Consider the following 72089-nt stretch of genomic DNA (forward strand, 5'->3'; position numbering starts at 1 on the left):
TTAAGCAAAGTATGAGCTCTACCACGAACCTCATAATAAAACCCTTCATCCTATTCCATAGAATAGGAACCAGAGTCAAGAGAACCACTGCGGGCTGAGCTACTAAAATGACCATAAATCTGAGATTTGTTGCCATCCCGGTTAATCCAATATAGTAGCTAACACCCTCGGTTAGTATAGAAGTCTGAGTCGTAAGAGTCATGGACATTGACTACGACCATCCATTCACGCTTAATCCCACGAATTAAGCATCTCAGCAGATATCTTGGAAAACTTGGAAGCTGCGATAAGTAAAATGTTAAGAAGAGTGGATTAGGAAATTAGAAGTTTCGAGTGACGGAACCCTATACTTATAGCCTTAACCTAAAATCAAGAAAACTCAGAACCCCTGGAAGAGTATTTGCAGAAGATGCTTGCACTACTCAGGCACTTCGTCCACCTCGTTACTGATGAGTAGTGCCTAGGAAACTCTGCCTCCACACGTGGAAAAAGTCACCGTCACCCTATAGACGATAGACTGCATTCTCCGAAGTGAATACTAGAATGCCAAGAACCACAGGATAACCTCCGCATCCAAGAATACTTGAATAAAGTGCGAAAGTAGGTTGCGTTAAGCCTTATAACCCAGATCCCGAAGAGATTATAGACTTGACGCCAGTCTAGGTGTTAGTCGATGGGTTATACAAGAACAGGCGCTTTCCACAACTAAAATAAACCGACGCCTTAGAGATAAGAGCATGTCTTAGAGATTCATCGGACTACTAGGTGTTCAAAGAATACTATATCGTGCAAAGATAGATAGTAGAACCACCTCCCGAGGTAGTCCAACACTTCATAAAATTCTCTAAAGGACTGTGTTAGCCCTGAGCAGGGAGTGCTATTCATGAAACAGCAAAGCGAGTAAGTGCATGATTCTTTCCCATAAAGAATCATATTGTGAAAGCGTCAACTAGAAGATGATGAAAAGTTTAAAAACTTTCTAAACAATCGTCTGGTAAAACCCTATCTCACCGACCTACGAGAGTTTCGTTGGAAACATCTCAAGAATCAGAAGTGTAGGTTTATTTTGCACAGGATTGAGATAGTCACCCTGCAACAAACAGATACCCGTAGACATCCAATTCATCCGATGACCAAGAAAACCTCTAAAAGCCAATCGACAGGAAACACGAATCCAAGGACAACCCGAGCTTTCTAAGAACCAAACTGAAGGACTACACTCCCAATATGAGAGAACATTTGGAACTTCAGAATGGCGATCACGCCAGTAATGAACCCACCGTAGAAGTACAATATGTTCTGAGAATGGAAAAGCTCTACCTTTCCGAGAGCTTAGGACCACCCGAGATTCTTCACAAAAATTCGTCCAACCCTTGACAAACCACGACTACCTTCGGAAATTCCATCAGTTTCACCCCAAATCAAATCCACTTCTTAGACTTGAAAAGTGTTTGCCCGACATCACTCTTTGTATCCCACTCATCTTCATAGAAACCATTGGGAACCCTAACGTCGTAGACGCACCTGTAGGAATCGCTAACTGAACGAAACGGAATCCGCATCCCGTAAGTGAAGGTTTGATTGAATGCCAAGCAAAGGCTAGAGTTCACTTGGGAGTGCGAGGACCAACCGAGTAGGAAGTACCCTCATCTCTCTACCTGATTGTTCATGCCTACTTCTTTTTCTAAACCCTAATTTCAGGAAGAAATTCCCTCTAACGGGGGGATGATGTGACAACCCGAAATTTATTCCATCATTTTAACCTCTTTTCCGTTAATAAAACTCGCTTTATTAAATTGTCTGTTAACCTTTTTGACTAGGCTAATTAAATAGGAACTTTATTATGACTTCGTAAGGGTTGGAAAAAATTAGAAAAACCGTAAATATTCCCTTGAAAAATTATTAGTTACAACCAAGTCAAATTACGACCATTTAATTGGGTGCGACCAAAAGCCCCGTTTAACGCCAGTATCGGGTAGATTTTCTCCGAGCCACAAACTCAAACCCTAAATAAGGGTGAGTGGACTCCATTTGGATCTTTTCCACTCTCTCTCTCTCTCTAGAAGTTGCTTTCAATTCCAAAAACGCCCATTTCGAGCTCCAAAATCGTAGGTAATCTATCCTAACTTGTTGTGTAGCTTATTTAACATGCAAATTCGTGTTTAATACATCCAAAAGTGGCCAAATCATGTGTTTACGGCCCAAGAACACTCTTGGACCGTAAACACCCATATGTGGAGTTTTGATTCCCCAAAACCCTTCTAAATCACTCCTAGGGCTTAGATATGACTTCTGGGCTTACACATAAGAGCTTAGAACACCAAAACCTTGCATTTTGAGGAGTAAACATGAGTTGACAGCCCAAGTAGATTCTTGGACCGTAAACCCATCTTCATGGGCCGTGAACACCTTTTAAGGTGTTAGAATTGCCCTCAAACACCTCCTATGGCTTGAGTAAATGTCTAGAATCAACCAACAATGAAGTAGGGCCATTCAACATCAAGAAAACTATGGAATTAGGAGTTTACGGTCGTAAACCCCCCAAGAATTGATCCATGGGCCGTAAACTCCCTTAAAGAGGCCAAATGATGCCCTAACTTCCCTATATGGCCTGGAAAAATGCATAGAACTTTATACCCTTCCATTTAAGACCTAAATTCATGAAGAGAATGACCAAGTGAGAGTTTACGGCCGTAAAATCCATATTTACAGCCGTGAACTCCCATAAGTGGTTCATTTGGAGCCTTACACCCTTCATATACCCTAAATGTGAACCTAGCCAAACTCTACAAGTGATATAAGACCTTTTAGCATCAAAGAACACACCACCCATGAGTTTACGGCTGTAAACGCATGGGGATATGGTCTTAGGGCTGAAAACTCTACAAAGAGTTTACTCTTGAAGAGTAAACTCCCTAACTAGGCCATACACTCCCTTATTGCAACCCAATAGCCTCCTAGCACTTGACCAAAGTGTTTTTCGCACATTAGGATGCTTATACATGATTAATTAGTATTATAAACACTAATTATATGTAAACATATGCCTTCATATGTTACTAGGTCACTAAGTGTGTTCAAGTCTTCACTTGACACCGAGCACCCAACCGGAACCTCCATCCGATCCACTTACAACAGGTGAGTTCATACCCCTAAATGAACATTTTAATGATTTTAACTGCTTTTATAGGGGGGAATACAAATTGACCTATACAGTTATAATATAAATCACATGTGATTGATAACTGTATAGCAAAATGGATTTTTGCATGTTATATTGTTTTATCCAACTTAAGATTTTCCAGTCTCACTTTCAACTCTTGTTAAAGGTTTTTTCAAAGGTTTTTCTTCACTTAATCTGTTTTATACAAATCACTTTCAAAGTTGTTATGAGAGGTTTTTCAAAGGATTCCAAAGATTTTCAAACTTGTTTTACAAACTGACTTCAAGTCGTAAATTTCTTACGTGTAAAGGTTTTCCAAAGTTTTCATCAAAGTTTTCTTCTATGCTTTTACTTCGTTAAATGAATGCCTGTATTTGTATAGTTATATAAATAATGTTTAAAAGACTTAGGAAGTCTAGTTCGCCCTATTTCCTTTTCCTCGTTGGGATGTGGTCTGGTGGGTATCGGTTACCCGTCCGAAGGTCATTTAAACATTAGTTATATATCATGTATACATATATGGACATAAAAGCTCTCTCTCTCTCTCTCTCTCTCTCAGCCAGTGCATCGCCTTGGGTAGTAAAGGCCTCCTTCTATTATTCATGTTTCTGGAACCCTAGTAACTATTATAGGAATAGTTTGGAGACTCTATCTCTATCTCTATCTTTATCTCTATCTCTATCTCTATCTCTATTTCTATCTTTGTCTCTGTCTCTATCTCTATATCTACCTCTCTCTTTTACTTTAGAACGTGACACACTATTTCCCTCTACGACGCTTCATTGCGCCAACGTCGTGAACCAGAGTCTCCGGGAAGGAGAGCGAACATCATGTGTATAGATCTATACAGGACTGACACTCCCACACCCTGACTACTAGCTACAGTCCGTGCCGGTAAGGCAAATGGGTGACATAATGCCACTACCTCTACTGCCATTACCTCTACGCGTGACCTGGAGGGTCATCGGATACTCTATCGTCGATCAGCATGGTTACATACGAGTCCACATTCACCCTTTGTTTTAGACCTTGCTAGTTGTATCGTTCATTTGAAACTGTTTGGGGTCTGTGTTTCTTTGTTTTAGACCTTGCTAGCTGTATCGTTCATTTGATACTGTCTGGGGTCTGTGTTTCTTTGTTTTAGACCTTGCTAGCCGTATCGTTCATTTGATACCGTCTGGGATCTGTGTTTCCTTTGGTTAGACTGGACCAGGCGTATCATTCATCCGATACTCTCCTAGAGTCTATGATTTCTTTTGCCTTAGTCAGCAGTATAACTACTGAGGCATATGTTATTTTTCCCTTAGTATCTTCAGTTTTGATTTTCTCATTACTCTTTTAAAGTCAATTTTGTATTTGGTAATGATAGTAATTTTGGGAAAAACTACTCCTTAAAACATAAATCAGTCGGGTCTTGGTAGAAGACTGTTTTTATTTAGAAAATATAGGATTTTCTGGAAAGGACGCTAATACACCGTAGATTCTAAACTACTACTTTTCATAAAGTTATTTTGAATAAAAGTGCGTATTGATACAAATGACACTAAATAATTATGGACTCACCAGCTTTATAAAATGCTAATACTCGCTTTGAAAATAACTTGTATTCTCAGGTCAGCGATAGACAGGTACATCCCAGGAGCTTTTGTGAAGACAGCCTAGAACCGAGCTGCATCTATGTTATGTTCTGTAATTACTTTGATATTACTATAACATGTAACCGATGTAAAATTTTTACTATTAATACAATGGTTGTTGTACTTTGATTACTATGCTGCATATGTTGTGATACTTGACATGACGTCATCCACCCCAGAACGTTTCCGCCGTTCCGGTTTTGGGGTGTGACATTTTGGGTAAAGGATAATTTTCATATCTATGTGTTGAGTAGTTTCTTTCCGTAAACATCGCTATCTTTCAAGTTGCTAGAATTTTTCTCTTTATTATTATGACTTAGACCTATTTCTAGGTCAAGAGTCCCGAAAATTGTGTAACCTTAATTTCAGTTAGAATGGCAACAAGCACATATCAGTTAAAGATCATCATTGTCAAAAGTCTATCTTAGACCAATACCACACAAATTCAGCAACTTTATGAAAGTCCTATCACTGTTTTGTCTTCAAAACATGTATCCTAGGATGTACTTAGACCATCATCCCTGTTCCCCATCGATTTCATATCAGTCTCCATGAAAAGTTTCGATGTCAAAATCGGCATGAGATGGTTGAGCTCCAAATCGTGCTGATGTCCTTTGCACTCGAAAGGGTGACTCGTCTCAATCTTTCCCTCTGACGAAGTTCTCAATGGCTATAGTGATAAAATTTGTTCGAACCTTCATATCATTTCCTGCGCCAAAACCCAGAAGTATCTGCGAAAGTGATGTCGTGCATTCTTGGCTTATATGGTTGATGAGACGTAAAAATTTAAAGACCTCGAGAGCATCCCCGAAATCTGCAATTTTACTGATGTCTTCCCCAAAGACATTCCTGGGATTTCTTAGTGTCAAGTTAAATCCCGTATCGACTTGATCCCCGGAACTACCCTTATATCTAAATCTCCATAACACCTAGAGTCGACGACAGTGTGAAAGTTATCCAGCTAACACAATGAGCTGAACAACAAGGAGTTCCTATTGTATGTGAACTTTATTGTGAGCAAATCTTTTCTATTCCTGCTAGGACCACATCTTGGGGATGTGGGTCGAATCAATGAGAGTCAGATAGCAAAAAAGGAAGTCTTAATACATAGATAAACATTCAGGATACATCCAAAGGCAACCATCATTGCTCACAAGCTTCTTTTCGTGACATGTAGCAGACCATGGCTACGAATAAATGTAACCAACCCACCGGTAAGACGCCAATCCTCTAGATGGACTCAGCTACGTTCCAAGCTACTGTCACAGCAGCCGTTGCAGCCGCCCTAGCTGTTCTTAACGCTAACAACACAAATGTGGGTGGAAGTGTTAATGGCAATCAAAATCTTGGTGTTAACCAATCTCAACAACAAGTGCCTACTAGAAAGGACACACCTAACATCCTAAAATGAAAGTTCAAAGGAAGTTGTTCAACCCAAATACCTACTGAGAGGCAAGGAATTGGGACAGTCAGTACCCCAGTCAACCCCGTTATTCCAACTCCAACCATACCCTACTATGGAAATCTCTCGCACTGCAGCAAATGCAACTACCATCATCATGGAGTATGCCGAATGGTGCATTGCACTAGATGCAACAGGAAGGGCACACCTCCCGCGATTGTAGGACCCTAATCAAGTTCATCACTCCGACTACCAATGTTAGGACAAGTCCAACCTGTTACCTTTGCGAAAGTGTAGGACATTTCAAAAGAGACTGCTCAACAGAGAAGAACAATGAGGAAACAGGAGGACTCTGACCTTAGAGAAGGAGGAAGGATCGAAGGACCCCTGGCTTGTTTTGGTACGTTTTAAAAAACCCCAATGATTGTGATTACTTTCTCGTCCGGATTGAATCACGTAACCCTTACCTTTAAAGCCATAATAAGCAATTCATGATAGCATAAGTGAATACGCTAGCGTCAGTTGTAAATATACACTGCTTGTGTACACCAATTGATCATAGAGAGATCTATTAAGAACCGTTTCATTAAAGTTCATAGTTTCAAAACATCAGGACCCACGTGTTAGTAGTACTTATTAACTTCAAACACAGAAAATACTAGAGACATTCACCCCAGGGGCATCTATCTGCTAACGAAACGATCCTTCCAAACAAACTTGACGCGCGATTCTACGACGTCGTCCCACTTAGTCCGACTGAGTCTATGTATACAAAACCCTATTTTCTTAAATCGTTCGACCGCAAAACTCCCATCGCTCGTAACGACCATTAGATCCGAACATAAAAAATTCATCCCTCTTCGAAACCCGAAAGTATTCATGCAAAGAGTATCGCCCACAAATAAATGGACAAAGTAAGAGAATAATACGGACAATTGTAGATACGTCGTGGGACACTCATCTACCCTTAGTGGGACTTTATTGCAACAACGGTGACCTTTTCCAACATCAAGGTTGAGTCGTTCGAATCCCTCTTTGGCCGTAAGTATAAATCCCCTCTTTGCTAGGCCGAGGTGGGCGACACACAACTAGTCAAGAGTTAAGTCCACGACAGTACCCTCACAAGTCCTGAAATCATCCGAGGGGTGACTGAAAAGGAATCGTACGAAAGGGGCAACACCGATACGAGACAAATACCCTTGGAATTCCAATATTGGTGACCTTGTCCTTATACGCTTCGGAAAGCGTAGAATGATAAATAGAAGAATACGTTAGACCATCTGAGATCCTTGCTAGATCGGTACCTTAACATGGAAACCCCACTTACCTCGAGCACTTAGCATTGTACATCCCATCTTCCTCGTGTCGAACCAAAGAAGTGTTCATCCAATGAGACACTTGTGGTTCCCCTCGACGATATCGAACTAGACAAGAGTCTACGCTTCCTTTGGACACACGAATCGAGAAGTCAAGTGAACAAAATAACGTCACAATGCCAAGCGGGAACCTGAAGTTACTTGGGAGCTTGAGAATCCAAGGAAACAAAAGTACCCCCATCCTTTCCAAGTCCACGGGTTGCATCTTTATTCTTGAATATCGGGATGAAATTCCCTCTAACGGGGGGATGATGTGACAACGCGAAACTTCTACCTGGTACATCTAGTCAGTTAATCTAAGTTAAAATCATTTCTATTAACTTCTAGCACAGTTTAAGGGTACATTTAAGTATTCTAAGCTTGGTTACAGTCAAGTTTGAAGTGAGTAATGAGTCGACAAGTCATATAATGTCAAAACCGGACCATACACCCCTCTTGGAGGAGTGTGCGGCCGCACACATGGGTGTATGGCCGTACACACCCCTCATGGCCACACACCTATCCTATATAAAGGGTAGACCCCTCCCCTTCATTCCTTTCACTCCCTAGCAGCACACTACTCCTTTTCTCTCAAGAGTCTTAAACCGCAAACACTCCTAAGGCCTAAAAAATGTGAGTTTTTCATCACCTAGCTCATCATACATGAAGGACCTATTGATTTAAGCCTTGAATCATCATGTTCTTCATTCATTGAAGGAGTGTGGCCGCACACCTTCAAAAGGTGGGCTGCACACTCCTAAAAAACCCTCCAAAGTGAGAGTTGGACTTCCATAATCGAGTTAGACATGAAACTAGACTTGCTACACCCTAGATTTGGAATTTTGGAAATCTTTGTGTTGGGTGTACGACCGCACACACTTGTGTATGGCAGCACACTCCGAACACACACTCCGACCACACACTCTTTTGTGTGGCCTTACACTCCCTTCATACAATCATATGTGATTGTAACACTTGTCCCAAGTGTTTCCTAGTCCCGTAGGGTGTCGCTTATCATGATTAGTTGTATTATACACTAATTATGTCCATAAATCGTTATATATGTTAAATAGGGTCCGTTTGTGCTCAAGGTTCAACTTGACACTCAACTTCCCTAACGATCATACATTCGAATCACACGTCAAACGGTGAATTCATACCCCTACATTTTCCGTGTTTTTATGTTTTCAGGGGGGAACACAAGTCAAAGTCAACGTATTTTATTAAGTTTTAAACTTATTAATAAAGTCCAATGATTTCCATGTTTAATAACATATTCGGATATTTTATCCCTTTTTGTAATATGTTGAGCCTAAAGGAAACTTTTAATTTGGAAATCTAACTTCACAGCTTTCAGAAAGATTTTTTGTACAAAGCATTTTCTGTATCAACTCTAATAAACTATAATGGGTATAGTTTGGGATAACCCTCTAGGCAGTTTCTACCAAATCAGATTTCATGGATGAATATGTATAAACTATAGCAGATTTAGTTTAGGTTATATATTTTCTCAGGAGTATAAAGTGCATTTATTCAAGGATAAATATTGTTTTATATTGTGTCTAGCTTTTAAACTAGGTTATACAGAATTGTGAGGCTCTACTTCAATATTGTACCCTTAGGTGTACGAGGATAAATCCTTTAAGTATAACCAGAGTATCCTGGAGGGAGAGGGTGAGATTTGTGAATAGATCTATTCGGGAGTGACATTCCCACACCTGAACTGCTAGCTATAGTTAGGCAGGCATGCCTGTGGTGAACAAATGTCATTTAACTTAATGTTTGACGAACGTTATAAAGGTCTCTCGGTTATATCAAGTATGGTCATACGACTCACAAATAAGTATAAACTAACTTTGGTTTACGGACTCTACACTTCATTGTTTTATTTTGAGTAATAAAACTATTTTCATAAATACACTAATAGTAATCAGGGATTTCTAAGCTTGTATCTCTACCTCTAGGACGGACAACATGTTTTTACGGAAAATATAGTGTAACATCCCAAAATTCAAGGCTAAAAATTTCTTTTAATAAAACATTACTTTAAGCAAATTTATCATTTCAAAACATAAACAGAGTATTAATTTCCAAAATACATGTTCGTTATCAGAGTAAACATTCCCAGGCTGTCTAATCTATGTTGTGTGCCATGCGATCACCCCGAGCTCTTCCCTCCGCAACCGGAAGTACCTGAAACCAAAACTAAAAACCGTAAGCACGAAGCTTAGTGAGTTCCCCACCCTACCACATACCATGCATAACCACATACTGCACATACTGCACATACTGCACATAATGGGCCACGCCCGCTATCCTGGGCCTCGCCCGCTACAACGGCCCCGCCGCTCCAGGCCCCACCTAGCTACGAGCCCCGCTTGGTTACATATCTGTTTCACTTAGGCCTCGCCTGTCATAGGGCCTCGCCCACTAACATATAATAGCACATAAACATATCACATCACTGTTGGATAAGGTGTCTAAGTCCATAACTTATTTGGTATATACTTGACCCGACCGGCATGGTCCATTTGGGTTGCGTCTCATCCAAACTATTTATGGATAATTTTATGAGAGTTATACACATATGTTTATTAATATATTATAAGTTATAATATATTAATATGAAGTTATGTTATTTAATTAGTATTAGTCTTAAATTAATTATGAATTAATTTAGAGATTAAAAGAATGACTAATTAAATTGTGGGCTATTGGTTTTATATAGTGTGGGCTAACACTCATTTGTTAATGGGCTAGGCTTATATGGAAGTCCATGGATGATCCATGTAGCTTTTAACCCATGGATCCTTGGAAAGGAAAACACATGGGTTATTAGGGTTTCACCCTAACCATGCACACTACATAAGCATGCTTATGGAGCATGAAATGGCCCCTAAGGGAAACTAGTGAACTAGTGTGTGTGTGCTTATGTGTGGCTGAAAATACAAGTGTGTATACTCTCTCAAAGTTTTCCAAGAGTTTGTGGTGATTTGTAATTCCATTTGAGGCATTCACACTATTGGTGCTTGGCCCTCAAACTCCTTAGGCATTGAACTCATCATCAAAAGGTATGTAATCTCATCTAATTCTTTTATGTTTAAAAGTACCCCATGCCATGTTAGATAGGTTATGAACCTTGGAAAACTATCATTTTGCATGTATTTAGAAAAACATAAATCCAAGGTTTATTAGGGTTGCATGCACACTTAGGAAGTGTTAGATTGCTCAAAACCCAACAATCACATCACATGAGCTAAACACATACTAACGGATCTTGTGCTAAGGCCTCGCCTATCTCTGGGACCCGCCCTTGTCCTTCTACTAATTAGTCATGGAACCCCGTCCATACTCCTGCTGATGGTGAGGTACGGGCCCAGCCCACCCTCATTCCTTCCTTAACTTGGGCCTTGCCCCTTATCTGCTGCTACTGAGATGTGGAACACCATCCACACTCTGCTACTGAGGAGATACGGGACCTCGCCCACGCTCACCTTCCTACCAGGCACATACAGGTATCACACAGAACACAAGTATAAACTATCACATAAACCATTCCTTGGGCACCCGCCCTCCATCATTGGACCTCGTCCCGAATATCATACTAGCATACAATGCCTAGGGCTAACCCCCGGGTCTTCTTCTCATAACTACATGGGCCGGCATTGTGGCCATAGACGCATTCACACAAAGGGAAACTCACCTGCACTGGTTGAACTGGCTGATGAACCCACTAGCTGCTGCCTGGCAAATCTCTGAACTTCAGCTCGACTCGCTCCCCGAACTACCAATATCAATGCAACACTGAGTCTAACTGACCCCCGAAAGACTACCAAGTCAACTCTGGTTAAAGTCAAAGTCCTGGTCAAATTCAACCTTCCAGGTCAACCCTACTCGCCAAGTCACCCTAATGACTCGCCGAGTTCATATGTTCAGAGTCCTTCTCTTTGCGACTCGACTCGCCGAGTCAGTCCATGACTCGCCGAGTCTATCGATTTCCGAGTCCTGACCTGTCCAACTCACCGAGTCTCCACTCGACTCACTGATTCGAGTCTCAACTCGAAGGGTTTGGGGTTTCGCGCCCTGAATCGCCGAGTCCAAGAACAGACTCGCCGAGTCCAAGACATCCTTTAACAGACTCGCCGAGTTGTTCATCCAACTCGCCGAGTTCCTGCCCAACTTCATCTGACTCGACGAGCTGTTCATCCCACTCGTCGAGTTCCTCCTCATCTTCATGCTGCTCGCCGTGTCCACTCAAAGGACTCGCCAAGTCCATTAAGATCTCTATACATACAGAGGACTTTTGAGTCATGCGTGGACTCCAAACTGTAGATCTACCCTTCCCAAGCCTATTCCTCATGTAAAGTTGCAAACTTTACATGTAGAGAAGGAGATCTAGGCAAAATACACCATAAACTAGGGTTTAAGGCAAAGAGGCTCCATAACCAACTCAAGGGCTGAAACTTTATGCTTTCCAAAACCAAAATATACTTAGATCTGAAGTAGCAACTCCAGATCCGACTTCTAACTCAAATGGATCACTACTCATGGCTAAAAGCCCGAAAACTCACAACCAAAATAGATCTAAAGGAAGGGAAACGACTTAATACCTTCAGATGCTCAAAAATATCTTCCAACTCTTAGATCTATAGCCCCCTCCTTGCACCTTCAAGATCCTTCTTCCTTCTCCAAGCTTTAATGCACTCCTCAAGACAACAATTGCCTCAAACAATGGATATGGCGGCTAGGGTTTGGCATTCTGGGTTAAAGGGGCAGTAAAGGAACCCTAGGGAAGAGAATGAGGCGCTTAAATAGGCCCCAAGTCCCGAATTTAGGGTTTTCCTCGAACAGACCTGACTCGCCGAGTCTCCTTGGCCGACTCGCCGATTCGGTCACTTACTCCTCGACCCGGATCCCGCTTGACTCGCTGAGTTCCTCCTTGGACTCGCCGAGTCCCCCCCTTAAAGTTGGGGTTTTCTTTCCTTTTTTGGCCTTCAAAACTTTGGGTGTTACAAGTCTCCCCCACTTAAACTAAACTTCGTCCTCGAAGTTTGGTATGGCCCCCCGCCTACGATCTGCTTTCATAACCACCGAATCATCCCAACACTAGTTGCCTACCTTTGCTGGTCTTCCACCCGGTCATTCTGACTAACATAATCCTTGCGGATAATAACCTCAGGTCGAACCTGACCCTGAACATCCTGGAAACACAACTTACTCACCGACAATCCTTCTAGTACTCCCCGAGTACTGCACTGAACCTATAGGGGCTCACCCGTTCTTTCCTCATGCGATTATCTTGCCTTCCCAAGGCGATGCTCCTTAACCAACTATTTCCTCTGTCACTGCGAAGATCCTATCTTAACCAATCCATCATTCCCGCTACTTCCATTACGGGTCATCACTGCCAGTAACCACTGACACTTTTCTCTGTCAAAACTTGGTGTTGAGCACCTCTCGATTCAACTAACTGAATTTCACCATACACTGCTTACCCGCAGTACTACTGGCTGAAAATTCTGCTATTCCTTGTCTGCCTTCCAGATGAACCGAGACAACCCTGGTCCCTACCAACCTATCAATTTCTGGATTACCGGCTCCCACCGGTGCCTAGTCCCAACACCACCACTAGTCGCTCCCAGCGACTTCCGAAGAAACTTCGACCACCTATAACTGCTCAATCTATTCTGCCATTCAGGCACTACAAACCTGGGATCCCCGGTCCCCTAACTTGACACTAAGGTCCCTACCAGGTCCCACCTGTGCTGCTAAAACTTACGGGTCTCGCCCACGGGTCCCACCCGCCTCTATCCTTCTAGTCCCACTAGTCCCACTAGTCTAAACACTCTTGCTCGGGCCTCGCCCACGGGTCTCACCCAACCACCCTACTGAGCAACCCTACTCTCAGGTCTCATCTACACTGCTAATCTCATACAGGCCTCGCCCACGGGTCTCACCCAACTATATCTTGGAGCGGCCTCTCCCAAGGTCTCACCTCTCTAGGGCTATACATATAGACTCCCTATCGTCCTCATTCACTACCCATTCCTGATCCCTATCTGATCACTAGGAGATAAGGGCCTCGCCCCAACTTCGCTAACGAAGCTACTAAGGAATGCTATGGCTTACCCGTAGTCTTACATCACCATCCATTGATGACTGCTAGTGAATGCTACGGCTGCCTCGTAGTCTTACAACACTTCCACCACTGACTGCTAGTGAATGCTACGACTGCCCCATAGTCTTAGATCACTTCATACCACTGACTGCTAATACAAAGGCACCCATTTGCTATTAGCTCTCAAGATCCTCATTCCGACTCTCGCGAGTCCTACGGGCGATCCACAACCTGAATTCCCAACTACGTACTAACCACTACCATCACTTGCACTAGCTGATGGGGAGTTTCTCAAACTCCCAACCCTAAAATCCTCAATCCATCAAATGCTGAACTACTTTTTTTCCTTCTCGGAGGTCGCACAATTATTCTGGATCTGCGTGCTCCTACCTTTGCACACTCGGAGGATTCTCCTCCACTTCGATCCTGCTTACCCCTTGTTGCTCAATACTCAAAACGAAATCCCAATCCTTGCTACCATTCCATAATCAATCTGTTGAGGAACCCAAGCTTACCATAGCTAGGAATCTAACCACTCCATTTCTAACACTATACAACTCCGATCTAGCGAGACACACCAAGTCCCTCCCAAGCATGCTACAGTTACTGCATCCTATGTAACCTTCTTCAATACAGCACATCCCTTAACTACCATTTGAATATCCAAGGTATGCAGATGTCATATAACTCGATCACAATCAAGCCGCACAAAATTAAAATACTCATACCGATAATGATGCATAACCATAACAATATAATCGTGCACAAATAAAAGAACTGAAAACAGAAGTCGCATACCTGCAACGTCCGGCGTTACTCGCGTCTCCAAGGTAGTCATTTGAAAAGCCCTGCTGCCACCGCAGGCGCCTCTGCTCGGCCCTGACGGCCGTCTATCATCCTTAAAGATGCAGGGGCAGGCGCCATCACCCGTCCTGCCGAAAACAAATTGGGGCACTGGGCCTTCTTGTGGACCCGCTGGTTGCAGTGAAAACATATCAAGTCTGATCCCTGTGTGGTGGTAACTGTACAATCCCTGCTAAAATGACCAGTCCGACCGCACTTGAAGCAGCTAGACTCACCACCGCTACCACTCCTACACGCGCCCCCGTGCGCCCTGCCACACTTCCTGCACCGACTGTAGTCCTGATAATCCCTCGACCTCGAATCCGATCCCATGGGCCTTTTGCCCGAATCTGTAGCTACCTGAACCTCATCCGGCTTCCTCTTCCGGATCTGCTGCAAATCAATTTCCCTCTCTCTAGCTCGAGAAATCATATCTTCCAGCGTCTTACAGCTGGATCTGCTCACAAACTCCCTAATGTCAGCCCTCAACATCTCGTGATATCAGGCCTTGTTCATCTCCTCATCCACGACATACTGCGGTACCAGAGGAGCCCTCTCCCTGAACTTGGCGGTGATCTCCGCCACAGTCTCAGTGGTCTGCATCAAATCCTGAAACTCCCGTGGCAACTGCTGCACCTCAATAATCGGCGAAAACTTTGCCCTGAACCTGGCCGAGAAATCGCTCCATGTCATCGTGTCCAACACGGCATCATCACCAATGGCATGACCAACCTCCCACCAATCCCTCGCTCTGTCCTTCAGAAGACAAGAAGTGAGTCTGACCTTGTCCCCCTCGGGACACCGGCTCGTACGGAATGCATTGGCAACATCAGCCAACCATCTGCTGCTAGCGATGGGGTCCCTAGCCCCATGATAATCTGGTGCCCCGCAAGCCCTGAACTCCCGAAATGTCAAGGTACGCACTCCCATCAATGCCATCATCTCAGTACGGAAGGCTCCCAGCCTCTCATCTAAAATCTCCAATATACCCTCCTTGACCATGCCAAAGATCACAGGAGTCTTATCTAGAATACTGCGCGTAACCTCGGCTGATATCAACTCCCTCATTCGTTCCTCGAGCTGCTCGGCTCCTGAACCCGAGCCTGGTTCCTCTCCGGCGCCTGATCCGCCCGCTGGTCTCTCTCGTAATGTCACCATACTGAAAATGTAATACATTCACTATCAGAATACTCATCAATGTCGCGAGACCAAACACACACCCTACCAGGTTCCCGGTCTTGTCTTGGGCTTTCCCGAATCGAGTACGGATCCTCTGCTTTCAGTAGTACGAGCCCATACTACCTTCCACATCTATCCGTACTTTTCTCAGGAATTGCTTTGACTCCACCAGGTCCCTTATCCACTACTACTGCTCCCAGCACTATCTCATCCTAGGCTTACCCTAGGGAAACCTCTAACTCAACTCACACCAGTCCTCAACTGCTGAAGGCCTCCTTGTGATGCCAATTAGCCATCACCTGGATACCATCACATGTGACGAGGCTCAGATAATCTTTTAAGTAAAGACTCGTCCCTATAACAGTTGGAATCAAACAAGAGCTGCGCAATAGGACCAAATCCAACTCTCTTAGATTATTTAACCCTGATCACATGTGACACGTCGTATCCACCTAATGGATAACTTTCATCACTCAAAATCCCACAATGCACAAAGCAAGCAGCATTCAGAAAAGGGAAAATCTAATCGCAACATACTCACGCAATCATATCCACATAGCAAGAAACTGAACTAGCATGCAACACAAACTCATAGACCCACACAAACTCATAAACTCAGGCATAACCTAAACAGGCTATCCTACTACTATCTAATCAGCACTATCATGTAACTCAAAACACATATAATAGGCACATAAGGCATCATCCCTAGATCCTTAGTCCTAATCTAGCATGTTGTTCTATCAACTGATAACCATAACATAAACTTGTATGGGTATTTTGGGGTACTTACTTGAGCTCGGTTGATTGCATGCACCACACCCTTTTTTCTCTTTTCAAAGTTCTTTTCTTTCTGAATTAATTTTTTTTTATGTTTTTCTAAAACTGTTTTCTTTCCCAAAACTCTCTTTTTACAAAACTGTCTTTTCATTTTGAAAACTTCTATACCAATTCCCCGGTTTGAGTTTAGACACACCCGAGAGCATGTCCGAATCCCTTAAACCAAGGCTATGATACCAACTTGTAACGTCCCAAAATTCAAGGCTAAAAATTTCTTTTAATAAAACATTACTTTAAGCAAATTCATCATTTCAAAACATAAACAGAGTATTAATTTCCAAAATACATGTTCGTTATCAGAGTAAACATTCCCAAGCTGTCTAATCTATGGTGTGTGCCATGCGATCACCCCGAGCTCTTCCCTCCGCTACCGGAAGTATCTGAAACCAAAACTGAAAACCGTAAGCATGAAGCTTAGTGAGTTCCCCACCCTACCACATACCATGCATAACCACATACTGCACATACTGCACATAATGGGCCACGCCCGCTATCTTGGGCCTCGCCCGCTACAACGGCCCCGCCGCTCCAGGCCCCGCCTGGCTACGAGCCCCGCTTGGTTACTGATCTGTTTCACTTAGGCCTCGCCTGTCAAAGGGCCTCGCCCACTAACATATAATAGCACATAAACATATGACATCACATCACATGAGCTAAACACATACTAACGAACCTTGTCCTAAGGGCCCCACCCTTGTCCTGCTACTGATGAGTCATGGAACCCCATCCATACTCCTTCTGATGGTGAGGTACAGGCCCAGCCCACCCTCACTCATTCCCTTACTTGGGCCTCGCCCCTGATCTACTGCTACTGAGATGTGGAACACCATCCACACTCTGCTACTGAGGAGATACGGGACCTCTACCACACTCACCTCCCTACCAGGGACATTCAGGTATCACACAGACAATAAGTATAAACTATCACATAAACGATTCCTTGGGCACCCGCCGTCCATCATTGGACCTCGTCCCGAATATCTTACTAGCATATAGTGCCTAGGGCTAACCCCCGGGTCTTCTTCTCATAACTACATGGGCCGGCATTGTGGTCGTAGACCCATTCACACAAAGGGAAACTCACCTACACTGGTTGAACTGGCTGATGAACCCACTAGCTGCTGCCCGACAACTCTCTGAACTTCAGCTCCACTCGCTCCTCGAACTACCAATATCAATGCAACACTGAGTCTAACTGACCCCCGAAAGACTACCAAGTCATCTCTGGTCAAAGTCAAAGTCCTGGTCAAAGTCAACTTTCCAGGTCAACCCTACTCGCCGAGTCACCCTAGCGACTCGCCGAGTTCATATGTTTAGAGTCCTTCTCTTTGCGACTCGACTCGCCGAGTCAGTCCATGACTCGCCGAGTCTACCGATTTCCGAGTCCTGACATATCCAACTCACCGAGTCTCCACTCGACTCACTGATTTGAGTCTCAACTTGAAGGATTTCGGGTTTCGCGACCTAACTTGCCGAGTCCAAGAATAGACTCGCCGAGTCCAAGAACAGACTCGCCGAGTCCAAGAACATAGTCGCTGAGTCCAAGACATCCTTCAACAGACCCGCCGAGTTGTTCATCCAACTCGCCGAGTTCCTGGCCAACTTCATTTGACTCGACGAGCTGTTCATCCCACTCGTCGAGTTCCTCCTCATCTTCATGCTGCTCGCCGAGTCCACTCAAAGGACTCGCCGAGTCCATTCAGATCTCTATACATGCAGAGCGCTTTTGATTCATGCATGGACTCCAAACTGTAGATTTACCCTTCCCAAGCCTATTCCTCACGTAAAGTTGCAAACTTTACGTGTAGAGAAGGAGATCTAGGCAAAATACACCATAAACTAGGGTTTAAGGCAAAGAGGCTCCATAACCAACTCAAGGGCTGAAACTTTATGTTTTCCAAAACCAAAATATACTTAGATCTGAAGTAGCAAGTCCAGATCAGGCTTCTAACTCAAATGGATCACTACTCGTGACTAAAAGCCCCAAAACTCACAACCAAAATAGATCTAAAGGAAGGGAAACGACTTAATACCTTCAGATGCTCAAAAATATCTTCCAAATCTCAGATCTATAGCCCCCTCCTTGCACCTTCAAGATCCTTCTTCCTTCTCCAAGCTTTAATGCACTCCTCAAGACAACAATTGGCTCAAACAATGGATATGGCGGCTAGGGTTTGGCATTCTGGGTTAAAGGGGCAGTAAAGGAACCCTAGGGAAGAGAATGAGGCGCTTAAATAGGCCCCAAGTCCTGAATTTAGGGTTTTCCTCGAACAGACCTGACTCATAGAGTCTCCTTGGCCGACTCGCCGAGTCGGTCACTTACTCCTCGACCCGGATCCCGCTTGGACTCGCCGAGTCCCCCCCCCCCTTAAAGTTAGGGTTTTCTTTCCTTTCTTGGCCTTCAAAACTTTGGGTGTTACAACTCTCCCCCACTTAAACTATACTTCGTCCTCGAAGTTTGCTATGGCCCACCGCCTGCGATCTGCTTTCATAACCCACCAATCATCCCAACACAAGTTGCCTACCTTCTCTGGTCTTCCACCCGGTCATTATAAGTAACATAATCCTTGCGGATAAAAACCTTGGGTCGAACCCGACCTTGAACATCCTGGAAACACAACTTACTCACCGACAATCCTTCTGGTACTCCCCGAGTACTGCACTGAACCTATAGGGGTTCACCCGTTCTTTCCTCATGCGATTCTCTTGCCTTCCCAAGGCGATGCTCCATAACCAACTATTTTCTCTATCACTGCGAAGATCCTATCTTCACCAATCCATCATTCCCGCTACTTCCATTACGGGTCATCACCGCCTGTAACCAATGACACTTTTCTCTGTCAAAACTTGGTGCCGAGCACCCCTCGATTCAACTAACTGAATTTCACCATACACTGCTTACCCGCAGTACTATTGGCTGAAAATTCTGCTATTCCTTGTCTGCCTTCCAGATGAACCGAGACCACCCGAGTCCCTACCAACCTATCAATTTCTGGATTACTGGCTCCCACCGGTGCCTAGTCCCAACACCACCACTAGTCGCTCCCAGCGATTTCTGAAGAAACTTCGACCACCTATAACTGCTCAATCTATTCTGCCATTCAGGTGTTGGGTTTTAGCCATAAGAACTTTCCTATGTGCGCATGCAAAACCCTAATGCTCGGATCTAGGCTTTCTAATAAACATGCATTGAATCCAAGTCTTCTAATGACTAATTAGGTTAAATAACAACATTGAAACAGATCTAGAATCATACCTTTGAGTTCCTTGTTGATCTTGAGGTCTTGGAGCTTCTAGAGTCACAAGTGTCACTCCTCTAATGGCTTACAAACACCAATAGCAATAAGAATGATTTAGGAGAGAGGAGAGGGGAGGAATTCGACCAGAGGTTCCTTGCTTTAGGAGATGTGTCGAATTCCCTATGCTATGGGGTCTATTTATACTTGTAGACTCCTTAAGGGTTACAACCTAAACCCTAATTGGATAATCTTCTCTTAAGGCTATCCAAATCCATTCCATAGATAAGTATATGGACGATTTTAGCTTTCCTAAAGCTCTTAGAATCCGTCCATACCATATCCAAATGGATTTACAGTCTAAAGCTTAACTATCAAACAATTGACAGTTTATACCCCTTTATTTAATTAATCTCTTTAAGTCACCAAATTAATTCTAATTAATTCTAGGACTTATATTAATCAAATAACAATATATTATTCATTATATTATTCACATAATATATTAATAATATTTACTCTCTCTTAATAAATCATCCTATCAAGTTGCTATGGTGAAGGCAACCCAAAAGGACCATGCACAACCGGATCAAATACTTGCCTAATATAGTTGCAGCCTTAGACACTATTCCAACAGTCTCCCACTTGGATAAGTCTAGCAACTATACAAGTACAATTCGGTTTGCAATCATAGCTCTCAAAGACGCTGTCAACTCTGATCTAATCAATCTTGTCCTTTAGATAAGGGAACGTACAGTCCTCTGTTAGATATCATGCTGACAATCCTATGGAATGGTTAGTCAAGCATTTAGGTTTCTCGATCTCTGATTTATTCGACATAGAACTTAATCGAACACATCAATTCAGTTCTGACCGGGCCCGGCACATAAGTCAAATCAAATCATCGAGCGGCCGAGATATCGCTTTTACCTTCTTAGATAAAAGTTACAGATAAACTTCGACTTATATGCATTTACTTATTCATTAACCAACTATACACAACAATACGTTTTATAACACCAAGTTACTGATGCGTTTTCGCATTATCAATGTACAATCAATTAACAAATAATAAACCATATATCTAGGTTTTAAGACTATATGATATTATCGTCTTGCGATCACCTTTTATATCGTATTCCATAAGGTCATTCCAGCAAGCGCGGGTTTATTCCAATGCTCAAAACTAGTTCATAAGCACTCATGAACGTTGCAGCAATCCTTTGCTATGTCTAACACCATTTAGACACTCTACACACCAATTCATGACAATCTTCTTTCATATCTACTCCCAACATATGAACGATTGTGGACCATTTGAATAATTTGATTATTCCTAATAACCTCAATTATTCTGGAAGTCAAAACATGCAAAGTGAAACAATAGCTAAACAATTAACATAAGATAGTATCATTACTCATAAATAAAACTCCTTTATTTAATCATCAAATGTCAATTTACATTTATCTATTACATGTTTCTAATACTATCTAATCTATGCTAATATCATCCTTCAGCCCAATACTCCTAGCATGCTGTAAGTGCTTAACCCTACTCAGTCCCTTCGTAAGCGGATCTGCTGGGTTATCTTCTGATGATATCCTCTTCACTACGAGTTGTCCTTCTTCTACACGATGTCTGATGAAGTGATATTTTCTGTCGATATGTCTTGATCTACCATGATCCCTCGGTTCGTTGGTTAAGGCAACCGCACCTTCGTTATCACAGAAAATCTCCATGGGCTCCTTTATGGCAGGTACGACTCCAAGATCACCGATGAAGTTCTTTAGCCATATTGCCTCCTTCGACGCTTCGCTCGCTGCAATGTATTCTGATTCGCACGTTGAATCAACTATGGTCTCTTGCTTGGAACTCTTCCAGGTCACTGCTCCTCCATTTAGGGTAAAGACCCAGCCTGACTGCGAACGGTAGTTGTCCCTGTCGGTCTGAAAACTGGCGTCACTATACCCTCGCACCTTCAAGTCATCACTCCCTCCGAGGACTAAGAACCATTCCTTTGTCCTCCGAAGGTACTTAAGGATATTCTTCACCGCAATCCAATGTGCTTTGCCAGGATTCCCTTGATATCTGCTAACCATGCTCAAAGCGAAGGCTACATCAGGGCGAGTACAAGTCATAGCGTACATGATTGAGCCAACTGCGGAAGCGTATGGTACTCGGCTCATTTCTGCTATCTCAGCTTCGGTACTCGGACTTTGAGTCTTACTCAATTTGGCATTACTTTGTATTGGTAATTCTCCCTTCTTTGAGTTTTCCATACTAAAACGTTTCAGTACCTTCTCCAAGTAAGTGTTCTGACTAAGTCCAATTAGTCTCTTACTTCTTTCTCTCACTATCCTTATTCCCAAAATGTAAGAAGCTTCTCCGAGGTCCTTCATAGCGAAGCACTTCCCGAGCCAGGACTTAACTTCTTGCAGAGTCGGGATGTCGTTTCCTATGAGCAATATGTCATCAACATATAGGACGAGAAAGCTTACTATACTCCCACTGGCTTTGACATATACACAAGACTCGTCTTCGCTTCGTACAAATCCAAACTCTTTGACTTTCTCATCGAAACAAAGATTCCATCTGTGAGACGCTTGTTTAAGTCCATAAATGGACTTCTCAAGCTTACACACTCTATTCGGATGCTTCGGATCCACAAACCCCTCGGGCTGAGCCATGTAAACATCCTCAGCCAACTTCCCATTAAGAAAAGCGGTCTTGACATCCATTTGCCAAATCTCATAATCATGAAATGCGGCAATAGCTAGCATCACTCTAATAGATTTAATCTTCGCAACTGGTGAGAAGGTCTCATCATAGTCAACTCCAGGAGTTTGAGTAAAGCCCTTCGCAACCAATCGCGCTTTATATGTGTGTACTTTTCCATCCACGTCGGTCTTCTTCTTGAAGATCCATTTGCACCCAACGGTCTTACGTCCGGGCACAAAATCAACCAAATTCCAAACTTGGTTATCATACATGGATTGGATCTCGCTATCCATTGCCTCTTTCCATTTTGCAGACTCCGGGCCTGCCATGGCTTCCTTATAGCTATTAGGTTCATCAAGGTTTACTAGTGTACCATCACTAATATACGTGTCCCCTTCGGTAGTAATATGAAAACCATAAAACTGGGGTAGAACTCTAACTCTATCGGAACGTCTAAGAGGTAAGGATTCGTCAATCGGTTCAACCGGAGTTTCCTCCTCGGGTTGAGTGCCAGCGGTAGAGGTTCCTTCATCTATCGACTCTTGAATTTCTTCAAGCTCGATTTGCCTCCCACTGTCTCCTTGGTTTATGAGTTCTCGCTCTCGGAAAACTCCTCTCCTTGCAACGAAGACAACATTGTCCTTCGGTCTATAGAAGAGATATCCAAAGGATGTCTGCGGGTAGCCGATGAAAATACATCGCTCACTTCGAGGTTCAAGCTTGTCGTGAGCATCTCGTCTTACGAAAGCCTCGCAACCCCAAACCTTGATATGTGCCAACGAGGGAGCCTTCCATGTCCACATCTCGTGAGGTGTTTTGGCAACCTTCTTAGTAGGGACTCGGTTAAGGATATGGGCGGCAGTCTCTAAGGCATACCCCCAAAAAGAGATTGGTAGCGAAGCACGACTCATCATAGAGCGAACCATATCCAATAAGGTTCGATTACGCCTTTCTGCCACACCATTCAACTGCGGTGTCCTAGGAGGCGTCAATTGTGAAACTATTCCACACTCCTTGAGATAATCGTGGAATTCAAGACTTAGGTACTCTCCTCCTCGATCGGATCGAAGCATCTTGATTTTCCTGCCCAATTGATTCTCCACTTCATTCTTGAATTCTTTGAACTTTTCAAAGGTGTCTGACTTTTGCTTGATTAAGTAGATATACCCATATCTACTATAGTCATCGGTAAAAGTCACATAGAAGCGGTTCCCATCCTTCGTGGTTGATCTAAACGGTCCACACACATCGGTATGTATTAAGTCCAATAGACCCTCGCCCCTTTCACATGTACTCGTGAAAGGCGACTTAGTCATCTTTCCAAGCAAACAAGACTCGCATGTGTCATCTTCCCTAAGGTCGAATGACTCCAACACTCCATCCTTTTGGAGTTGGGCTATGCGTTTCTTGTTGACATGTCCAAGACGACAATGCCACAAGGATGCTTTATCCATACTAGTGGAAGAATCAATATTCAAAACATCATTTCCTAATTTATCAACAATCATAACGGTTTCATATATTCCATTACATGGTATAGCTTCAAAGTAAAAGACACCATTTAGATAAGCCAAAATAGAACCATTCTCATTATTAAAAGAAAATCTAAATCCTTGTCTATATAAACCATGAAATGAAATGATGTTTCTTGCCATTTCTGGCGAATAGCAACAATTGTTCAAATCTAAAACTAAACTATTCCTAAGCACTAAGGAATACACTCCAATCTTGGTCACAGGCGACGATCTTCTGTTCCCCATGATTAGATTGATCCTTCCTTGCTCCACATCCCTACTTCTTCTTAGTCCCTGCACATTAGAGCAAATGTGATAACCACAACCGGTATCAAGAACCCAAGAAATAGCATGATTAGAATCGTTAGATTTGATTGTATATATACCTGCGAAAGATGGCTTGATCTTTCCTTCTTTGATTGCTTGCAGGTAATCCGGGCAGCTTCTCTTCCAATGTCCTATCTTGTGGCAGTGGTGACACTCTGCCTCCTTCGGGTTAGAGCAGGGCTTAGCGGGATCAACTTTGGTCCCACTAGAAGAGGCACCATCTCGGGCTTTCACCTTGCGATAGTTCTTCGATGAAGCTTTCCTCTTCTTTCCCTTCCCTTGTCCAATAGCCAAGACAGGAGCAGCGGGCGGATTGGGAGTGGGTGCAACAGACTTGTCCTTGAAGTTGCTCTCAGCAACCCTCAAGAGACCTTGGAGCTTGCTTAGGGTGACCTCTTCTTTGTTCATGTGGTAGGTCATCCTAAATTGGTTGTACATCGGAGGCGAAGAGTGAAGCACCATGTCGATCGCCAAGTCTTCACCGAAGTCAACATTTAACTTGCGGAGGCGGTCAACATACCTTTGCATCTTTTGCAAGTGCACGGTAAGAGATTCTCCATGACCCATCTTCGCGGAAATCATGTTAGTGAAAATCTCGTACCTCTCTTGTCTCGCGTTTTGGTGGTACCTTTCCAATAAGTCTTGATGCATCTCGTATGGGTACATGTCCTCGTAGGACTTTTGGAATTCGGAGTTCATGGTGGCGATCATGATGCAATGTACCTTCGTCGCATCTCGCTCATGAGTTTCAAAGGCGGTGATTTCGGCGGGAGTAGCAATTTCGGGGTTGATTTTCTCGAGCTTCTCATCAAGGACATACTCCTTGTCCTCATAGCGAGCAATGGTGCGAATGTATCTAATCCATTCGCTAAAGTTCGTTCCATCGAAGGTGACCTTTTGGCAAAGGCTCATCAACGTGAAAGAACTAGCAGCAGCGTTGTTTGCGTTTGACATCTACAATTAGAAAAGGACAAAGATAGATTAGAATAAGAATCCCCAATTATCACCCAATAAGAAAATTAGGGCTAGGATCCAACAATAACATTTACATACTAGAAAAGGGATGCCGTAATCTAACATGTAAATAAATTGAAGGTAAGTGAATGACGATTCACTAATTCTCCATCATAAAGCTTACACTATTAGTCCTAAGTGTTTTTGAGAATTCCTAGGTTCGGATGAGATTCATTGAAACTATTCAATGGCATGTTTAAATCTCGATATGCCCCTCTCGTTTGTGACTGGGATGCCGAGGATCACAAAGCGGGTGTGAATTACCATGCAAATTCACATGGTGCCTTCATTGTAACAATCACCTATTCGATGTGCCGGTAAACCACACACGCTCCATCGAACTATGATAAACAATGAATCACCCTTTGCCACCTTCGCTTAGAACCAATTAGTGTGCCGGTAAACCACACACGCTCCACTAACATCTCAGCAAGGTGCAAAGTGTAATTTCATGGGATTGCATCAATTCACTTTTCCTAAAGTAACTAGGATTGGGAAATTTTAAAATATATGTAGTTACTTTATATTTCTTATTATACTTTTAATGAGAGAATGAGGTTGCCCTATCCTACCCGTTCGGCTAACGACCCTCCACCAATCAAGCAAGCGGTGGGTGTGAGTGTACACCCATTAAGCGCCATTTTATAGGACGCAACCTTATACCCACCTTATAGATCGGCTTCGTGAATGAGGCCTACTAACGGTAAGACTAGCATTTAGTTATACATATATATATTATTCTAGTAATATCATATTTGTATAGTGTTGTATTTTAAAACTTTTAAAATCTAGGGTTTGAAATTTAAGTTGTCTAAATTAAAACTTTTAATCACAAAAGTAAATTTCAAAACAAGAGGGTAGGTTTTAAACATTTAAAACATGGAGGATCAAATAACAAATAATTCCAATTAACAATTAATATCCTAATTATCTATATTTGATTTATTCAAGATTTCTTTGAAAAATAATTACCAAAATAGTTAAATAATTAATTAATTATCATATAAGGAAATTAAATATTTAATTGGTTGATAATTACCTTTTTCTAGATCAAGATAATAGTCATATTTATCATAAAGTCGGATTTAGGTTGATCTATTATGATTAAGGTAAGTTTCCATAAGATAAACACAAAGAAATCCCGAATCTGGCCATTCCTGACGCTTTGACTCGTCGAGTGCACAAGGGGACTCGCCGAGTCAGGCCTACTCGCCGAGTCCACCTTGGGACTCGCCGAGTCAGTGACACAGAAACCAAAAAATCGAATTTTGCAGGTTTGTTTCAGTTAATCAAGCAACAATTTAAAGAAAACCAAACCTGGCTCTGATACCACTGTTGGGTTTTAGCCATAAGAACTTTCCTATGTGCGCATGCAAAACCCTAATGCTCGGATCTAGGCTTTCTAATAAACATGCATTGAATCCAAGTCTTCTAATGACTAATTAGGTTAAATAACAACATTGAAACAGATCTAGAATCATACCTTTGAGTTCCTTGTTGATCTTGAGGTCTTGGAGCTTCTAGAGTCACAAGTGTCACTCCTCTAATGGCTTACAAACACCAATAGCAATAAGAATGATTTAGGAGAGAGGAGAGGGGAGGAATTCGACCAGAGGTTCCTTGCTTTAGGAGATGTGTCAAATTCCCTATGCTATGGGGTCTATTTATACTTGTAGACTCCTTAAGGGTTACAACCTAAACCCTAATTGGATAATCTTCTCTTAAGGCTATCCAAATCCATTCCATAGATAAGTATATGGACGATTTTAGCTTTCCTAAAGCTCTTAGAATCCGTCCATACCATATCCAAATGGATTTACAGTCTAAAGCTTAACTATCAAACAATTGACAGTTTATACCCCTTTATTTAATTAATCTCTTTAAGTCACCAAATTAATTCTAATTAATTCTAGGACTTATATTAATCAAATAACAATATATTATTCATTATATTATTCACATAATATATTAATAATATTTACTCTCTCTTAATAAATCATCCTATCAAGTTGCTATGGTGAAGGCAACCCAAAAGGACCATGCACAACCGGATCAAATACTTGCCTAATATAGTTGCAGCCTTAGACACTATTCCAACATCAGGCACTATAAACCTGGGATCCCCGATCCCCTAACTTGATAATAAGGTCCCTACCAGGTCCCACCTGCGTTGCTAAAACTCATGGGTCTCGCCCACGAGTCCCACCCGCCTCTATCCTTCAAGTCCTACTAGTCCCACTAGTCCCACTAGTCTAAACACTCTCGCTCGGGCCTCGCCCACGGGTCTCACCCAACCACCCTACTGAGCAACCCTGGTCTCAGGTCTCGTCTACACTGCTAATCTCATACGGGCCTCGCCCACGGGTCTCACCTAACCACCCTACGGAGCGTTAGAGTCACGTCTTTTTATTTTACTTTGGATATGAACAAATTATTTACTAAGACAATGTAAACCTTATTCATATATGTATTCAATGTTTGGTTGTGTTTACTATGCTTGCTATGATACAATTGTTGTGATACTACGCATGACGTCCTCCGCCCTAGAACGTTTCTATCATTCCTGTTTTGGGGTGTGACACCAGAGATACCTGAGCGGAAGTGGGAGCGGATTATAATGGATTTCATAACCAAGTTGCGAAAGATCGTTGGTGGTCATGACACCATTTGGTTAATCGTCGACAGATTAACCAAGTCCGCACACTTCCTGCCAATAAAGGAGACAGAAAAGATGGAGAAATTGACTAGAACTTACCTTAGAGAGATATTACGACTGCATGGTGTGCCAATATCTATTATCTCTGATAGAGACAATAAACTCACCTTGAGATTTTGGTAGTCACTACAGAAATCTATGAGAACTAGGATGGACATGAGTACAGCCTACCATCCACAAATTGATAGGCAGAGTGAGAGAACTATTCAAACTATAGAAGACATGCTGAGAGCATGTGTGATCAACTTTGGTAATGCATGGGATACCCATTTGCGACATGTTGTGTTCTCTTAAAACAATAGCTATCACTCTAGCATAAAGGTTGCCCCGTTCTAAGCCCTCTACGACCCCAAGTGCAGATCCCCTCTATGTTAGGCTGAAGTGGGTGACACACAACAAGCTAGAGGGCATGTCCCTAATAGTACTCTCACTGGCCCAGAGATCATAAGAGAAACGGATGAGAAGATCGTTCAAATCCGAGAATGACTGAAATCTTCTAGAAACAGACAGAATAACTTAGAAATCAAGGGTGACGAAGTTCGTTATCTCATGAACCGGATCGGTACACCGAAGTTTGGTGGCTACTGAGAAGTTCTCATGAACGAAGCCCACAAGACTCGATACTCCGTTCATCCAGGTTCAGATAAGATGTATCTGGATCTCAAGAAACTCTATTGGTGGCCAAACATGAAAGCAAAAATTGCTACCTTTGTGAGCAAGTGCTTAACTTGCGCTAAAGTCGAGGTAGAATATTAGACCCCTCTGGTTTACTACAACAACCTGGGATGTAGAGTCTGAAAGGTGTTGCGTCATGGGCTTGGTCTTTAGTCCATTTTGTCTCCGGATTGGGCATGTCCATCCATGAGTTATTTTTAGGGTTTTGTATTTATAGGTGCTTGCATGCATCTTAGTACGTAAGATTTGGAAGTCAATTATTCTGAAAGATATTATCATTATCATTTGTAACCCTAACAGCCTCTATAGCGGATGTTCTTTATCGAGCTCTGTTGAGGGTTGAATCTATTGAATCATTCGACATATTTTGATTCATTCCTACGCTTTATATTACTGTTTTCGTTTTAGTGATTAACCTGTTAAAAGATCTAAACGATCAAAGAGTTTCTTAACTCTTCAATTGGTATCAGAGCAGGAGACTGTGTAATTCATACATATCTCTTCTATGAGAGAAGTGATTAGGGTTTATTCCGCATTTACTGATATTTATTGAGTCGTCACTCCATAATTGACATATCTCACTATTTATTCATCTTTCCATAATATTACGTATTACAAGTCTGATCTTACAACAGGTTAAACGATCAAGCATGGACGATTCTCAATCCAATCCTATCAATATCTCAAACAGTATAGGATCTACAACCAAGATTCCAATTCTCTACACTCAACATTATGAGGTTTGGGCGCATCACTTTGAAGACTACGTCATTGGATCTGAAGATAATGGGTATCTGATATGGGAAGCCATTGTGTCTGGACCATTTGCTCATTCAGGAACATCCAGAATTATTAAAACTCAAAAGGAGTATAATGATCTGTCGAAAGATGTGAAAGATGTTGCTCAGGACGAAAAGGAGAAGTTTCAGTGCAACATCAAGGCACTAAGACTAATTCGATTCGCTCTTCAATCTGACACATTTAGATTGGTGAGTTCTTGCAGTACAGCTAAAGAAATCTGGGATCGGCTGCGAGAGCTGTATTCCACAGATGAAGATCTGGAACACTCAATTCAGACCTTACTTCTGTCTGAATTTGGAGAATTCAAGAAAAATCCTGATGAGTCTGTTACGCAGACATTTGATCGGTTTAATCATCTTCTTAGCAAGATGATCAAACATGATATTGAAAGGAAGCTTATCGAACAGAAGGTCACTTTTCTGAATGGTCTAAGATGCGAATGGAGAGCTGTTGTGTCAACGGTTAAAGCACACGAGCAGTTCAAATTGTACTCGCTGGCGAAACTGGTGGGGATTCTGAAATCCCAAGAAAAGATAGTGCTGCAAGAGAAAAGCGTGGTTTGAAATCTGGGGTCTCTGGCGCTTCTGTCCAAGGGTAAAAGTGTAGAGGAAAACGAAGAGGATCTAAATCTGAGAGATCACGATCTGACAACCGAAGACTATTCTATGATGGTGTCAAAGCCTAGAAGGTTTATCAAGAAAAGGTTTCCTTCAAACAAAAATCGTAATTGGCAGGGAAGCTATAGTTCCGAAAGAGTGAAAGGTGAACCGAAGGTTGAGGAATCGAAAAAGGAAGCGAAGGGTGAAGCTGACTTTGGTTTCAGTTGCTTCTACTGTGGGGGAAAGAATCACTACGCAAAAGATTGCGTGCTGAAGAAGATGGCAGAGAAAGATGAAGAGAAAGATGAAGAAGCAAGTCTTATGAAAAGACTGGAAGAGATAAAAAGGAAGAAAGCTGCTACTAATTCCTCTATGAATGCTCTTATTGTGCAGGGTTCGGCAGATGATAATGAGTTCGGTGGCGTACAAGTGTGTTCGACCGACTTAGAAGACGATGAAGTGAGAAAGCCTTCTCATGGAAAGGCTTATGTTGCAAAAAGTGGTGAAACCGATGGTAGATGTCTGATGGTGACCAATATATCTCAGATGAGGGGATACAACACTGATGGTGGAAATGAAGAGGCCAAGGAGCGAGAGGACTTATGCTTTACAGCAAAACCTCTTAGTGTGCAGATCAGTGAACTTGATGAACTGATCAAGAAGGTACAATCTGTTTTTGTTTCATTTAAAATTCCAAAAATATCATATGAAAAGGAATTAAATAACTTGAATTCAGGAATTTCAAATCTAGATAGTTTTTTAACTCAAACACGCGTCACGAATTCTAATCTGACTGACCAAATAAGCAGGGTGTCATCCAAGAGTGAGGAGCGAAGGATGTGGATAGAGCAGAAAGAGTTGGAGCTGATAAGTCTAGGGATGAAAACATTTATTTGCAAAGAGACAATCTTAAATTGTTAAAACAAAGGAATGTTTTTTGTTTGATCGCCAAAAGGCTTTATGCTAACATTACTCAACTGCATCTAAATTGTGAAATAGGGCAGAAGATACATCGCATGATTCTACCCTTCCTTGAGTTTAAGGAGGATGAAATCGATGTCGAAGCATACAACTGTGAAAGTGTTGTATCATCCAATGATGTTAATCCTACTTACATGTATGGTCTGGACAAAATAGAATCTTTTATAAAGTCCAAAGACCATAAGGACATGCTTAAAAATCTTTTGGATGAAAATGATAGGTTGAAAGTCAGGACCGAAACCATACAAAAATTCGACTCATTGAGTACCAATTTAAGTTCAGAAAACAAAATTGATGTTGAAAACGCATCTAAACTTAATGAGGACGATGATATGAGTGAAATTTCTGTAGAGGACAAAGTTGACTGTTCTGAGTTTGTCAGGAGCGAACCCGAAAACCACAAAAACCTGATTTCATAAAATTCTGTAGAATTCGCTTGATTGTCCAAACTAAGTCCCTAGTCCTTAAAGAAAAGGCCGTTGTGTTTCAGAAGGTTAGAACTACTCCCAATCAGGTGTATAAGTTCACGGGAGTAACCGAACATCAAACAGCTGAACTCACTGCCATAATGAACGAAGATAATGCAGATGGCTGTGATGAGTTTTTCTGGTCAGCACCTATAGACAATGTAGACGAAACGGTTGGTGTGTCGGAACGAACATCCTGGAAGGATAAAGGTAGATATGTGCCCAAATCGCTGAATAAGCCTACCAAGTTTGACGTACCAAGTACCAGTGGCACAAAAGAAACTCCTGTAGAAGAAGTCACCTCCACAAGCGAAACCTCATCTATGAAAAGTGAACCGGTTTCTAAGAAGACGAAACAAAAGGCTAATATCCACAGACAACCGAAACAGGTGAAAATCAAAAGCAGCAGAGAAACCTGATATACAAGAAAAATCTCTCAGAACGAAAGGAGTTTTGGCGCTCTCAAAATCCTCACTACTCTTTCCTTGATAAAGAATCTAAGTCAGAGAGAAAGACTTTCGGGCCACACGAAGAACAGAACCTAAACGAAAAGTTTGGTCCCAAAAGCAACAGCAACCGAAAAACAAGTTTCGGTCCGCCAAATAGCAACAGGAAAAGACCTGATTTTAGTCCATCAAGCTTTTACAATAAAAGACCTAGTTTCGGACCACCAACAAACAACACCCAAAAATCCAATTTCGGTTCATCATCAAATGGCTACTGAAGGTCCAGGTTCGGTCCCTCACATGACCACAACCGAAAGGGTCATTTCGAACCTCAAGTTAGGAAAGTCTCTCATTCTAATTTCTTTTCCTCTAATTCTTCTTGTTCTCAATCTTCTTCTAAGCCCAATTCAGTTCCTACACAAAATTCAAGATCATCAAGGGATTTGAAAGGAAAAAGGAAGATTTCCTCAACCAAGGAAGACCGAAAGCAGACTAAAGTCCATACACCAAAATTTGAATCCAAAATGCCTGCAACTAACTCTAATAAAATCAAAGTGTTTACCATTAAAATAAAAGATGAAACAACCTTAATAAAACTAACATATCTTGTTGATGTTTCTCTTACTATTCCTGTTTCTGTGAAAGGCTCACGTGGACCCAAGAAACTTTGGGTTCCTAAATCTGCTTAATTTTTCCAGGTTATTAGTGACGAGCAGTTTGACGAAGAATGGTATATTGGAAGTGGCTTCTCACGTCACATGATAGGAAGGAAGGAAGAGCTAAGGGAGTTTCGATCACATCAAAATGGTGGCAATGTCAAGTTCGGTAACAACTCCTATGGAACAATAAAGGGTTATGGGATGATAACCAATGGAAACTTCACAATAAGAAAGGTGGCGTATGTAGAAGGGTTGCAGCATAATCTCATCAGTGTATCTCAACTGGTGGGAGGTACCGGTCTCAAAGTGTCATTCGACGACAAAGGTTCGGAAATTATAGAGAAGAAATCGAACAAGGTCATTCTCAAATCAGATCGAAAAGGCGAAATGTTTCCTTTGAATCTTAGACCTATCAAAGGGAATCCAGCTATATGTCTTTTGTCCAAAGCTCATTCAGACGAAAGCTGGTTGTGGCACCGAAGGCTCTCATATCTCAACTTCAAAGACATCAACAAGCTTGTCACCGGCGGTCATGTTCGGGGTCTTCTATTGCTCAATTTTGATCGTGAACACTTGTGCGCTGCATGTGAAATGGGGAAACAGAGTCGTCAAAGTCACCCATCAATTATAAACACAAAAGTTGTTGAACCACTTGAGTTGCTTCACATCGACTTATGTGGTCCTTCATCAATCGAGAGCATTGGCGGTAACAAGTATATTCTTGTTATTGTTGATGATTTCTCATGTTTTACATGGGTATTTTTTCTAAAGCACAAATCTGAGGCCACTCCTAAGCTGAAGATGTTTATCAAGCAGGTCGAAGTACAACTGAGAAATGTCGTTCGAAACATTAGGAGCGACAATGGACTGGAATTCAAGAAAAAAGAATTCGAAGACTTCTTGGCAGAAAAAGGAACCATTCATAACTTCTCGGCTCCTTACACACCTCAACAGAATGGCATTGTCGAAAGGCGAAACCGATCCTTGTGTGAGGCGACCCGAAGTATGCTAAGTTTTGCTTCTCTTCCCTTATATTTCTAGGCTGATTCTATTGCTGTAGCATGTTTTACGCAGAATAGGTCTTATCTCAACAAGCGTTTCTCTCTCACTCCTTATGAGATCATCAACAACAGGAAGTCGAATGTAAAATTCTTCCATGTGTTCGGTTCAAGGTGCTTCATCTTCAACTCCAAAGAACATCGCAACAAGTTTGATGTTAAAGCTGACGAGGGAATCTTTCTGGGATATTCTCTTACTTCAAAGGCATACAGGGTTTTAAATAAACGTTCTAGAAAGATTGAAGAAACCTATTATGTGACGTTCGATGACAATTACGTCAAGAAACTAAAGACTACTGAAGAAGCAATTGGAGAGATTTTCTCTCAAACAGGTCAAGTCACAGCTATGATTGCTAATTTATTTGATCGGTTCGTAGACTTATTCGATGAACCTGAGAAAGCCACTCTCTCGGAAGCCAAGGCCACAGAAAACAAAATCGATCGTCTGAAGCAGATTGTCGAAGATGCAGCCAAACAAATGGGAGAAGGAGAACCAGTTCAAAACGAACTTCCTCAGCACGACACTTCGGTTGAGGGGGAGAATCAATTCTCTTCAAATCAACAGGACTCACATTTTCAGGGGGAGAATCCAATCTTTGTAGCACCCGGAAGCCCGAATACACCCGAAAGTTATGTAGCACCCGAAAGCCCGGCTACACCCTAAAGTCCTGTAGCACCCGAAGGACCAAATCAACCTGAAGATCCAAATGATTCATCATCTGTCGAGGGGGAGAATTCTGATATGATCTATGATGATGATATTCAATCAGAGTTGGAAGAAATGGTCAATGCTGAATTGGATCCATCCTATGATCCAAACTTTCCTCCACTCACCAAATGGACCAGAGATCATCCTGTATCTCAGATAGTTGGTAATGTATCTGAAAAGGTCCTAACCCGATCTCAAGTGAAGGCAAAGCAAACTTCCCTATTCTCCAAAGTAGAGTTATGCATGTATAATTCCTTCGTGTCCAAAGTTGAGCCAAAGACCGTCAATATTGCTCTTGATCATTCTGATTGGGTCCAGGCAATGCAAGATGAACTTAATGTGTTTGAAAGAAATAAGGTCTGGCGTCCCATTCCAACACCGAAAGATGCCTAAGTCGTTGATCTCAAATGGGTATTCAGAAACAAAATGGATAAGGAGGGAAATGTGAATCGAAATAAAGCTCGTCTTGTGGTGAAAGGATACTGCCAGGAAGAAGGAATTGATTATGAAGAAACATTTGCTCCGGTAGCAAGGCTGGAATCTGTTCGAATATTTCTTGCCTATGCTGCACACAAGAACTTCGAGGTCTACCAAATGGATGTGAAGTGCGCTTTTCTGAATGGGGAACTTGAAGAAACGGTTTACGTGGAGCAACCTCCTGGTTTTGTAAATGAAAAACATCCAAATCACTGCTACATTCTAGATAAGGCTGTTTATGGTCTGAAACAAGCACCCAGGGCATGGTATGAAACACAGACTAAGTTCTTAAAGATGTCTAAATTCAAACAAGGTTCGGTTGACCCAACCTTCTTTCGTAAAAAGGAAGGTAACCACCTTATGATAGTTCAGATCTATGTCGATGATATCATCTTTGGCTCAACAAATCCTAGCTTAACAGCTGAATTCAGAAAGCTGATGGACACAAAATTTGAAATGAGCTCAATGGGTCCAATTAACTTTTTCCTTGGTTTAAACATTAGACAGGGACCCGAAGGCATCTTTATCAACCAGGAAGCATATACCAAGACTCTTCTTGCTAAATTCGACATGATGGGAGATTCAAAGGTCAAAGTTCCAATGGCATTCGGCACCAAGCTCACACCATCCTTGGAAAAACCGACAGTCGAGATAACGCTATACCGTCAAATGATTGGTTCCCTGATGTACCTCACAGCTAGCAGGCCTGATATAATGTTTTATGTGTGCTATTGTGCTAGGTTTCAAGCGAATCCCCGTGAACCACTAATGCTAGCAGTGAAAAACATACTCCGATATCTGAAGCGAACCACCTCTCTCGGTCTCTGGTATCCCTCAAACTCAGGTTTCTTTGTTCAAGCCTACTCAGATGCAGACCTTGGAGGATGTGGTTTAGACAGGAAAAGCACTACAGGAGGCTGTCAATTCCTCGACGGGAAGTTGGTGAGCTGGCAATCTAAGAAACAAAAATGTGTTTCTCTGTCTGCATCCGAAGCAGAATATATTGCAGCCGCTTCTAGCACATCTCAAGTGATTTGGATCCAAAGCCAACTCCGGGATTATGGACTCAATATGAAAAAGATCCCTCTATATTGTGACTCAGAAAGTGCAATTAGGATCTGTCATAACCCCGTTCAACATTCCAAAACCAAACACATTGCATTGAGGTATCACTTCATTAAAGATCACGTGGAAGACGGAAACGTAGAGATTCATTTTGTTCGAACTACTGATCAACTGGCTGACATCTTCACCAAAGCTCTTCCTGAAGCAAGTTTTAATAAAATTCTACAAGGACTAGGTATGATGGAATCAGAGACAGTAGCAAAAACTCCTTCTCAAAACTAAAAGTTGGAAGCAAAATGAACTGAACATTCGAGTTCATTCATGTAGGTACCGAAATGAACCGAGCGCTCGGGTTCGGTCCTATTCACTTGTCTTCGATTATCACTTAAAGGTAGTTTCTTTGGTTGTAAACTTATTTGTACTCTTATTTATCAATTATTTCTCACTTATTTCCCAATTCTTTTCCTTTTTCAAACTTTTTTTTTGAAACCGAAATGAACCGAGCGTTCGGTCTTTTTCGGGTTCGGTTCCAAATTTTTTTTGTTTTTCTCTTTGAATAAAAAACTCCAAAAATATTTTTGTTTCATTTGTGGATGATCAATGGAGCAGGTATTGTTCTCACACCTTTTAAATAGTTAAGTGTCCCTAGAAGCATGCTATTGTATGTTGTCCAAAGCCTCAACTGATTCTGAATAAAGCCTTACTAACTTGGTATATACAAACCTTTTCTTCCCAATTAGGCTATTATATTTATTCTAATCATTAGCTACCTTACTCTCTTCTAACATGAGATAAGAGTTTTCTGCTTGGTCCTTATTTTAACAGCAGTGGTACTTTGGTTTCTTTACACCATCTCCAATACTTTTCTCCATCCTATTCGCTTCATACACGTAACCCTTGAGACTCTCAGAAATTAGCACTGAGGTTTATGGTTACACAATTTCTGTGTTTATGATCTTAGCTTCGTCCCACTACGTGCTAAGTGAAACCCACAATTCAATACCTACTACGCATTGACGGTGAACAATTAACTTTGCTCTAGTTTTCACTAATGAATTAACGAATTCACCCAAGTGGTTGTACCTTGAAATCTCTAATTTTTCTTTTTGTGTGATTCTTATGAAATTGTTAAATCCCATAACATTTCTCCACTTAGAATCCAGTTTTATTTTTTCTTGAGATTTCACCTAAAAGTATCTTCAACATGTCACTTATATTCTCTTCACACCTACTTGTTCAACAGACCACATTGGTCTCACAAGTACTTCAGTCGATTTTTGTCTTATGTCAAGATCAGGAATTCTAAACTGAAGCGGAAGCCTCCCAAATTAGCCTTATCAAAAGATGCCTTTCAACATTTCTTAATTAGTGTTTGATCGTAATTCAACGGGAAACCACACAAACACTTTAAGGTCTCTCTTGACTTTGAAGGAAGAGATTCGTGCCCAGGATCCACTGTTTCGTGTCTTTATTGACATCACAATTTCCCACATATGTGTTGCTTTATTTCTTTTTCTTTAACACTCTATGCATGAAAATCTTTTTGATTTTCCATAAATCTGGTTTCATTAATTATGAGCTATTTTTAGCTATGGGATTTAATGTTATAAAAGAGATGTGGTTAACAATGTTAGACATGATACTCTTGATCGATGACGACATCTCATACTAATTGGAATAGTTGCTAACTCAGTCGAAAGTCTAATCGTTTTGATATTTCAAACGGCGCCTGATGGGAAGGCGTGTGAAGCAGAATCGTTTTTGATATTTCAAACGGCGCTTGATGGGAAGGCGTGTGAAACAGGACAGTCTTTCTCTCTCCTGCGTAATCATCGGGGTTCTAAACTGTCACGCGTCAATCACATAAGGAAACGCTTCGTTTTTCTTTTGAAGATTTGGAACAGATTCTTCTCTCTTCTCACCACGGTATAAAAGGTAAAATCTACAGTCCTTTACCTCTTTGCAGCACCAAATATTCAAAGAGCAAGAAAATATTACTTTCTCCTACTGTTCATCATCTTCCCCAAAAAACCTCTCTTTAATGGCGGACTCCTCTTCAGTTCATGCTACCTCCCACATTCTGCCCATCTGTCCTCAACAAAGCCTAATCATCGATCTCACCCCACAAGTTTATGATGCTTTCATGTTCCCAATCATGGAATGTCTCAAGTATTCGCTACTGGTTCCAGCACTCACCGAGGTCAAACCTGTTCCAATGGAGTGTCTGTCACAAATCTTCTCCACAGCCCATTATGACAAGTCTGTTGATCGAATCTTCTTCGACATTCTTGACAACAAGTCCTCCATCTCCAAACAGCGATTATGTTCACTTTTAGGGTTTGAACCCGATGAGTCTAGGGTTAACCCTGAATCCATTCCCGTGGGACAGTTGTTCTCCATGTTTTACAACATGGGTTACACTGAAATTTTGACGACCGTTACAAATTTCAATAAATCCTGCTTACCTCCTCAGTGGAATGGCTTCTTTACTGTGTTGTTCAAAGGGCTATCGGAATGAAGTGCAGGTTCAGATGGGGCGATCCACCTGTTTATGACAATTCTATATGGGTTGTACCACGGCATCAATCTCGATTATGGATTGGTTTTATGGCAGCAGCTGATTCAGAGCCTAGCATCTACTTCTCGCCACTCAGAGATCTCTTATGCCAGATTCTGGACATTGGTCACAAAGTGGGTGATGGACAAGTATCATGTCCCTATAGTTGCTGATTCTCCACTCTCCTTGATAGGAACTTTCCACACTACAAAGATCATAGTGTCTGATTCCTCCAAATTTCAGTTCGTTGGCTCAATCCCTGAGTCATTGTATGGGTGTGTTCCAAGCGACAACCGCATCATCAGAACATACAAGGAGTTTCGTCGCTCAGGTCCCAGAGAACTCACTCCTGAAATGATTCAGTCACTCCATGACGCTGATAGGCCCGCTCCCAGGGGAAAGAAACAAGACAAGGGAAAAGACAAGAAGGTTGTCAAAGGAGTGAAAGGTCCTTCTCCGAAGAAACGCAAACCTTCCAGGGCCGCTCAATCCCCTCCACCAAAGAAGAGGAAGACTCAAACCAGGCGAAAGCTTATTCTTGCCTCCTCCTCCAGTGAATCTGAGGAAGAGAGTTCAGACTCAGAAGAGTCACTTCGAGGTAATACTCCTCCACGATCGCCTACCCCTGAGGTACCTATTTCCTCTAAACCTGTCTCTCCTCCTTCTATCTCCATCTCTATTTCCATTCCCCCATAACCTCTACTACTCAAATACCACCTGCCTCTATCCCTGTACCACCTCCTATCTTCACCGAAGCTACCACAACAACCACCGCTGACGTTCGAAGCAACGTATCTGATACGGGGGCTCCGACTACAGCACCCGAACCTACTCCCACTACCAAACATACATCCGCACCTGAACCTACTACCACAACCGAGCCTCCACCCTCACCCTCATCTCCTGCTCACTCAGCAGAAAATGATGAACCATTTCTTGGAGGAGAAAACATGACGTTTGACTAGGTCTATTACAGTCTGTATCAAATGCAAAATGATGATGACGATGATGCTCCAGTCACCAAGAAGCATCTCAAGGAGCTTCATGAGAAAATCGATACTCTCATTGCTTCCTCCTCCTCTTCCTCTCGATCTACCATCCCAGAGGCTGCTATTCAAGGGCTCGTTGATACGTTCACCAAGGCTCATGAAGCCTCTATCAACTCTGCCACTGCCGCTATTGACGCCTCTACCAAGGCGTGTGCTGCTGCGACCGAAAAAGTCGAAAAACTATTTGTTGATGCAGTCTTTCCAGGGAGCCGCTGACTCCAATGCAGAGAAGCTTCACTCTCTTGTCAACCAGCTGGCCACTTCAGTTGCCTCCGAACTGCAGTCCTTTGCCAGTCTTCGTCAGTCTCTCAACGATGACAACAAATTGTTTCAGGCGACTGTTGAGGAGCGCCTGACTAAGCTGCAAGAAGACCTCGCTTCAGAGAACTCAGTGATGGATGCTCTTGCTCGCAAGACCATTGCTCTCAAGGTCAAGAGTCTTCATCTTTTCCAATCTGAGAAGGAAGTTGCATCTCTTCGATCTGAGCGTGAGGTTATTTCATCGTGTGTTTTGGAAGTCCACGCCGCCCTGTCCAACATCATCGAAGCACATGATCCGATCCTGAATTACTCAGTGAGGCGCACTCTCGCAGAGAAGCTTGCTCCTGCCCTTGCCCTACTAAGCAAACTTGAAGGGCTCCTTGAGTTCGTGGCCTATCCGAAACAAGGGGGAGAAGATGTGTCTCAACCGCCTCCCACTTCCACAACAACTAAAACAACCGAACCTCCTCCAACAGGTCAAGCCTCAGGTTCCGGTGTCAAAGACAATGGAAAGAAGATTGCTGAAGACAGTGATGATGATGATAAAGAGACCATCGCTGATCTCTTGAAGAAACAAGGCCGGGATAAAGATGCTGACATGAGCGCTCGCGTTGCCAGAGAGTTTGAGGCAAATGAAAGAAAGATGAAGGAGGCTCATGATCTTCTTGAGAGTAGAAAAACTCTTTTTCCTCCGTGGACTCTCGAGAAGCTGATAAAAGAAGCAATTGAAACTCCCAGCATCCTGTGGCTTGAACCAGTTATTTCCTTGGATCAAATCAATTCTGTCGACTCTCAGTTCGATATGCCACTGACCCGAAAAGCCTTCATCTTCCATGCTTTTGATAATGTTGCTGATGTCCCACATCCTCATCCAAAAGTTGATAGGGAGCTTGTCGAATTCTATCTGAAGTCTGCTCAACCTCAGTATCAAACATGGAGCGCTCAGAAGATCGTCAATGTTCGGGTCCTCAAACCGTTTCATGAGGGGAACTTCACGAACGTTCGTTTCAAAGTACTGAGGGGTTCTGCTAAAACCGAACACGTCATATCACTTGCTGATCTTCCCAACCTGAATCCACATGATTGGATTATTTTGCATAACATCCTCCTCACCAACGAAGCTGAGTATGGTCCAATCATTGATCACTTCAAAAGAATTCTTGTATGCTACATTATGGAGGTTGCCAAGATGGATCAGGAGATCGCTAGTATCTTCAAGAAAAAGCCTACTATCTCTCTAGTTGGCTCAGCTAGTGATTTGAACATGATGCAGATGGGAAGAATCGACCCGAAGTGAAATTCTGTCATGTTTACAAGGAACGAAGGCCAAAAATTCCTGTTCGCCTTGGCTGACAAGCACCTTTACACCACTGCATGCTTGGAACATGTTATGGGAATCATTCATCGATGCAAGCAGAATTCAGCAGATGACAAGAAGTATTTTGGTGACATGATCCAGTGGTACATTCGCTTCAGACAGAACATCCTTGCTCTTATCCCACGTCTGTTTGAAACCACTAAGAAAGTTCCTGCAGCTGGACCCAGCAAGCCGAAGTAATAGTCTCGCTCCATTTGACGCAAAGGGGGAGATTGTAGGGTCTGAAAGGTGTTGCGTCATGGGCTTGGTCTTTAGTCCATTTTGTCTCCGGATTGAGCCTATCCATCCGTGAGTTATTTTTAGGGTTTTGTATTTATATGTGCTTGCATGCATCTTAGTACGTAAGATTCGGAAGTCAATTATTCTGAAAGATATTATTTGTATCATTTGTAACCCTAACAGCCTCTACAGCGGAAGTTCTTTATCGATCTCTACTGAGGCTTGAATCTATTGAATCATTCGACATATTTTGATTCATTCCTGTGCTTTATATTACTGTTTTCGTTTTAGTGATTAACCTGTTAAAAGATCTAAACGATCAAAGAGTTTCTTAACTCTTCATGGGATACTTGAGTGGAAGTAAGAGCGGATTACAAGGGATTTCATAACCAAGTTGCCCAAGACCATGGGTAATCATGACACCATTTGGGTAATCGTCGATAGATTAACCAAGTCCGCACACTTCCTGCCAATAAAGGAGAGAGACAAGATGGAGAAATTGACCAGATCTTACCTTAGAGAGATAGTACGACTGCATGGTGTGCCAATATCTATGATCTCTGATATAGACAGTAAATTCACCTCGAGATTTTCGCAGTCACTATGGAAATCTCTAGGAACTAGGTTGGACATGAGTACAGCCTACCATCCACAAACCAACGGGCAGATTGAGAGAACTATTCAAACCTTAGAAGACATGTTGAGAGTCTGTGTGATCGACTTTGGTAAAGCATGGGATACCCATTTGCGACTTGTCGAGTTCTCTTACAATGATAGCTATCACTCTAGCATCAAGGTTGCTCCTTTCGAAGCCTTCTATGGCCGCAAGTGCAGATGCCCTCTGTGTTGGGCTGAAGTGGTTGACATGCAACTAGCTAGAGGGCAAGTCCCTATCAGTACTCTCAATACCCCAGAGATCAAAAGAGAAACGAGTGAAAAGGTCGTTCAAATCCGTGAACGATTGAGAGCTTCTAGAGACAGACAAAAGAGCAACACAGATAAAAGACGAAAACCCTTGGAATTCCAGTTTGGTGACCGCGTTCTATTGAAGGTCTCACCCTAGAAGGGCATGATACGTTTCAGAAAATGTGGAATGCTAAATCCACGGTACATAGGACCGTTCGAATTTCTTGCTAGGATTGGCCCAATAGCTTGCAAACTTTGTCTACCATAAGAACTTAATAACGTACATCTTATCTTCCACGTGTCAAACCTAAAGAAGTGTCTATCCGACGAGACTCTTGTGATTCCACTCGATGAAATTGAGATAAACGAGAGTCTGCAATTCGTGGAAGAACCAGTAGAAATCATGGACAAGGAAGTCAAATGAACAAAACAAAGTCGCATACCAATAGTGAAGGTTCGCTGGAATGCCAGGCGAGGACCTGAATTGACTTGGGAGCGAGAAGATCAGATGAAACAAAAGTACCCGCATTTTTTCCCTAATCTATGACTGCTCGCGTTAGAAAGAATTTCGAGACGAAATTCCCTCTAACTGGGGGATAATGTAACAACCCATTGTTTCAAGTCAATAAAAGTCTAAACTACAACCATGTACACATGAATTTACCTCATAACATTGATACAATAAGAACTTTGGATGCCAAAAATACATGTTTATATAAGTTCATATGTTAACACATGAGTGTAAATTGAAACTCATGTTGCTATAAGTTATGATAAGTCATCAAAGCTTACGCTAGTTCATTTAAAGACTTAATAGTTAACTTAAAATCATAATATACTATATATATATATATATATATATATATATATATATATATATATATATATGTAGATTTCGGTTTTCAGAATAATCCCAAAGCCAAAACCGAAAACACTTGCTTTTGGAACAAAGCAAAACCGAAAACCCCCTTTTGGAAATAAGCATGACCGAAATCCTTTCCTTTTTGACCAAAAACCAACAACACTCTTTATTTGTTGACTTTCGGACCGAAAACATAAAGTTTAAGGCCCATTAAGGCCGAAAACCTCTTATATATATATATATAGTTTCAACCGTAAACACAATTCATTTCTCAACTTTTAGGCCGCAAACACCTCCAATTTGCTTTCAAAATTTATACAGAACCATAGTATCTTGAAAGGATTTTACCCAAATCTTCATAATTTCACCAAGAACACTAAAAACACCAAGAACAATCTTCAAATCTTCAATCTTGCACCGAAAACAACCAAGCACACCGAAAACGCCTAGAATTCCTTCAAATAATTCCTAAGGATTTTTGTAACTATTTCTTACATAATTAAGTGTTGTCTAACACTTTAAATTATTATTTGTTATTTAAATTAATATCCTATTTATTTATATACGATATCGTGTATAATTATTATTAGGACACGACTACGCACACGGGTTCTAACCCGAGGATCATCGCTTCCACTTCGCATCTAATCACAACGTACATTCTCGGTGAGCTCATACCCCTAAGTTTTCACTATTTTTCCATGTTTTTAGGGGGGATACAAGTACAACCCAATTAATTTTTTTGTTAGCATTCAAACGATTTCAAACGTTTCAAATTATTTTAAATTGTTTCAAGTTATTCTAAATTATTTCAACTGTTTCAACTATTGCTTTTACCAAAACATATATATATATATATATATATATATATATATATATATATATATATATATATATATATATATATATATATATATATATATATATATATATATATATATATATATATATATATGAAATTCAACAGATTCAGGACTGGTGCTTTCACCTTAACTCGTGTTCCTTGTTTGGTTGTGGGCTTAGGATAAATTCACTTGTTCGAGTGTCTTTTTAATTTCAATTATATATGCCCTATATATTTATATGTATAAAACTTTAAACCTTTGTAACATGTTGAGCAAAGGATAATTTTCAGAAATATTTTCATTATAAACGAAACATACTTATAAATTATAATAAGTATAGTTTATGGAACACACATACTACTCTACTAATTTAAGAAACAAACACATAAACTATAATTGATATTGTTTATGGAACATACGTACTGTTTTTACTAAGTTCTGGTTACACTACAGAAACAAACATATAAACTATAATGGGTATAGTTTATGTAACACTTACATCATTGTTACTAAATTCAGAAATATAATACAAATAAACATAAAAACTGTAATAGGTATAGTTTATGAAACATATATACAATTATTCATTACAAAGTGATTTTCATTTATTCTACACGTAACCGTCGGTAAAGGTTTCTGGGACACACTTCGAGTACTTACCTAAGCACCAACCAAGCCCTAAATTTATAACCAGAGTCTCCTAGAGGGAGAGCGTGAATTTATGTATAGATTTATATGGGACTGGCAATCCTGCACCTTAATTTCTTGCTATAGTTAGGCCGAATGGCATGGGGTGATAAATGTCAAAATTATTCTGACGCCTAAAGAACGTCGTTTCAGGCCATGGTAGGTCATCAAGCATGGTTATAATAACTCACAATTTGGTATTGAACAATATGATTAGTGTAAGAATATGTAAACAACTTCGAATAGGTTTATTAAATAATTGAACTACAATACAGTACTTTACATTACAGCTGGTGAAATCCAGGCACATACAATTACAGAGTTTTCATACAAGAACACATACAGTATACTATTTACTAGGATAGAGAAACTTACATTTTGGAGAAACTTACATTTTCGTTTGGTTTTATTTAATAATAAGACTATGAAATACTATTACTGAGTATAACAACGCTTGCACACTTTGGTCTAATGGAAATAAGACGACAATTCATTTATAACAGAAAATATAGAATTTTTGGGGAGAACATAATAACATTTTCAAAGAACAAAGACGAGCTTTCCATCACTAAAACATACTTATGAACTCACCAACTTAAATGTTGATACACTTTCAAAATCACTTATATTCTCAGGGAACCAGTAGACAGGTACACTACAAGTTTTTGAAAAGACGGAGCATTCATGGCGTCACATCTATGGTTTTTCTATAAATTTTGATGTTATAGTAAAAATGTTAAAAACACAATGTAAACACTATAGTATCAATGCAATGGTTGTTGTTACTTTGATTACTATTATTCAATTGTTGTGATACTGCGCATGACGTCCTCCACCCCCGAACGTTTACGCCGTTCTGGTTTGGGGGTGTGACAAGAACGTACAATTATTTTAATAGGAAGAAATGAAAGTATGATCCTATATTAATAGCAAGATGTTATTTATTGCCTTTTGTCTTATCAAAATTGACTTGCTTCTCATATCCAGACAAACCAATATAATATTATAGCATTTAACAAAGTCGGTAAATAACATCTTTATATGTATCAACCACACATTAAATGCGGAAGTAGCAACGTACTTGCATTTATTTTTCAATCATAGTGTCCTACTTTCTTTGTGAAATAGCGGAACTGCTGAAAATGCAAATTTCTGTACAAGCATTTGTTACATGTGGTAAGTTAGCATTGTAACTTCATATTCTAATTTTGAATTATAACATCCAATTGTCAAATGTTTTTTGTTAAAGCGTTGGTATTTTTAGTAAATATCTTTTTAAAGAATTGTACTTTGGAAAACAAATCTTGTCAAACATTTTATTTTTTTAGTTTAATTCTTACTAGAACATTATAATCCTATCCTTTATCATTTTCTATTTTCTTAGTTGATAATGGCTTTGTTATGTAGAAAAACATGTTGGATGACAGCATTTGAAGCTCGCCTAAAGAATTTACTTTTGACCTTTATACTGAAACATGTTGACTGTTACTGTGGTTTACCTTTTCAAGATTTCAGTACATTTGACTTACTGGATCTTGTTATTAAACCTTTTTTCCATTTTAAACACATAAAAATTCAAAGTTTTTTGGAACTCTCAATTGTGTTGTAGCAACTATGGTTGGAGTTTTTGCTCGTATGTTATATGGAGGCATAAAGGAAGCCTCTACTTTTGTTGTAAGTATGAATGTACACAAAGAGGTCTTCATGTGGGTTTAGCAAGAAAATGAATTAGCATGTTATTATAAGCGAATAAATAAAAAAAATATGCTCCTATCTCATGCATTTAACATTATGTATTGATTATGAAATTAATTTTATGTTATTTTAGTTTCTCATCCGTGGATTCCACGGGTTATAACCTATTTGATATATATATATATATATATATATATATATATATATATATATATATATATATATATATGGGATGAAAATAGAAGGAGGTCATTAAACACCTACAAAAATCAAAGTCTATTAATTCTATTTAATTATTATCCAAAATAGTAGGAGATCATTAAAATAAACATTTATGGTCATTTATGAACATATGTATATGTTCATTTCTAAACATATGTATGTGTTTATACAAAAGCATTGGTATTTGATCTTGTTATTGTGACCTCTTGGCTCTAATTAAAACCTTTTCTCTAACCACCCACAATTATTACACCTGAAACATGAGATAACAAACAACAATACTAAACTTTCAACAAATGATGACTCTGTTACTCAATTTCAGTACGTATTCACTTCTCAACATATGTTTATGAATGAGAAAATGTCCACAAATGAATAATATTTAATACATATCCCCTTGTGAACATATGTCCATGAATGACCAAAAATTAATCCCCAAGTTCTAAAATACAAATAAAAAAGATAAACAATAATAGTTTCACCAGTAGATATCACAGGTATATAACTTTAGTCTTAATGTACTAAAAAAACAAATTCCAACTTGAAATCATATGTTACTACTTTAATTATCATATTACTATAGATAAAGGGAAACCACAAACAACGTAGAGTGGAAGCGTCGATTTGAAGAATATGTAAGGTTGTATGCATCTGATCTTGTCATTGGGATTGGAGAAGAAGCCACTATCACCGACGGTGGGTTGGGGTTGGATCGTAGTCGATAAAAATAGAAGCTTCGGATTTCAATCATTGCAGAGAGATGCCAATTTAGTGTGGACATCGGCAAGGAGATGGGTGAGAGCGGAGAAGGTCATTTTCTAGATATAGAATAATAAATTGTAAAAGGGGGCTAAATCAGTCCACCATCGATGGATTAGGGAGGAAGAAAAGATAAGACACAATTGATATGGAGGCTGTTGTGAAGGTGGAGTAAGAGCCGCGGTTAAAAACCTGGAGTGGACCGTCGATTTGTAGAAGAAGAAATCGTCAATTTGAAGTGCTGGTGCGGAGGCGTCATTTTGAGTGAGTGTATATTCAGAAATCGTGATTTATAACATTAATAAATGAGATTAATCTATTTCAATAATTAATAATAATGTGTAAATTATATTATGTTTTTGTTGGAAAGACAAATTTATTCTGATCCTAAACTATTCTCTTAAATCCACATATATTCCTAACATGCCTTGAACCCTCGACCTCAAAGAGGAAGGGTAATACCAAATACTACTGGTCTAGAAGCCGTTTGGTAATTTATATTATGTGATTCAGTATAATTAGGGTGCATAATTTTACTATGCACCCATTTAATGTAAGTCGCTCATTGAATAATTCTATGGTTATAAATATGGTTATGTGGTTCTATGAGTTTATATTGGTTCTACATTGATCATTCCAATATATATATATATATATATATATATATATATATATATATATATATATATATATATATATATATATATATATATACTCTATTAACTGGGAAGATTTCTTGCATTCTTTTACGTAGGTCCATGGTAGATGCTTCTAGCTTCATGACAATTTAATAGTAAATCTAGAGACATAGTATTGTAAGTAATTTCTTGATGATTACATCATTTCTCTTCCACATGGTCTACATGACTTGTTGAAGAAAATTGCATGCGACCATAATGTCATAATGATCCGGAAAGTTTAAACCAAGATGCATAAGGATCATCACTTTGATCTTTATACATCATGGGTTGAACTTTTGTAGATAAACGGTTGTCAACTCCTAATCAAAATAACAAATCCAACAAGAATAACTTTGACTCTTCTGTTAGAAACTAATGTTGATAACTCTTGATTAAACTAATGATTTTTATGCATCTTTGGGTAAACTTTTTAAGATCTTTACATGCGCCTACAATGTTCTTGACCAGATCAATGAAGCCACACCACCATCGATGAAGCCACATGGAAGAGAATTGATGTAGTCTTCTAAAGATTAATTTACAACACCATTTCCTTAGATTTTCTCTAAACTATCATGAAGTTGGGAGCATCTTCCACTGAATTATGGAAACAAATGTAAGAAATCTTACAAGATAACAAAGATATATGGATTCTTTTAGAAAAATATAACAAAATTAAGGTTTAATGCAAAAAAATGAAAAAATGTAAGGACACATCGAAAGATAAATAAATTATAAGGGATGAATCGGAAAAATTGAGAAATATAAGAGCAAAATCGGATACAATGTAAGGACTTTTTTCAGAAGAAAAAATAATAAACTCTAGGTTTTTTTTTTCGGAGAAAACCTCTAATAGATAAGGTCTTTTCTATTATTACCCCAATATAAAAAAGTCACAATATTTAACTTAAAAGGGTTCTATATGCTTTGTATTTTTTTGTAAAGATGATTAACATTAAATATTTGAAACGTTTAAACCAATGTTCTTAACTAGTAATTATTTTTATTATTTTTTTATTTAATTTATATATTTTTTTAAATAATTAAGTAGACATACCTCCATCCTCCAAAGCATAATTATATATAGGTTTTCTAACCGATCCAATCATGATATCATTAAAATCACACGAATCTCAATATCAGTTATCCACAAATCATTATGTAAGATACGAATGGAACATTTCCATGCTAAATCCTATAAAGTGTTTTGTCTACTCATTATTTTGTATTTGTATTCGAAGTACAAAGCATCATCCCAAAAGAATAAAGGAAGATAATTTCTAATGATTCGAAGGTAAACCATATCTTGTAAGGTTTAATTCATCCTCTATTATCTTTAAGGCGTTAGATGGTACTATTGAGTTGTATCTCAACTTTATATATGAAAACTTCAACAAAGACTTCATAAATATCATTAAACATATAAAATATAATCACGACGACTATAATTGTTAATAAAGTTGATTTGTTATTTTCTACTAAATCTAGACATTCATTACAAACGAAGTCATACATCACAATGTATAGTTCCTTAATTATTATTTTCTCTATAATTTAGTGAACATATCATTAGGAATCTTTTGTATATATAAAAAATTCACATATGTCAAATAAGCTACAGTATTTGCCGTGAAAAAACATTTCTTGAAGTTGGAAGATGTGTATATCATTTATATAATAAACATAACAATGTCATAGATAAGTTTGACTTAAATCAAATTTGGGTTACTTTTCTTTGTTTTCATTTAGAACTTATTTACTTAGAAAACATTGATAATTATTTTATAATTCTACTAAGAGATCCAGTTCTCAAGAATAAAATTTCATCATTTCAGAATATGAAGGTGATCGTTATGAAAAAAAAAAGTTAAGTAAAAAATTAATCATCCAATAAATTAATTGAGACATATATATTTAGACAAACTAATATTAGAACATGCATTGTTACAAAATAAACATTGTGTTACAATATAAGGATTTTATGTTCTAAGCATAAATAATAAACTAAACTCTTTGAGTGAAGTTCCAACTTGCTTGTTCTCAGCTTCTTACTCTTCTTGAATATATATATATATATATATATATATATATATATATATATATATATATATATATATATATATATATATAAACATTTACAAATATTATACTTAACATTAAGTATCAAGCACTTAAGTGTTAAACGAAAAATATATGTTCTAAGTGACTGGGCTGGTTAGTCTTACTCAAATAAGGGGGAAATTTCCTCTTCCTGTTTCCTTTTTCTATATAGTAGAAACAAGATCCATCTCAATGGACCTTCCTAGATTTCATAAGCCTAAATGTGTCCTTTCCATGAACTAATAGTCTCTTCGAGCACACAATAGGACTCTCAGCATTTCATTCTTCCTGTGTTTAAACTAACTCATACCAAATATTTGTTTAACCTGTTGGGAAGTATGATATACGTCTAAGTTATCGAATACTTACTAGATGTTAGGAATAATTGTTCCCAGTATAATGTCATAAGCATCTACATCATCGTAGTGATGCCTCTACTAGGTTTCATGTTCAGGTTTTCTACTCAAGCAAGTTGTTTAGAAATAGGGTCTTTAAGGATGTTATTATGTCACTTAGATCAGTAATTGAAATATGTTGCATGGTAATGAGATCGAATTTTGTTTTCATCTACAAAGTTTTAACAAAATTCATCTAGTGTTTTCAATAATTAATTCACTTTTACTTTCTAAAAACATTAATTGTCAAAGTCTATGATCCAAGTTGCAAAATAGATAAATGTTTAGGTGACCTTTATCTCATTCATTTATATTCAACTAGGTATATATCAATAATCAATTATATTCTATTATATTATTCCTAGCATTATGGGCTCGCTAATAATAATGTTTAATAGACATGTTTGATCCTATTTATGCCTCGAATCTCTATTGCTTAGGTGAACTTTATCACAATAGATTTTCGATCAAATCATCCAGTTTGAAGAGCTTGTGTAACTGGCCAATAACTAGGTTAATTTATGGGTGTCAAAAGATACTACTAGTATTTATGTGACCTATATCCCACTAGTACATCCAAGTCACGAGCGAGTGTTATTCAAATATGATTGCATATATTTTAGTTTAATAAGGGGTCTTTGATGTTTTTATAATTCTAGTTTAAAAAACATATTATATCATAGTTATTGCATTCATTCAATATTTCATGGTATGCTTTTACTTAAAACCACATTTTAGCATTGTTCTTTTTACAAAATGTGAATCTTATATAATCGACGTGATCAAGTTTTTAAATTTAATAACTAGTATTAAGTTTTACTATTTGAGTGCTAAAGAACAATTATAAGTGTTTTAATAAAACTTCCTTTTACAAAATAAGGTTTGGAGTTTTAAACTTATATAATTTTAATCCCGAAATATATCGTTAGCTACTTTTTAAATGATATAACTCGTTATATTTTAAAACTATTTTACCATCTTCTGTTAAAAGATAAATTTCATTAAAACCAAACTCATTATGATGTTATTTATGTACAAAATATTATTTGGCATGTGAAATCAAATTTTTGTAACATAATGTCAACATAAAAATAAACAACACCAGGATGTTAAAATATATGTGCATAAACCAACCATTTCTATTGACATTTTATAAGTCATTACAAAATTGTCAAGTCTATTTCTAATAGCAATATAAGGACTAAATCTTCAAGTTGTTGCATTTTGTCCTCCCACTTGATTTAACAACTCTAAGTAGTAAAACTTCATAATTTTATAAAACTTATAAAAACATTATAAAATCATGGGGTGGAATTTTGATCCTCCAAAATGATCTTTATCTTCATCTTGTTATATTCTTATTAAAATAAACTATTTCTAAAACTAATCTATTATTTATGTTATACTAATAAATAAATATCAATTCTACCACATGTCATTCTCTCATTCAAATTGCCACATATTATTTTCTCATAATTATGAGATATTTATTTTCCACTCGTCATTACTTCATTTTTCATTTTCCATTATATCATTTCATCGTCCTCGATGCCTGGAGAGAGGCATAGCCGTCCTATTGAGGACCGGGCGGTTGATATGGAGGGAACTGTTAAGGATAATCTGCAGGATAATAGAGAGGCCATTGGGTTTGGGATGATGATGGTCGAAGCCCGTTACACGGATCTCAAAGAAATCCATGAGCTTTATTTGTAAAAAAATGTAATTAGGAAGTTTGTATATAGTTGTGTTTATAGTTTAATTAGATATTGTGTTTAGGAAAAATACTTGGCTGTCAAAAGATTCCCTTGGACTTGGACTTGGATTTGAATTTATGACATTGGACTGAATGTTAATTACTTCGACTAGTGTAAGTGGTTTGAAGTTTGTAACCAATCTGGATAAATATTAGGGAATTTTTAGAAAAGATTTTTCAGAAAAAGATTGTTGTTAACCAACAAATAGCTGGAATCGGACATTGTTATATTTTATGAAACAAAGATGGTTGAGCATGCTTTGTCACATATAATTTCACGAGAGTAAGACCATAATTTGTTCCAAGAATTGACTTGATGATATTGAAAAGGAATAAGTGTTGTGATCTTTGATTCTGTTGTGTTGTACTAGGGAGTGGCCAAAGTCTTGTTTCTATTATCATATAATATTTTGAGACTAAAGCCAAGTTAACTCAAGGCATGATAGGTACATTCTCAACTATGGTTCAAAACAGGGTAATTGGGTTGGATCTTTTCATGTTTGTTTTGATTTCATGCATTAAGTTGCAAATAGTTTTAACTTTAATTTTCTTTTCTTCTATTCTATTTAATTTTCTCCAGTTTAAATCTTCTTGTTCTTTCTTGAGGACAAGAAAGGTTCAAGCTTGGGGAGATTTGTTAGGTGCATTTCATGCATTCATTTTGTAGTTTTAGTTCATAAAAGTGCATTGCATTTAGGTTAAACTCATGCATTTTGCATATTTTTCGGGATTTTTCATGATGGAATTCCATTCACACACTTTTATGATATTTCTGGGACTTTTTGAAGGTTGGATATTGTTGGAGGAAGTTAAAAAGAATTGGAGACAAAGTTGCAGAAGTTTTGGAGCTTAGAAGAGAGAGAATGAAGAATTTGGCTTCATAGGAATTTATACGGTCGTGCAAACGTATACCTAGAATTTACACGGGCCGTGTAAACGTATATACAAGGACATTCTACTTCGAAGACCTGGAAGAATTAAGCATTCTACTTTTCTTGTTTACACGGCCGTGTAAATGGCACCCTTTAATTTATACGGGTCGTGTAAACGTCTCGACAGTTTTTAAAGAAGTTTTACTCTCATATAATTCAAACCATCAGTTTTATGGGCAGTTAAGTCGGATTTTGGGCAGAGAGAAGGCAATTTTCAGAGCTTTTGCAAGTAGATTAACACTTGGAAACACTTTAATTTCCTTTTTGTAAGTCAATTTGAAGTTTAAACTTGTTTGATTTGTAGTTCAACTTAGCCATGTGTGGTTGATTTCATTATCATTTCCGAATCTGAATTCTTAAGTATGTGTTGTTAGGTTGTAACTTGAATTTGACTTATGTTTAAAATCTAGTATTATTTGATTTGGTCTTAATCATGTGTTTGGTTGGTTCTCTTTTTTACTTGATCAATGAATTAGGGTTCTAGTCAATCTAGTTAATCAAATTATGAAATTCGTATATGTTTTATGATTTGATGTTAGTAACACACACTTACTTGGTTGTAATTAGATCAAAATTAGTGCAATCAAAGATTAAATGTTTATATTCCCAAGCTTAAGAGGAATGTTAAACATTGTTGGTAATTAGTGCAAGAACTTAATGTCATTTAATGATTTGATGCAAGAGCTTATTTGAATTGAATCAATTAAATGAAGTTTTATTTGAAGAGCTTGTTTTGAATAAAATACTTTTGCTAATTGGGATATTAGAGTTTATTAATATCCAATTTACCAACCTACATTGCACATGAGTTATAATCATATTACATCTTTCAACATAATACATGTATAAGAGTCAGAATCGGAAATGTACTTCTTTCACTGCGTTTGTTATCAATCTTTCTTATTTATGAAGTTTAATTCAAGTTCAAACACAATCCCCCATTTTAATATTATTTGTATTATGTGTGAAAATATGGCAAGATAAGAAGTCCTGTATTCCTGTGGACCGACCCTGCTTACTCTATACTATCTTTAGTATTAGAGATAGCTGTGATTTGAGCTTTATTAATATTATTTTATCCCATTATTTGTTGGTTTGACACCCAAACCAATTGGTTTCCATAATTAATATGCCATAATGAGTATATTAATTTCAAATTTCAAATTTCAATGTCAATTTCAATATCTAATAAATTACAATTTAAACTTTGGTTCATAACATTTTGTTATAATTAACCAGTTTAGTACACATGTTTGAAAACTAAACACATAATTTTCATTTATTTATTTTTCGTATGTTTATTTATTTATTTTTGAATTTTTTTCACATAATTTCCATTTATTTCAAATTTTAAATTCAAATAAACTTTCCGTTTACTCCTTCGTATTTAACATTTTTTTAATCAACCTGTATTGTATACCGGTCTTACAACCAATTATAAAAATAAAAAAAATGAGAACTAATATAGTTAATTATTACATACCATATAAATAAATAAATATTACAACCATTTTATCAAATCAACATATATAACACAAGATTCTCAAGAAGTATCCATGGAGCAAGGATAAACCACTTCAAGATGCCAGTCTTCACTTGTATTATATTGTTCTTAAGCCATTAAAAATTATACCAAATAATCCTTAAGGAGAAGCAAATGATGAACCATTAAATCTATCATTAAATTGCAAGAAAGAAGAAAGGGAGAGAGAGAGAGAGAGGGAGAGAGAGAGAGAGAGAGATCATATTCATGAAATATGCAGCCAAAAGAGAAGGAGAAATGAGAGAAACACTAATTTTTCTTTATTCTCATCACTCATTTATATAGTTAGATATGCTTGTGAAAGACTATACTTCATCTAATGTACAAATAACCACATCTAAGAAGTTGTGGTCCATGAAAGCAAGTCAAACAAGCCAAATTCACATCCCACAAAGGGATCTATGGTTTTGAGTGTGAAGTATCAACAAGATTGTGTTGAACTCTTTCTTACAAACTAGTTTGTTACATATAAATGTTTATTCAAAGTGTCCATTTCATTTTCACATCCCATTATGATGGTAAATATTACTTTCATAAAATAATGTTTTTTCCAATTAAATACAAATGTTAATATTTATTAATAATCAAAATTATTCTAATAAATAATCAATTTGTAGTAACTTGCTATAAGTTGTGACCATATATGAATATATTTCATTAGAAAATATCATTCTACAATGAATCTTGGGAATTAAAATCTTTCAAAGAACATAGGCGGTGATATCATGAACTGATGTCGATTATGTATATTTTTTGATGTCAATTCACGAGGCAACGATATCGATTCACAAGGTGTCGATTCAGGTTAATTTTGTAGTTGGGATGTACAAAGACATATAAATAAATTATTTTTTATATAGTTATATATTATATAGTCTAGAAAATTTTGGCCATTTACAAAAATGGGTCCTAAGCAATCGCCGAGTTGTGCACCTTCCGGACCAGGCCTATTTCCATTGAACATAATTTGGCTGTGATTCGTTATTAAGCATTAAGTTCATCATTTGTTATATTTTTGGGTGTTATGGATGCAATAAAGTGATGACACTATAACATTCAATTCCAGGTATCTTCCTCTTTGGTCCATGTAGTTTAAACTTTTAGCAAAAATGGTCCCCTCATACGCTGGGTGTATGTTTAGGTACGCTTAGTGTAAATACATTCTTTAGGATTGGGGAGCATAGCCACTTATGTTGAGAGTACATGGTGTACGCAGGGCGTATGTAGCCAAAGACTATCCCCTAATTTTTAGGGAATGAGCCCTATTTAAACAACATTATCGCCTTTTGACACTCACCCTCATTAGCATCCATTGCTCATTACGTCCCATCTAACCCTAGTTCACCCCATTTGAATGTTCTTGTGCTTTGAAGTGATTTTGTGTCATTTTAATGTGTATTCATGAAAAGGAACTTGGAGACCAAGCAGTTGTTGAGGTTTAGCTTCTAGATCTAGTGTCTTCATCAACTTTGGAAGCTTTTGAAGTGTGGGATCTTCCGGTTCAGTATGCAAGCAGTTAGTTATTTATCAGCGGACTGAGGTGAGAGGGTCTAAGGCACCAAGGCCGACCCATTATTTGTGAGATAAGGTTTTAGCTATATTTGAGATATGTGTATGAAAGACCAGGATTTGTCCCCTAGAAACTATATGAAAGACCAGTATATGGCCCCTGGCATCTGTGTGAAAGACCAGGATCTGGCCCGTGGCAACTGTGTAAAAGACCGGGATTTATCCCTCGGCAGGAAATTGCTTGTAAGACTATGGTTTGGCCACTAACACTAGCTTATTTGAGTTTGGTATGTGGTACTTTGGGTAAAATCACTAAGATTTTGCTTATACTTTATATTTGTGGTTTTTGGTACTTCCGGTACTAAGGGGAAGGGCCCGACATGATGACATATCATTCACTCCTCACTCTTTTCCGTACATTTGGTATTTACTATGAGCACTTGAGATTATTGTTATGTGATGGTTTTGGAACAACATTATGAATGTAACTCTTGCTTTTAAAATGAAAATTTTTATCCTGGTTTCTGGTTCATTACAAGATGGTATCAGAGCATTAGTTTAAGGGATTCAGGCTGTCACACCCCAAAACCGGGACGTCGGAAACGTTCTAGGGTGGATGACGTCATGTCAAGTATCACAACATATGCAGTATAGTAATCAAAGTACAATAACCATTGCATTAATAGTAATATTTTTACATAGTTTACATTACTTAGAAACATCAAAGTAATACAAATAATGATATAGGTGCAGCTTGGTACTAAACTGTCTTCACCAAAAGCTCCTGGGATGTACCTGTCTATTGCTGACCTGAGAATACAAGTTATTTTGAAAGCGAGTATCGGCATTTTTATAAATGCTGGTGAGTTCATAAGTATTTGGTGTCATTTGTGTAAGTAAGCATTTTATTCAAAATAACTTTATAACAGTAGTAGTTTAGAGTCGATGGTGTATTAGAGTCCTTTGTAGATAATCCTATATTTTCTTAATAAAAGCAGTCTTCTACCAAGACCCGACAGTGTTATGTTTTAAAGAGAATTTCCCTGAAATATTAACATTACCAAGATATGGTATTTGAGTTTAAAGGAAGTAGAAGAATATCACTAGTAGAATACAAGGGAAAATAGCATATGCCTCAGCAGAAGATACTGCTGACTAAGGCAAAGAAATCATAGACTCCATGAGAGTATCGAGTGAACGACACGCCTGGATCAGTCTAACAAAAGGAGACATAGACCCCAGACGGTATCAAATGAAAGATACGTCTAGCATGGCCTAAAAAAAAGAGTGAATGTTAACACGTATGTAACCATGCTGATCGACGATAGTGTATCCGATGACCCTCCAGGTCACGCATAGAGGTAGTGGCAGTAGTAGTAGTGGCTTCATGTCTCCCATGCGCCTTACCGGTGCAGACTGTAGCTAGTAGTCAGGGTGTAGGAGTGTCAGTCCCATATAGATCTATACACATGATGTTCGCTCTCCTTCCCGGAGACTCTGGTTACACGGCATTGGCACAATGAAGCGCCGTAGTGGGAAATAGTGTGTCACATTCTAAAGTAAGAGAGAGATATAGAGAGAGAGATAGAGTGAGAGATAGAGTTTTCTAACTATTCCTATAATAGTTACTAGTGTCTCTGATCTATGAGTGACGAGTGGGAGGATGCCCTTGCTACCCAAGGGAAATGAACTGATCGATGTAAACCTTTATGTCTATACATGTATACATAATATATAATTAATGATTAAACGACCTTCGGACGGATATCTGATCCCACCAGACCACATCCAAATGAGGAAAAGGAAATAGGGCAAACTAGCCTTCCTAAGTCCTTTAAACATTATTTATATAACTATACAAGCACGGGCATACATTTAACTAAGTGGAAACATTTAACGAAGTAGAAGCGTTAACAAGATAGAAGCATTAATAAGAAGAAGCGTTAACAAGGTAGAAGCATTAATAAGTAGAAGCGTTAAAAAAAGTATAAGCGTTTAACTAAGTAGGAGCAATTAATGAAATAGAGGCATAACGAAGTAGTAGTATCTAACGAAGTAGAAGTATAAAGACACAGAAGAAAACTTTGGTGAAAACTTTGGAAAACCTTTACACTTAAGAAAATCATGACTTTGTATTCTTTTGCAAAATAAGTTTGAAAACCTTTAGAAATCATTTGAAAACCTTTCATAAACAAGTTTTAAATGGAACTTTGATAAAACATTATAAGTAAAGAAATCCTTTGTTTAAAATACTGCTGTAACTAAATCTGAAGTAAAACATACAGCGCGAGAGACAATTTGAGAAAAGCTTTGAACAAGTAAAGACGTTTTAGAAAACCATTTACAGTATCATACTTGGTAAAATAGTTGACAGTGTAATAAATCCTTGTGCATGCGGGTTATCAATCACATGTGATTGTGTATGATAACTGACATGTTTTAACTTGTATTCCCCCCTAAAAGCATGTAAAAACATTTAAAAGGTTAATTCAGGGGTATGAACACACCTGTTGTAAGTGGATCGAACGAAAGTGTCGGTTGGGTGCTCGGTGTCAAGTAAAGACTTGAACACACTTAGTGACCTATTAACATATGATGACATATGTTTACATACAATTAGTAAATATAATACTAATTAAACACATATACACATCCTAAAGTGCGGAAAACACTTTGATTAAGTGCTAGGGGTGTCCCGGGTAACATCTATGGGTATGTATGGACTAGATAGGGAGTTTACTCTTCAAGAGTAAACTCTTTATAGAGTTTAGGGCCCTAAGACCAACTCCCCATGAGTTTACAGCCGTAAACTCATGGTGGGGGTGTTCTAGGATGCTAAATGGTCTTATATCATTCATAGAATTAGGCCAGGTCCAAATATAAGGCATATGAAGGGGTTTAAGGCTCTTAATGGACCATTTGAGGAGTTTACGGCCCTAAATAAGGAGCTTACAGCCGTAAGCTCGTATATGCACATTCCTTTGGTGTATTAGGGTCTTAAATGGTAGGAAATAAATTTCTATGCATTTTTCCAAGTCAAATAGGGGTGTTAGGGCATCATTTGGCCACCTTTTGGGAGTTTACGACCCATGGACCAATTCTAGGTGGGTTTACGGCCATAAACTCCTATTTCCTTGGTTTAATTGATGTTTAATGCCTTTACCTCAATGGGGGTTGCTTCTAGACATTTTCTAAGGCCATAGGAGGTGTTTGAGGGCATTTCTAACACCTTAAAAGGTGCTCACGGCCCTTGAAGAGGGGTTTACGGTCCAAGAGTGTTCTTGGGCCATAAAATCATGTTTAGTCTCCAAAATGCAAGGTTTTAGTGTTGTAAGCTCGAAGGTGTAAGTCCACAAGTCATATCTAAGCCCTAGGGGTAGTTTAGAGAGGTTTTGGGGCTTAAAAACCCCACTTAAGGGTGTTCACGGTCCAAGAGTGTTCTTGGGCCGTAAGCACATAACTTGGCCCGTATTTGATGTCTTAAACACGAATTTGCATGTTAACTAAGCTATACAACAAGTTAGACTAGATTACTTACTAGTTTGGTGCTCGAAACGGCGTTTTTGGCTCACAAACAAGTTGTAGAGAGAGAGAGTGTAGAGAGAGAGTAGAAAGAGTGTGAATGAAGTCTACTCCCCCTTATATAGGGGTTGGAGTTGGGGCTCAGTGTAAATATACCCGATACTTCCGTTAAACGGGGCTTTTGGTCGCACCCGATTAAACGGTCGTATTTTGACTTGGTTGAAACTAAATTTTTTTTAGGGAATATTGTGGGTGTTTCTAATTTGTTACAACCCTTACCAAGTCATTATAAAAGTCCCACATTAATTAACCTCTTCCAAAAGGTTAACGGACAGTTTAATAAAACGAGGCTTATTAACGGAAGGAGGGGTTAAATATGACGGAATAAATTTCGGGTTGTCACATCATCCCGCCGTTAGAGGGAATTTCGTCCCGAAATTAAAGTTTAGGCAAGGAAGTAGGTATGAATGACCGAGTAATGAGATGAAGGTACCTCCTATTAGGCTGGTCCTCGCACTCCCAAATGAACTCTAGCCTGTGCTTGGCGTTCTAACAAAACTTCACTTACGGGATGCGGATTCCATCTCGTGCCATTAGCGATTCCTACTGGTTCGTCTACGAAGTTAGGGTTCCCAATGGTTTCTATCAAGATGAGTGGGATACAAAGAGCGACGTCAGGCAACCGCTTATCAAGTCTAAGAAAAGGATTGATCTTGGGTGAAACTTGTGGAATTTCCGAAAGTAGTAGTGGTCTGACTAGGGTTGAACCAATCTCCGTAAAGAATCTCGGATGGTCCTAAGCTCTCGGAAGGGTAGAGCTTTTCAGTACTTAAAACATAGTGTACTTCTATGGCGTGATCGCCATTCCGAAGTTCCAACGTTCTCTCTCATACTGGAGGTGTAGTCCTTCTGGTTGGTTCTTAGGAAGCTCGGGTTGTACTTGGATTTGTGTTTCCTGTCAGTTGGCTTTCAGAGGTTTTCTAGATCATCGGATGGATTGCATGTCTATGGGTATCTATTTGCTGCAGGGGTCTATCTTAACCTAGTGCAAAACGGGTCTGGACTTCTGGTTCTTGAGATATTTCTAACGGAAACCCTCAGGGTCGGGGAGACAGGGTTTCACTAGACGAGTGTTGGACTATCTTGGGAGGTGGTTCTACGATTTCTGCACGAGATAGTATTCGTGGAACACCTAGCATTCCAATGAATCTCTAAGACATGCCCTATTCTCTAAGGCGTTGGTTTATTTTAGTTGCAGAAAGCGCGTGCTCTTGTATAACCCATCGACTAACACCTAGACTGGTGTTAAGTCTAGAATCTCTTCGGGATCTGGGTGATAAGGCTTAACACAACCTACTTTCGTATTTTAATCAAGTATTCTTGGCTGCGGTGGTTATCCTGTGGCTCTTGGCATTCTAGTGTTCACTTCGGAGAATGCGGTCCATCGTCTACAGGGCGACGGTGATTTCCTCCACACAAGAAGGCAGAGTGTCCTAGGCACTACTTGTTGGTAATGGGGTGGACGAAGTGCCTGAGTAGTACGAACATCTTCTGCAACTACTCTTCCGAAGGTTCTGAGTTTTCTCGATCTAGGTCAAATCTAGTGAGTATAGGGTTCCATCACTCGGATCTTTCAATCTCTTCATCCACTCTTATCTAGGGTTAACGTATCGCAACTTCTGGATTTCCGGGATATCCGCTGAGATGCTTAATTCAGGGGATTAAGCGTGAGTGGATGGTCGTAGTCAATGTCCTTGACTCTTACGACTCAGATTTCTTTACCACTCGAGGGTGTTAGCTACTATGTTGGTTTAACCGGGATGACAACAAATTTCGGATCTGTGGTCATTTTAGTAGCTCAACCCGCCGTGGTTCTCTTGACTCTAGCTCCTATCCTATGGAATAGGATGAAAAGTTTTTCTATGAGTTTCGTGGTAGAGCTCATACTTGGCTTAACCACTAATACTTAGTGTATGCGAGCTGTATATAATTGAGGTCGGTAGGATGTTCAGTTGTGCGACTCCACCCCAGACCCACAACCCAACGAGGAACAGGGAGTAGGGAGGAAGCACACATCTTAAATCTTTTTGATCTCAATTATATACCACCCTTATGTATATACTCAGTTATAGTGGTTAGTCCCATGAGTTCTATCCTCTTGATTCATGAACCTGATTGTGAGGTGTGATGGGTCTTTCTGGGGGATCTATGGAGTATGCTTCGGGTGGTTATCGTATTCTGGAATACCAACAATGTCTTTCGCTTCGGTTTCTATCTGTCTAAGAAGGGTTGGTTAACAGCGCGCGGTACCCTTCTCCTGGGTACTTCGGAAGGTTTGAAATAAGAGTGACGACTGACGGATCGCATTAGTCTTTATTATTTTTATTTTGTTTAGGTTTGGAAGAACCTTTATCTGCCGAAATGGCTACGGTGAAAGTTCTTTTCACACAACACTAGGGAGTTACACATGGTTGCACGAAGTCGAACCATGATTGATAGAGGCGTCGAAGTTGGCATACTTCAACATGATATAGAATGAGGTTCGATAGAGTCATGTGCCGAATGGGCACACAAGTTCTGGGCATCTCGGGTTTCGTCCCGTGTATCACTTTCGCGGATACTTGGACCGATAGAGTCGACGCGGAACTATAGAGGGTCCTGAGTGTTTCTGAGTAGAGTACCTTTTCATGAACGGATTCTCACGAGGCATTTCTATAATCGCCTAACATATACTAGTCATGTATAATTAAGGTGGGGAGGACTGTTAACTGAGCGACTCCGCCCTAAATCCACAACCAAATGAGGAACATGAAATGAGGCGACATTCACTCACTCTAGGTCTATCCATCTCAATTATACATGGTTGTAACATATATATCTAGCCATTATAGTTTTACCTGATGAAATTTTAAATTTTATAACAGTGCTGCGAATTTCACCTTAATGGGGAAGTATTTGCACTTAGAATTAGCCTTTTAATGTTTTCGGTTAGTTATCTGAATTGAGAGACATACCAAAATCTACCAGGTTCCTTGATGCTTCTCCCCAAGCATTAGAGTTAGACACCTCTTGTGTCCTTGTCTTTTCTTTCCGTTGGACAGTCCTTCTTGAAGTGTCCCGTTTCACCACATAGGTGGCAAATTGGATTGATCGTCACATTGGTGGTTGATGTAATGAACTCAATCGGGGCTCTGCAGGTACAAGAGGTGTGCCCCTTCCTGTTGCACCTAGCGCAGATGAGTTCCCGGCATCTACCATGATGATGGTAGCTACACTTGCTGTAGTGGGGAAGGTTTCCTAGGTATGGTCTCATAGGTGTAAGGATGGAAGGATTGGCAGGGGTATTGACTATCTCAGCTTGTTGCCCTTCGAAAGGTCCTTGAGCCGAGGTACTTCCTTCCTCGTTCTTGAGCTTTCTCTTTAGTGGCGTTGGCTGAGGTTCTTGGGTGGTTGGGTATGCAGGTGTTGGTTGCTGTTGTCCCTTGCTAGGATCGGGATTCCCGATAGGGCTCTTGCTAACATTGGCGTTGTTAGTATTCAGTGAGCCATGACAGCGGCTACGGCTGCCGAGACTGCAGCTTGGAACGTAGCTTTATCGAATAGGAGAATCGGTTTCTTGCCGGCGGATGGGTTACGCTTCCTCGGAGGCATGGTTTTTCGTTCACGGAAAGGATCACATGCCGATGAGAGACGATGGTTAACCCTGGATGTATCTATCCTTACTATATTAGGCGTAAATTTTTCCCGTGCCTCGGATATTGGTTGTCTGAGTGTCGACCTACATCCCTATGATGTAGTGTGGGTATCAAGGTAGGAGTATGAGTATCGGAAAAAGCCATAAGATGGGAGTCGTTCCTACTAAGGTACCTTTATACTGGGAAAGGTTTCACTCTCCGGCCTAGAAAGGTCTGAGAACAGTTTAGAACGAAGACCGCGGGAAGAAAGGCTCATGAAGACTTATGGCTAAACAACCTCAATAGAGGTGTGGGGATCCGCTCTAAGTGTATTACTTGCAACGGGAAAAAGGCGATTTACCTAACACATAGCGTGAGTAGTGTAATCACTAACTCACTAAATTGTATTATTTTATAGGTGTATTAGCGTGACGAATACGAGGATAAGACACTTCTCGGGTTCCATGTACTGGCTCCCTCTGTCTACCTCGTATCTTTGACTGGGACCGACGTTGGTTTCCTTCGGGTAGTTACCTAGGGTTCTCTTCTCCTATAGACATATTGAATTTCTACTCCGCCTTACTTCTGAATCTGACTCTGGGTGTCATCACTTCATGATGGATGACTGGAAATCTCGGAAGTTTAGGCGAATTTCTCACCGATGTCCCTAAAAAGATATAGGCATTTGGTGATTTCAATAGTCTCGACCTAGTTCATTTATTTCCGAACTGGAAATCTTCTCAATGAACCTCTTTGGGGTCTGAATCAACTCTTCTGCCGAGTATTGAAATGGATAGGGTTTTCTATAGGGTTCGTACGAGAATGGAAATGTCTAAAGAATCCTAAGAGATTATTAACATTTCACTGGGTGATCCATATCGAGTCCGACTACAATTACATAGGGTATACAAATCATATATAGCTTAGATCTAATAGGCCTTCGAATATGTGATACTACTCTATATCCACATCACAACGAGGAAAAGGAAGTAGAGCGAAACCACACATTCTTATCCGATGGGATCCTTATTATATATAACCTTGGGAGTATACCCTCTGTAATTGTAGGTATATCAATAAGGATCTTTTTGGTTCTTCACACAAGGTTATCTATGGATCCTAAAATACCCCTATGGTATTTTAATTTCTTGTTTGTTTCTTATCTTCTGAATATGATTCTGGGATTAATGTGAGTCTTTTAGTATGCCAAAATAATCCCATAGTATTTTTAAACTTTATGTTTGGCTCTAGCATTCCTAGTTGGTATGTTTGAGACCTGTTGCAACACCACTATCACTCCCAGGCACACGTTCATCACATGTCGAATAAATGTAGTTGATCAGGTTACAATTATTCCAGCTTACGATTACATAACTGCCCAGGTTTCACGGTAATGCTCAACATTCGAAGACTTTTATTCTTGTTCTTCTTGTGATACTTTTGTTCGAGTGTTTAGATTCTGGATGTTCTTATACTTTAATAAAATATGGTTATATTTTAAAGTATAATTCTTGGTCAGAGTGTTTTATCCCTATGTATTTATAGGCTGTATATCTTTTATGAATTGATATGCTTAGCTCACTATAAAAAATACTCTGATACCAATCTGTCACACCCCAAAACAGGAACGGCGGAAACGTTCTGGGGTAGATGACGTCATGTCAAGTATCACAACATATGCAATATAGTAATCAAAGTACAACAACCATTGCATTAATAGTAATAGTTTTACATAGTTTACATTACATAGAAACATCAAAGTAATACAAGTAATGATATAGGTGCAACTTGGTACTAAACTGTCTTCACCAAAAGCTCCAGGGATGTACCTGTCTATTGCTGACCTGAGAATACAAGTTATTTTGAAAGCGAGTATCATCATTTTTATAAATGCTGGTGAGTTCATAAGTATTTAGTGTCATTTGTGTAAGTAAGCATTTTATTCAAAATAACTTTATAACAGTAGTAGTTTAGAGTCGATGGTGTATTAGAGTCCTTTCCAGATAATCTTATATTTTCTTAATAAAAGCAGTCTTCTACCAAGACCCGACAGTGTTATGTTTTAAAGAGAATTTCCCTGAAATATTAACATTACCAAGATACGGTATTTGAGTTTAAAGGAAGTAGAAGAATATCACTAGTAGAATACAAGGGAAAATACCATATGCCTCAGCAGAAGATATTGCTGACTAAGGCAAAGAAATCATAGACTCCAAGAGAGTATCGAGTGAACGACACACCTGGCTCAGTCTAAGAAAAGGAGACACAGACCCCAGACGGTATCAAATGAAAGATACGTCTAGCAGGGCCTAAAAAAAAGAGTGAATGTGAACTCGTATGTAACCATGCTGATCGACGATAGAGTATCCGATGACCCTCCAGGTCACGCGTAGAGGTAGTGGAAGTAGTAGTGGCAGTAGTAGTAGTGGCTTCATGTCACCCATGGGCCTTACTGGCGCAGACTGTAGCTAGTAGTCAGGGTGTGGGAGTGTCAGTCCCGTTAGATCTATACACATGATGTTCACTCTCATTCTTGGAGACTCTGGTTACACAACATTGGTGCAATGAAGCGCCGTCGTGGGAAATAGTGAGTCACATTCTATAGTAAGATATATATATATATATATATATATATATATATATATAGAGAGAGAGAGAGAGAGAGAGTGAGAGATAGAGTTTCCTAACTATTCCTATAATAGTTACTAGTGTCTTTGATCTATGAGTGACGAGTGAGAGGATGCCCTTGCTACCCAAGGGAAATGAACTGATCGATGTAAACCTTTATGTCTATACATGTATACATAATATATAATTAATGATTAAACGACCGTCGGACGGATATCCGATCCCACCAGACCACATCCAAACGAGGAAAAGGAAATAGGGCGAACTAGCCTTCCTAAGTCCTTTAAACATTATTTATATAACTATACAAGCACAAGCATACATTTAACTAAGTGGAAACATTTAACAAAGTAGAAGCGTTAACAAGGTAGAAGCATTAATAAGTAGAAGCGTTAACAAGGTAGAAACATTAATAAGTAGAAGCGTTAACAAAGTATAAGCGTTTAACTAAGTAGGAGCATTTAAAGAAATAGAGGCATAACGAAGTAGTAGTATCTAATGAAGTAGAAGTATAAAGACACGGAAGAAAACTTTGGAAAACCTTTACACTTAAGAAAATCATGACTTGGTATTCTTTTGCAAAATAAGTTTGAAAACGTTTAGAAATCCTTTGAAAACCTTTCATAAACAAGTTTTAAATGAAACTTTCATAAAACATTATAAGTAAAGAAATCCTTTGTTTAAAATACTGATGTAACTAAATCTGAAGTAAAACATACAGCGCGAGCGACAATTTGAGAAAAGCTTTGAACAAGTAAAGACGTTTTAGAAAACCATTTACAGTATCATACTTGGTAAAATAGTTGACAGTGTAATAAATCCTTGTGCATGCGGGTTATCAATCACATGTGATTGTGTATGATAACTGACATGTTTTAACTTGTATTCCCCCCTAAAAGCATGTAAAAACATTTAAAAGGTTAATTCAGGGGTATGAACTCACCTGTTGTAAGTGGATCATGCTCGGTGTCAAGTAAAGACTTGAACACACTTAGTGACCTATTAACATATGATGACATATGTTTACATACAATTAGTAAATATAATACTAATTAAACACATATACACATCCTAAAGTGCGGAAAACACTTTGATTAAGTGCTAGGGGTGTCTCGGGTAACATCTATGGGTATGTATGGACTAGATAGGGAGTTTACTCTTCAATAGTAAACTCTTTATAGAGTTTAGGGCCCTAAGACCAACTCCCCATGAGTTTACAGCCGTAAAATCATGGTGGGGGTGTTCTAGGATGCTAAATGGTCTTATATCATTCATAGAATTAGGCTAGGTCCAAATATAAGGCATATGAAGGGGTTTAAGGCTCTTAATGGACCATTTGAGGAGTTTACGGCCCTAAACAAGGAGCTTACAGCCGTAAGCTCGTATATGCACATTCCTTTGGTGTATTAGGGTCTTAAATGGTAGGAAATAAAGTTCTATGCATTTTTCCAAGTCAAATAGGGGTGTTAGGGCATCATTTGGCCACCTTTTGGGAGTTTACGACCCATGGACCAATTCTAGGGGGGTTTACGGCCATAAACTCCTATTTCCTTGGTTTAATTGATGTTTAATGCCTTTACCTCAATGGGGGTTGCTTCTAGACATTTTCTAAGGCCATAGGAGGTGTTTGAGGGCATTTCTAACACCTTAAAAGGTGCTCACGGCCCTTGAAGAGGGGTTTACGGTCCAAGAGTGTTCTTGGGCCATAAAATCATGTTTAGTCTCCAAAATGCAAGGTTTTAGTGTTGTAAGCTCGAAGGTGTAAGTCCACAAGTCATATCTAAGCCCTAGGGGTAGTTTAGAGGGGTTTTGGGGATTAAAAACCCCACTTAAGGGTGTTCACGGTCCAAGAGTGTTCTTGGGCCGTAAGCACATAACTTGGCCCGTATTTGATGTCTTAAACACGAATTTGCATGTTAACTAAGCTATACAACAAGTTAGACTAGATTACTTACTAGTTTGGTGCTCGAAATGGCGTTTTTGGCTCGCAAACAAGTTGTAGAGAGAGAGAGAGTGTGTAGAGAGAGAGTGGAAAGAGTGTGAATGGAGTCCACTCCCCTTATATAGGGGTTGGAGTTGGGGCTCAGTGTAAATCTACCCGATACTGCTGTTTAATGGGGCTTTTGGTCGCACCCGATTAAACGGTCGTATTTTGACTTGGTTGAAACTAAAATTTTTTAAAGGAATATTGTGGGTGTTTCTAATTTGTTTGAACCCTTACCAAGTCATTATAAAAGTCCCACATTAATTAACCTCTTCCAAAAGGTTAACGGACAGTTTAATAAAACGAGGCTTATTAACGGAATGAGGGGTTAAATATGACGGAATAAATTTCGGGTTGTCACACAGGCATACTCTCGGGTGTGTGCTTTCAAAGTTGTATATGCTTAGGAGTGTATAGCCCTAGAATGATCGATTTAGACTCCTTTCTTGTTCCTTGTTTAGTTGTGGACTTAGGGTTGAATCTTCATTCGACAATCTACGTGATCCTATTTTGTGTACAACATACATGCATAGAGAAACCAATTATGTTGATTTAAGTTCTTGGTACTGCTAATGGTGAGGGTTGAGAGTTCCTATAAGAGACTAGGATATGCATGATGTGTAGCATAGGTTGTTCTTGGTTGTAGTGTGGTAACTCAGAGGAACAAAAATTTACCTTGAGGAAGGTACAGGTAGGTGTGCAAAGTAGTATTAGGCCCGTACTACTAGAAGCACATGACATGTACCTGAGACACATGTAGATACGAGGATCCTAAGGGTACTTGTGTGTTAGGAGTCTCCCTCGAGTGTTTGCTGATTGTTTATATCTTGTGTTTCAGTTTGAGGATGGTGGTCAATCGTTTGGGATGTGGAGGTACTAGTTCTTACTCTGGATTGGATTCAGGTTTTGGCTCTAGCTCGGAACCGATTGAAGAGAATCTGGGTGAGCTTATTGCAGCCGAGGTTACTCGCAATATTCATGAAGTTATCCCCATGATCTTCAGTACCGTTAAGGAGGGGATTTTAGAGCTCATGGAAGAGCGACTCGGGTCATTTCGAGCCGAGATTGTTGCAGTTCAGGCTAGCGCGTGAACTCCCTCATTCCGGAAGTTCAAAGCATGTGGAGCACCTGAGTTCTTTAGGGTTAAGGACCCCATCACTAGCCATCGTTGGATCGCTAACATGTAGAATGCCCAGCACACGAGCTTTTGCCCTGAGGGGGAAAAGGTGGGATTTGTGTCCTGCTTACTATGGGATAGAGTGCAGGAGTGGTGGGAGAAGCTTACCGGAGCGTTAGCGTCCATGGCAGTGGATGTGATGACATAGGAGGACTTTGTTCAGAGGTTTCAAAGTGAGTTTTCACCAGCTATAGAGGTGCGTCAGCTGGTGAGGGAGTTCCAGGATCTTTGCTAGAATATAGAGATGGTGGCGGAGATTACCGTCAAATTTAGGGAGAGACCATCGTTGGTCCTGCAGTATGCTGTGGATGAGGAGATGAGGAAAACAAGATATGATAATATGCTGAGGGACGATATCAGGGAGTTTGTGAGCTTCTCAGGGTGCAAGACCCTGAATGACATAATCGAGAAGAACCGTGAGCAGGAGATTGTGTTGGAGCTCCGGAAGAAGCAGCAGATGGAGACGTTTTAAACATCTATCGGTCAAGCTAAGAGACCCAAGAAATTCGATACCCACTCTAGAGGCCAGCAGGTTTGGGTTCGTTTCACCATGTACGACAAGTCGCACAGTGGAGCTTGTCGATCAATAGGTTGAGGATGTTTCAATTGTGGCCAATCGAGTTACGTGAGCAGGGATTGCCCCAAGAGGGCTCTAATTTGCTTTCATTGCAATCAGACCAACCATAAAAGGTTGATTGTCCGAGAGTGTTTGAGGGAGCAGTGGTGGCTCCTACGCGAGCCACCTGGAGGATTACCGATGCCTCCCAGGGCAAGACGGAGGCTCCTGTGGTGAAGAGCAGGGATTTTCAGGTGACCACTAATGAGGCCCATGCAGTGTTGGATGTAATTATTTGTATGTGTTCTAACCCTATCTTTTATTGCTTTCCTTGTTTATGCTTTTGTTTGTTATGATCTTGTATAGGGACCTTTTTGGTCAACGACAATTGGTGAGAGTTCGAACCCCAAGTGGGGGAGAGCGAGTTATTATTGGTGAGAAAGCTTTCAATGGTCCAACTCTCTGTTCAGTTGCGAGGGCCATGAGATATCTGCAACAAGATTGTACCAGGTTTCTAGCTTATGTTTATGACACATGGGTTGAGGACATGACAAAGTTGAATAGGGTACCCATGTGCAGGATATTCCTGACGTATTCCCCGAGTATTTTCCGAGAGTGCCTCCTGAGAGGCAGGTTGGGTTTCAGATTGATTTGTTACCTAGTGCAGCTCCGATAGCCAAGGCGTCGTATCGCTTGGCACTGTCTGAGATGCAGGAGTTTTCTACACAGCTGCAGGAGCTGCTAGATAGGGGTTTTATTCGTCCGATTAGTTCACCATATGGAGCAACGATCCTATTTATGAAGAAGGACGGTTTGCACAGGATGTGTATTGACTATCGCAAGGTTAATAAGCTAATGGTGAAGAACCATTACCCACTCCCAATGATTGACGATTTGTTCAACCAGCTTCAGGGTGCATCTTGCTTTTCCAATATTGATTTGCGGTAAGAATACCACCAGATTAGAGTCAGGTATGAGGATGCGAAGAAGACAGCCTTTAGGAGTGGTTATGGTCATTACAAGTTTGTGGTGATGCCTTTCGGGCTCACCAATGAACCAACAACATTCATGGATCTCATGAACCGGGTCTGTAGGTCGATGTTGGATCGGTCTGTGATTGTTTTCATTGATGATATATTGGTCTAATCAGAGACCAAGGAGCGGCACGAACAAAATTTGCGAGAGGTGTTGGACATCCTGAAGAGGGAGAGGCTTTATGCCAATGTGATTTTTGGTTGCGTTAGGTGCAGTTTTTGGGGCACATCGTCAACCAGGAAGGAATATTGGTCAACCCGGCCAAGATCAAGGCTATGATAGTATGATGCGTTGGGAGGTCCCAGGGATGGCATCGGAGATTTGGAGTTTCTTAGGTCTCGCGGGGTATTATCAGAGATTTATCCATAACTTCTCCAAGATTGTTGTGTCATTGAATCGTTTGAAAAAGAAGAATGTGGCCTTTCGGTGGGGGCCGGATCAACAGTTTGCTTTTGAGACTCTAAGGCAGAGATTGTTTGAGGCCCCGATTCTTCTGCTCCCTAAGGTTTTGGATGGGCTTGTGGTTTATTGTGATGTCTCTATCTTAGGTTTGAGAGTTGTTCTTATGCAGAGAGGCCACGTGATTGCTTACGCTTTGAGGTAGATGAAGCCTCATTAGGCGAACTACCCTACACATTATTTGGAGTTGGGGGTCATGGTTTTCACCCTCAAGATTTTGAGGCACTATTTGTGTGGGGTATGGTGTACTATCTACACCAACGATAAGAGTTTGAGATATTTGATGGACCAATCAAATCTGAACATGAGGCAGCAGACATGGTTAGATGTGGGAAAACATTATGATTGCGAGATCCTGTACCACCCTGGGAAGGCCAATGTGGTGGCCGATGTGTTGAGCCGCAAGACGACAAGTAATCCTATCAGAGATGTTTACTTGAGAATGGTCATCACCTCGCCTCTGTTAGATTATATCAAGGAAGATGAAGTAGAGGGTTGGAAAAAAGAGAATTGGAAGGTTGAGCAGATTAGGGGGAAAATTCCCTTATTTATCACGGACAGTCGTGGTTTGTCAACTCAGCGTGGTAGGCTTTGGGTCCCCGCATCAAGTGGGGTGAGACAGATGGTACTGGAGGAGGTGCATAATTCAAAGTTTTCTATCTATACAGGGGCCATGAAGATTTACAGGAGTTAAAGGTTGAG

The sequence above is a fragment of the Lactuca sativa genome, chromosome 5, assembly GCF_002870075.4.
Source record: "Lactuca sativa cultivar Salinas chromosome 5, Lsat_Salinas_v11, whole genome shotgun sequence".
NCBI lineage: Eukaryota > Viridiplantae > Streptophyta > Magnoliopsida > Asterales > Asteraceae > Lactuca > Lactuca sativa.